A 54,661-nucleotide genomic window follows, 5' to 3' on the forward strand; every position below is an offset into this window, starting at 1 on the left:
CGTCGATAAACACGATGACGAAGTTGTCCAAGAACGGTCGACAGATTCGATTCATTAGGTCCATAAATGCGGCGGGTGCATTTGTTAGACCGAAGGGCATTACGACGAATTCATAATGTCCGTAGCGGGTTCGGAAAGCGGTTTTAGGAATATCCTCTTCTCGGACTTTGAGTTGATGGTATCCGGACCGTAAATCTATTTTAGAAAAATAACTAGCTCCTTGGAGCTGGTCGAATAGATCATCGATTCGCAGGAGTGGGTAGCGGTTTTTGACAGTGAGTTTATTTAACTCTCTGTAATCGATGCACATTCTGAAAGATCCGTCCTTCTTTTTGACAAAGAGTACCAGAGCTCCCCATGGCGAGTAGCTAGGTCGGATAAATCCCTTGTCCAGAAGCTCATGAGTTGGCTGGACAATTCCTGCATTTCGGCAGGAGCCAATCGATATGGTGATTTAGCAAGAGGAGTTGCTCCTGGAACGAGGTCGATTCGGAACTCAACCTGTCTCTCTGGGGGTACTCCTGGAAGATCTTCGGGAAACACGTCCGGAAATTCACATGCTACTGGAATGTCTTGGATGTTAGTTTCTTCTTTGGTCTTGTCCACTATGTGAGCCAAGAACGCCAAATTGTTCTTTCGCAAGTGTTTTTGTGCTTTGATGCACGAGATGAGACGAAGATTTGTACTGGGTTTGTCTCCGTAAATTACTAGGGTTTCGTGATTTGGGAGACGAAGGCGAATGGCCTTCTCATGGCACATAATCTCAGCATGGTGGGGGCTTAACCAATCCATGCCGATAATCACATCGAAACTCCTAATTGATACTGGCATCAGATCTATTCGTAAGACGTGTTGGTTGAGGATTAGGGTACATCCGATGTAGATCTGCCTAGTGGATTCGGTTTTCCCATTGGCCATTTCCACCGTATAGGTTTCATTTAGCTTCTGGGGTTGTTGTTTTAATAAATGTTTAAACTTCTCGCTTACGAAACTTCGCTCTGCTCCGGTATCAAATAAGATGCATGCATAAGTGTGATTTAGGAGAAACGTACCGGTCACAACTGCGGGGTCCTGAACTGCATCACTCTGACCCATAGTCAGCATTCTTCCTGCTCCTCTGTTTCCTGGGTTGTTGTTGTTAGGGCAATCCCGTCGGAAGTGTCCCGTCCTTCCGCACCCGAAACAGGTGTGGGTAGGCCCTGCATTGTTGCTGCCGGCATTGGTGTTGTTGTTATTGCGGTGGTTGTTGTTGTTCTGGTTGTTTCCCTGACTCTGGTTCTGAGAAGGATAAGTCCTGCAGAACCTTGCAGTGTGTCCCCTTCGGTTGCAACTAGTGCAATGGAACTCCCTACATTCTCCTTGGTGATGGAAACCGTACTTGTTGCATTTGGGAAGATTACCGGAATAGGATCTTGAAGCATTTGAAGCAGCTGAGGCTGGAGCATGTGGTGTGGCTGGAACCGGCGCAGTGACAGCGTTAACTGCCACTGTCTGCTGCTTTTTAGAGGTCTCGGGGCCCTGACGCCCCTTTCTCTTGTTGTTCCGCCCTTTCTTGCCATCATCCTCCTTTTTCTTCTCAGTCTCCACTGGCTTCTCGCCCTTTTTGTGGTTATGATCATATAGCCTCTTTGCCAATCTCTTTGCACTGTCAAACGTTTCAGGGTTCGCAGCTATCACATTCCCTTGAATGGGGGATGTCAGTCCCCAGATGAATCGTTCAATCTTCTTTCCTTCTGATGTAATCATACCCGGGCACAACAGAGATAGTTCGCTAAATCTCGTTATGTAGGCATCGATGTTCCCTTTCTGCACAGTGAGATTCCATAGTTCCTATTCCATCTTTTGTATTTCGCCTCGGGGGCAGTACTCTGCCATCAACATTTCTTTCATCTCTGCCCAGGGAATAGAGTTGGCAACGGGGAGCGTCATAGCTTCTTCGTGTCCATTCCACCAAGTGAGTGCTTGGTCCACAAAAGTGCAGGCCGCGAACTTCACTTTCATCTGCTCGGGGCACTCGCATATCTCGAATACCGACTCTACCTTCTCGATCCATCGCTTTAGGGTAATCACTCCTCCAGTGCCGTTGAAAGTTCGGGGTTTGGCGTTCGCAAAATCCTTGTAGGTGCACGTTTTAGTGGGTCCTTGGTTCGTCCCGTTGTTTGAACTTCCGGATCCTTGCCCGTTACCTCCTCCGTTGTTCCCTCGGTGAAGTTGTGCCATAGCTGCTGTGACTGCAGCAGACACGGCTGCCTGGAAAGCAGTGGTGTCAACTTCGGGCGGGGTTAGTTCGGGATTTCCGCGAGTAGCTGGGCGAGGCATCTTTCTGTCATGAAACGGAAAGATGTTGAGTGTACGTGGTTTCTGTGAGGTTGCGATCCTACTAACTAGGTGTATGATACGAACCTAAACATTACTACCATCGAGCATACAATCATAACGTCTCAACACATAACAACTGGTAATATCATAGCAAAACACACAAAAGTTCATTAATATTATCCGCATGTAATACAAGAAAATTTGCTCGTAGGAGCATACATATGTGACACTAATCCGACAGCATAACGGCTCCATGAGTAGTGTAGTCACTTAAACATAGAGCCGGAGTACATAACATAGTTCCTAATGACCTACTATGATACGTCTATCCCTAATCGCGACGAGCTGCGTCAGGAGGTGGTGCCGAAGTCATATGCCGAAATGTTGCGCTAGTAGTTGCGCCATCTCTGCCATGTCTCCAATAACCTCATCCCTCTCATGCTCTGCTTGCACTGCCCGAGCCTCCATAGCATACAGCTGTTGTCGCAGTGCGGCGATCTCAGCTTCGAGGGAACGACTCTCTCTTGGGGGGTTTGCTGGTGGAGCGGGGTGATCTGGTTGTGCCTCGTTCTCGCATGGCGGGACGGGGTCCTGGTCCCCGACCTGGCCGTCTTCGTCATCATCGTCGAGCTCTCCAAATTCGTAGTCAGTGTCTACGTATTCGTGGGGTCCGACGTCGTGTGCTTCCCCCGGATTCTCTCCCAGCTCATCCACAAGCATCCCGTGAGCTACTAGGACCTGATGAAACTGGATACCCTGCTGCTCCTCCTCAGGCTCCTCCTCCTCTAGCCACCCGTTGTTTCCCTGATTAGGGAAGTAGGGGTCTCCAGGGTTATGAAAACCAGCCATGCGGTCTGCGCGAGTATGTAAATATGCTAACATTATTCCTAGGATACTATGACTATTATACAGACTAAGCAAACATTCTCTTTTTGGGTGATAAAGGGTATAGTTTTAGGTTCCCTAGCTATCTCGATCTCATCAAGACGTGTGTTAGTTTTACCTTGGAGAGAATGTAGTTGATCAGGCTACATTCACTCCTTGGTATCACTAAGAACAGTCCCGAATTAACCGAGATACCAGTGTTATTGTGTTTGATTCAGCGTTAGGTTCTTATCCCTAATGCAAGCAAGCGTGTTTTATTTACTTGTTTTGTTCAGAGTTATGTTAGTCCCTCTTTTTGGTTTATAGTTGCATATAAATGTGTGGCTCGACATGCTAGTTCACTATAAACAAAGCTCTGATACCAACCTGTCACACCCCCGAACCAGACGGCGGAAACGTCCGGGGGCTGTCGTGACTCAATTGAATACCATAACATTGAATATATATGAAACATAACAACATTCGTCACCATTCATTAATATAGTACAACCAGTAGCGTTTACATGACATACACTGTTTAAACATTACATTCCCAAAAATTAAATTGTTCGGTTCGTACATAAATAGACTGCAAGCCGTCACTGAATATGATTTCCTTTGATTCACTGGTTCCCTGAGAATACAAGTATTTTGAAAAACGTCAACATATGAAATGTTGGTGAGTTCATAAGTAGTGTTTGAAATCCAATGTTTGTATTGTTTGAAAACCACCAGAAAATCCGATATTTTCTGAAAAGAAAAAAGCTTTTGAAAACGTTTGTGAAGATCCATAGGTATGCTTGTTTGTTTCTATACTTGTAAAAAAATTGTTCATTGAAGTTGTATGCATTTCAAATCTGTATGTATTGAAAACCCTAGGAAAACCCGATGTTCTCCTAATTCCTTGAATTACATGAAGTTACATTGAAACCATTGCATAGCGTATAGTGTCAGTCCCAGGCGACGTTGGATTATTTTTTAGCATGATTAATTACTACAAACCCGCATTACACAAACGCCCAGTTTATAGCTATACTAACGATCCCGAAGGCGTCGTCCGTACTAATCACGTTATCCAATCGCCCTGACTAGGTGTAGTCCCACATCCGAAGAGAAAGAGGACACGAAGGCCTCGATGACTCCATTAACCGGTTGGGAATAAAAATGTACGAGGGGTCCCCGACCCGCCTCGCATGAAATGTAGACTTTACTAGCTAATACCAAAGGACCCTTGGGGACCAGTAGTATGCAAGCCATTGAAAGTCCCTCTACGTTGTGCCAAGTCGGTGAAACCCAACACTTCGTAGAAAAAAAATGTCTTCGGGCCTTAAGATCAGGTCATTGGGCTAGCTAGGCCCAACAAACAAGATTTTACACTTTTGGGGCCCAAAGATGGTGCGTAGACGTCTGTGCACACTCGCATGTATATTGAATTCCCAAACGTTATTTGTATGAATCGTAGTGTCGTCGTGTTAGTAGTTTCGGATTTTTATTGGTTCGAGACCGAACCAATTCGTTTCACAACGATTTTGGTATTGTAGTGTGTTGTATTTCGTCGATAGTCGCGGTACTATTATTTGATCAAATTGCGTATATTGAATTAGCCTTGAAATTTTTCTGTTTTCAGCCCCTCATTGTTTGTAAAATTTACATTTTCAACTCTTTTATTGAATACTTCCCGGTTTGGTCCTTAAATTAATTTTCTTGACATTTTAGCACCAAAAATTATTGAAATTAATATTTTTCAGCATATTTTTCATAGAAAACAGTTTAAGTCCCTGAAAATGCAATTTTCTCGGTTCTAACCCTTCTTTTTCGCAACTTTGACAATTTTGGCCCAAATTGTAAAATTTTTGCAACTTTGGTCCTTTTTAAATTTAAAAAGCATTTTAAACCTTTGAAAAAGACTTGGGACACTTATAGTCCACTGTTTTACAGAAAAATACAGTTTTGGCCCTCCAAAACAGAAAATCTCGCATAATGGGCCTCATTGGGCCGAAAATGTCATTTTTAGCCCATTAAGCTTGAAATTTATGTTTTTAATCCTCTAAATGAGTATATATCTAGAAATTGTTTTATTGAAACTGTTTTGACACACCTCATCCATCAGAATTCGTGATATGTCAATTTGGGCCCTTAATTTTGTATTTTTCACATTTTAGGCCCAAAATTTGTGTTTTTAACCCAAAGAAAATTGTTACTAAACCACTTAACCATTTTTCTTGAAACACTTTGTATTTAGAAATATATTTGAAGCTAAAATCATTTAACACAAGATATATCTCGGTTTTGAGGGGTTTTATGGCTAGATCCAACATTGTAACACACAAATGCATACATATAAGCATGGAAATCATACAAGGCATACAAAACACATATAGATCTACACTTTCACTTGTATTCCCCCCGCCACAAAACTCATAAAAACAGAAAATAGGGGGTATGAAGCTCACCTTGGGTGTGGTTTCGGTTTTTGGAAGAAAAGATGGAGGAAAACTTGATGATTTTTGGCCTTAGCACCTTTCCTTGGTAGATCTCGAGTTTGAGATGGTTCTTAGATGATGATTAACTTGCAAGATCCTCTTGAAAGCCCCTAATTTTCGAGATTTTTGGAGAGGAGAGGGAGGGATGTTCTTGAGTGTTCTTGAGAGAGTTTGAGAGATTTTTGTGGTGTGTGTGTGTGCTAGTGGCCGAGAGTGAGAGAGAGAAGGGAAGGGGAAGTGATATTTGAGGTGATGTGCATGGAAGAATGAGAAATAATGCATGGATGTCCAATGGATAAAAATGAGGTGGCATGGGAAAGTCAAACCCTCCTCTTGGGCTTGATGTGGGCCGAAAACATGGAAGGAAAAGGAAATTTGGGCTTTTTGCTCCCAAGCCCAATATTAGTGTTAGTTAGGGTGTGTTTTATACCTAAAAGAATGTGGTATGATTTTCATATTTTCATTGGACTAGTTTAGGGTATTCATGGATCAAGGCTTTAATTCATTTCATTCTAGGCCCAACATGGCCCAAAATGTTGAAATAAATTAGTGTGGGTCCAATTAGAGCCCAATTAGGGTTCTAAGCCCATGATAGTCTAATTGGAAGCTTATTGGTCCATTTGGATCCAATAAGGGAGTTCTAGTCCAAAATGGACCTAAATAAGAACTTCTAGTGTTCCCAATTGTTTGATGACTATTTGTAGTACTTGTATAATGTATTTGATTGAAGTTTTTGATTCACTTTAGCTTGAATGTATAGATTACATGACACAAAATTTCCAGTTGTGACAGCGTCGCATAGGGGGTCGAGTCCCCCGATTCTGGTTAGTCGGAGTACGCCCCGCGTACTGCCCCGTGTTTACTTTCGTTGACTTTTAGGGTTTTAGTGAACATTTGAACTTTAGGGTCAAGGAGGGGTAAAATGGTCTTTTACCTTTCTGTGGGATTGTAGAAAGGGATTTAATCTAGCCTTTGAGAGCCATTATTTATTTGAGGATATTGTTTATGTGATTAGGCGGGGGCTAGATCAGTATATTCGTGTGCGAGATTATCCGAGTTAACCGATGTGAGTCTTCTCACTATACATTACCTAGAGTGGTATCTATGTGTAGACCGGAGGGTCTTGTGTGCTATGTGTATGTATGAGATTATGTTTATTGTGATAAATGCATGCTATGTGTTGTATAGACCGGACCGGAGGGTCCAACGATATAGACCGGTCCGAAGGATCCAACGATACAGACCGGACCGAAGGGTCCAACGAGCTATGACCAGACCAGAGGGTCCAACGACCTACGGGACATGTTGGCTGTTATTCCTTCCGAAACTCTACATCTAAAACAACATCTTGAGAATTCGGTTGTTTTCAACACAATCTGCCGCAGTCTCAGATGAATTAGCCTCATAAGAGAATAAATCCACCACTTCAGAAGGACAAAGAAAGAAAATTTCCAAGAAGCGAAAAGGATCACCCTCAAAACTGAAGGCCAAAAAGAGAACCAACACTGGTGAATCCTCTCATCAAGATTCACAAATTGGATCTAGACCTGACTCTAGGTCTCTATCTACCCCGCCTAACCACTATTCCGAAGTACCCTTCGGAGTTTCAATATCACACTCTGCATACACTTACAGGGAATCTACACATAATCTACCCGCACCTTCTAAAAATGGTTGTGCTGGTATTGAGCAAACTCCTTTGGAGGCCATTGGGACAAACCCATGAGTCAATTTGAATCACCCTCTCATTTCTACACAAGTACAATTAGTGACCACTGCCACTGATTCCAAGCTTTACGAGACAAGAGTCGTCCCTCCCACCTCATAAGTCTCAATCGATCCGATACCTACCACATGTAAAGGACGATCATGTATTTTTAATAACTATTGGGTTAATTTTGCCAGCAGAGCTCACACAAGGCATCCAAAGCTTACCTAAGACCAAGTTGAATACACTCTCATCCCCATGCGTCAATGGGCAGTCAAAATTCACATTTCCTTCACTCTTCCATTAGATGAAGAGACTGATCAAGAACTCCAACCATTTGTTAATGCTTTGAATTCTAAAGCGAATGCATAAGTTCCCACTCTTGACGATATAGTGGGTGATCCTCCTTGAAATGAAGAAGTTGTTGCCGGAGAAATTCCTAATACAACCTTTGTGTTGGATGATCCTCCTTTGAAGACTGATGATAAAAATGATTTTCATGTCTCCACGCCCATCTTTAAAACTCCAAAGCCCAATGATGAAGATCTCTCCGATGAGATCATGTTTGAAGATGATAACACAACCGCTAGTGTCATCCTAGTTCCTATTACCTTCAACCTATTGCAAAAACCTTCCTCCTCTAAGGCTCTTTTTGACTTTGGACCTTCTTCTTCCTAAGACATAATGGAAGGAGAAGAAAATCAAGAAGGACTCAACATCACCTCTCGCCATCCATAAAGTACCTTGGATGGCAATCAAGAAAATCCATCTCAAGATGATTAAAACGATGATGCCAAGGGTCTTGAAGACTCATAAGACAATGAAGATGATAATGATAAGAAGTCATAAAGTTCTACTTCGAACACATGATCCTTAGACGAAAACATTGTTGATCCATTTACTCTTTTGGAACTCTGAGAAAACGTTGTGACGGCTAATTCTAAGGTTGACAAGGTCAATGAAAAGGTTGCACCACTTGACTCAAAACTCGATCTTGTGATTAAATCTCTTCCGAGATCAAGGCTGCTGCACCCTCGGACCTTGATCGAGCCAATCAGTTGGACCAACTCATTTCTCTTTGCTTGAGGCCGAGGAATGTTATAAAACAAATCTTGATCATCACATATCTACCACCTCTACCATGCTTAAGATCCACGATGACATGATCTCTGCTACTAACGAACTTATCAAGCAGACTCATGTTCGTCATGAAAAGCAAATTCAGATATTGGAGAAGGAAATTCTTCACAAGGATGCCATGAACATGGTGATGTAAGAAGTTCTCATAAAGGTCATTTGATCAGCTCAACACTTTGTGGATACTCTAAAACACAAGTTTGATGAGCTTCTATTAATAATGGAAGAAACATTTGACCATATCAAAGCCCAAACTCCAACTGCCAATGCTTTTGATTCACTTTCTAATCAAATCAACACGAGCTTTCAACAGGTGTTCGAACGCTTGGACAATTTGCAATCAGATGCATTGCTTGCATATGAGGCAGGGTCTTCCCATGCAATAGGGGGAGAGAAGATGGTTCAATGGAAACCTATCTTAGACTATGCGCTCCGAGATGAAACTATAGATGAAGAAATCATCAGCGTCGAAGCTTTTGAAGAAGAAGATGATTTTGACGAAAATGATCCGGTGAATAATGCGATTATTGGACTTCAAGCCATCAGGGAACAATATATCATCTCAAAAATCCTTTCAGAAGAAGATAAGGCGAAATGGTCCTCAGTCTCTTGGCCATCATCTTTATCAGAAGCCTTCAAAAGGAGTCACGCCATGGAAAAGTTAAAAACAAAATTAACTTTTGATGCTTTCTGAGCCACTCATCCAATGCCTTCTCCAATTCCTGCTCCGAGGATTGTCTAAATTGATGAAGGTTCTCCCTAAGGTTGTAGAACTCGCTACTCAGTGCCTGCTCGGCCGACTGCTGAGTAGCGAGTACTCGGGAGTACTTGGATTCGGTAATTCATGTAGAAATATTTTTAGGAAAATTATATATGTCAAAATCATAAGTTAAAATCATAATTTACTTGAAATATATAACAAAATTAGATACGTGTGTGTTAAATAATAAATCATTAAGTGTATTATACATATTAATCTTGAAATTCTTTATTTTTTTCTCTTTTTATGACAATTTTAACCCTTTGACCAAATTTGACCGATTAGGCCGAGTTTGACTTTGTTGACCGAGCAGGCCAGAGCAAGACCGAGTAGGCCCGAGTTAGAGAGATTTTGACCGAGGTTGACCGATTTTTTTACCGAGTTTGACTTAATCCGAGTTTTTTTTCTGAGTTCACATAACTCGCCTCGGTGGAGTGCCGATTCTGAGTACTCGCCCGAGTAAGCCGAGTTTTGCAACACTGGTTCTCCCACCAGGAAACCTGATGAGCTTCCTAAAGAGCCTTTGGTTCCTCCTCTATCCGAGCTGCTCATCAATCAATCTGGTCAACAAATCATATCATCTATTCTTACTCAAGAAGGTCCTATCGAAGACAAGGGAAAGAGGATCTCTTTCGAACTGGACAACCCAGTGAAGTCATTAAAAAAGTCTGAGGGGTGGTCCAAAGAACAAATGCAACATGCTCTGGAAGAAAGCATCCATATTTAAGCATTGAAAGATAATCCCAATCCGATGCTGGGCATTTCTCCACTTTTCTGAGAAGGAATCTTGCATGACATTCATTTTGTGCCCTTCATGTAGTTTGATCTTCCAAAAATGACTGAGACCAACTTGACTTACCAATATTTCCCCATAGACACTTCTACATCAAGTTCGCACTATTACATCCATCTGATTATCCACAAACCATCATCCGAACCAAGAGTGAGAGATTGAGAACCTTTTATTCCATAAATTCACAATCTCAAAAGGAAGTGTGGTCTCGAAAAAGAGTTACCAAGACTGTTGGTTACGGTAAAAAGGCTTAAATCAAGTTTGATCTCGACTGTCTTCTTTACAGATACTTCATATCTTGGAACAAGGAAACCACTGTTACAATCACTGATGCTGACTTTCCTTCGATGAATCCGAACGAAATTCTTACCATGGATGTTCATCTCAAAGATCATCAGAAAAATGAATCTAGCATTTGAGCTTTCAACACTGCTATCAGCTTTCTCAAGGACTACATTGCTGAATATTGTAGATCCGATGTGGAGTTTGCTCACCTGTTCAGAACTTAAAATCTATTGGCTAAAATCAACACTAAGCTTCCTGAAGCTCAAATCTTAGGTGAAGGACCTATTGGAGAACCTAAACTTGGTTTTATCTATCTCAAGAAATAGACAAATGAAAAAGAATTTTTCCGAGTTCTTGATACACATCTCTTTCCAACCCATATTTTTCAAAAGTTCATTTCAAATGCTGCAAAGAGTGATTCTTCTGAACACATCCAGAAGAAATTTATTGAGCATCTTCAATGGTACATTGAGGTCTAAAGCTACCTCTAGAGTGTTAACCTATTTGTCTTTTATGAAGCCAAGTGACAAGTCAAAAGATTGCAAATTTCACTTAAGGTGAGATTGTTGGAACATAGAAAAGTGATCCTTATGCAATCCGATATGAAGACTTCCGAGATGAAGATTGAGACTGAAGTGAACATGTTCCGAAGTGAAGAACAGCCAGAGATCTATGATTGTTTAGAAACATTTTGTGTCTGTAATGCATTAATTGTTGCAAGTACTATTTTGTATTATTATTATTGTTTTCTAGTATAGTACAAGAGAAAAGATCAACATCAAGGGCGGTGTCAGTCTGTTGATCTTCAGAAGTCTCTCAGTCCATGCGCACATTATCTGATTTGTCTTTTAGTCATCCCTTGACTATTTAAGGAGTTGTCATCTGTGTATCAAGATAGAGATGTGTGCACATCCTTTTCCCTCTAATCAAGAATCCTCCGGTCAATCATTCTCTCTTACATTCTTCTTTTTCTTGAATTACGTTACATTGTTCATACTTATTATTATTCCATTGTGAGAACTTTGTTGATTTTCTCTATTCCGAGAGAAGAATGGTTTACCAGACTTGACTGGATCTCTATTATTAGAAATCATGGATCTTAAGTTCACTCAATGGTTGAGCTATCAAACCTTCGCCATGCAAATCCTTGCATTCACACAAATGAGATTGGAAAGGGAGAGGTCGCACAAGATAATTGTTGGTGCACACTACGCATTTTGATTCTCATTTTAGGGGAGGTTTTGTCAAATGAGTATTGGAGTATCATGTTGTGACAACCAACTTATGAGGAAAATTCAGACGTCGGACATCACTCATTGATTGTGAAAAGTGACCGCAAAGAAGCATTCATGCATTAGGGCCAATTTAAAATTTTGAAATATTATTTTTCTTTATCGTTTTGGGGATAGTGCAAATCTTGTTCAAGGGATCAATATATATTATATATAACAAGCTCCTTGCAATTGCAATTTATGTTGTGATGAGATTGATATTGCGTACAACCAATCAAATTTTTTTACTGCCCTAGTAAAATTAACATAAACCAAGAGGGAGACAAATCGAATAAAGGCATTCATATCTGCGTTATGAACATCTAAAAGCCAGACAATAAAAAGAAGTTAGAAATAAAAAATATATTGTACGTATCATACCCTTAGAGAATTTCTTTCGTATATGACACAACTACATTCCAAAATAATGGTCAAGCTATGTTACACTTTTACATAACCTACCTATGCCTATGTTAAGAAAACAAATTAGCACACCACAATTTTAGTCATTAGGAGTATAGTCCAAAAGGAAAATCCAAGTAAATTAGTGGCATCAATCATAAATCTAAACAACTAACATGTGTGTTTTCCTCATATTTTTGATTAATATATATCAACCGAACATCTTATCTTCCACGAACGGTGAAATATATATTTCGTTTCCCAAAAAATGACGAAACCATGCGTTTCATATAAAGCCGACCTGTGGGCAAAGAAATTATTCCAATTCATTCACATCCATTTTTTCTTATCTCTACCAGAACTATGACATCAACAAACCAGACAGCCCTGAGTTTTTTGGTACTAATCTTCTTCTCTGCTACTTTGCTTTCACACACTACATCTAGGTTGCTCCCTGAAACTTCCAGCTATGAGAGCCACGAACAATGGATGGCCCGTTATGGACGCGTGTACAAGGATGCTGATGAGAAAGAACAACGTTCAAAGATTTTTCAAGAGAATGTTCGGTACATAGAGTCATCCAACAGTGTCATGAACAAAGCTTACAAACTAGCAGTCAATGAGTTTGCAGACCTTACAAACCAAGAGTTCACGAGCACAAGGAACCGATTCAAGGCACACGAATGTTCCCCATCGACCTCTGCTTTCAGGTATGAAAATGTGACAGCAGTTCCATCATCAATGGACTGGAGAAAGAAAGGAGCAGTAATACCTGTTAAAGACCAAGGCCAATGTGGTAAGCAAAAACTACCGGGATTTTCAAACTTGAGACATAGTCCAAGTAGTAATTAAGTTATGTTTGTTAACAAGACCATATTTAATTAAACTCGATATCGCATCATATATGTTTGTAGGGTGTTGCTGGGCGTTTTCAGCTGTGGCAGCTATGGAAGGAATAACCCAACTGAAAACAGGTAAATTGGTGTCTCTATCCGAACAAGAGCTCGTGGACTGCGACACCAGTGGTCAGGATCAGGGATGTGAGGGCGGTCTTATGGACGACGCCTTTGATTTCATCCTAAACAATAAAGGCCTTACTACAGAGAGCAACTACCCGTACAAAGGAGTCGATGGCACCTGCAACAGCAACGAGGAATCTAACCATGCTGCAGCGATTACGGGTCATGAAGATGTTCCTGCTAATAGTGAAAGTGCACTTTTGAAAGCTGTCGCTAGTCAGCCTATTTCTGTGGCCATTGATGCTAGTGGGTCCGACTTCCAATTCTACTCTAGCGGGGTGTTTACGGGAGAATGTGGTACTGAACTAGACCATGGTGTTACTGCGGTTGGTTATGGAGCGAGTGCAGACGGAACTAAATATTGGTTGGTGAAGAACTCTTGGGGAACAGGTTGGGGTCAAGAGGGGTACATAATGATGCAAAGAGATGTTGATGCGCAAGAAGGCCTTTGTGGCATTGCCATGATGGCTTCCTACCCGACTGCAGAATTGTGTAACATCAAGAGTAATTATTGTAAATTAAGTGTATTTACAGTTATGTTATTACAAGGAAACATGTAAATTACAAAATGTATCCCAAAAATTAAATATTTGTAAGAATCGATGCAGCTATATATATATATATATATATATATATATATATATATATATATATATATATATATATATATATATATATATATATATATATATATATATATATATATATATATATATATATTATTCATAAGAGAAATTGTGAGCCTGAATGTATTTTGGTATATGCATATTCTTCTCCGAGTATAACAAAATTTGGTAACAAATTTCGGACAAACAATCACCCAAGCAAAACATGTTGACACGAGTGAATTCTTTTTTGATCAAACGAAGGGTCAAATGAACAAGAAATACTTTTGACTAAATAACAAAGTTTACCATAAGTTGGTAGCAGATTCAAGTGCAAACTTCCAAATAATCCAAAATGAAGGACATCACAAATCAGGGAATGAGAATCTGCAGGGCAGATAGATGTGAGACCCGAGTCAAATCCAAGTCATGCCAATCAAAACACCAACTTTCCTTGAGAACCACTTGAAACATTTTTTTTGGGTGCTAAGCTGCATATGGAAGTACCGATGAACTTGCTTTGAGAGCTATGCAATTTATTGGCTAGATGGAAGAAGCTATGTAACCACACATGTTAGTTTTAAGAAAACTATTAACATTTATGTATTTATAATAAAAAGAAAAGAAATTGCGTGTATTTATGTTATGTGTATTTATAATCCTACGTTTTGGCCCATGTATGGTCGTTTTATATATAGTTTCTTTTGTACAACGTAGTTGTTAATATATTATTATTAATAAAAGAAATCATGTTGTTTTTGAGAACAAATTTTTATTGTATTGACTAGTAGATAAAAGATTGTAATAAACCAATTGATCGAAAGCTAAAGAAAAACCACACTACACCAACCGTTAAATTGGAAGTCCAAAACTGAAAAGCCACAACAAACGACACTCTTAATGGAATTTAAATAAACCTTCGACGTAAGGGAGTACACCAAGAAATCGTAAGTGTCACTGGAATCATTAAGGTTACTGCATCTAAACAGTCTTGATAATCAAACCTTGCATAGTTTTGTAAATAAACTAAAAACTTGTTAATAGTCTGGAAAATTTTATCTATAACTAAGGACTCCTAAATGCCACATAATACTTCATTTTTGTTTATATTTTCTAAATTTATCACAAAAGAAATAAATGCGTCTGAAATACAAAAAAACGCAATACAAAAAAACCGCACAATAGAAAATGCAACACATTTTTGGAACTCTGGCATTAGATTCAACAAAATAATTCCATGCATATTAGGGTTTTGGATCACCTCTAATGGTATCAAACTCAATTCGTCTCTCCTAATTTTGATCTCTTTCCCCTTACATCCTTCTTGGCATCAACAACTGTTAACCTTTATTTTTAACCTTTTCAAGCAACCATGATCGACACCTCCTCATCATTTTTCTCAATCTTGGGAGCCTAAACTATGATTCCCAACAAGAAATATTTTACACACATAGTATTGGGTTCAATGTTTTTTTTATCATACTGACGAAACATGTCGTAAACTCCTACTACACATTATGATCGTGAGAGCATAAAAATCGTGTTGATCATCAAACATTCGATCTACGGTATAATCTAACAACTATATTTTATAAAATAAAATGTTCCTAAACCGAATACGGCTACCATGTAGATTCTCAAGAAATCTGAGACCTTATTTCTTGAAATGTTAAGGGAAATCAACAGTTGTATAATACCTCTACTACCTCTACTGGGACCCGACTAACAATGAGTATTACACCTAAATCATGTCAGTTACACTTCTCTTAGAAAAAAGTTATTTGATGGTCGTGTATTAGAATTTCCTCATATATACCATTAAAGATTTGTGTTGCCATGAAAATGACGACATTGCTAGAATCATTCAATTATGTTCCCACGTTCTCTATCAACGTTTTTAATACGACAACATTGGATGGATATATTTAGAAATTAATATGATTTCCATTTGGATCACTCATAATCAATCATGGTTTTTGGCGAATGTGAAGTTCAAAGCCCAGGAGTCTAGTACCAAATGGTGACCGACATAACACTTTAATTATTGGTCACTCTTAGCCACCTTCGTTTATCGAAAAACCAAGGTTTTTTTGTATATATAAAGAATAACTGTTGTGTTTGTTTGTTTCATAAGGCGACTCCTAATGAAATGGTTTAGAGACTTTGGTTTTTCACATATCTCACACCCGATGGGAGTTAAAGAAAAAAGAATTGGGTAATAAAGCTTATAAATGGTGGAGGACAGATATTTCCACCAATAAAACTTTAGTTCTTCACCCACAAACAAACAAGGGGGTTGAATAATCCACACTTTGAGAAAATTTTCCGATGAAAAAGTTTTTAAATTAACAAACAATAATAATATAAATTAATAACATAAAATCAAAAGTTACATTTAACATTGAAAATAATTGATGAAATAATTATTATGATTGAAATCATAAAAATGGCAAAATGAATAGTTTTTAAATATACTTTTTCAAATTTGATTTTCAATGATTTCCCTTTGTTAACATGGTAAACTGGCTTTTTTCTCCTCCATTTTAATTTGGTGGGCATGTGGACAAGTTTGCTATAGTAATATTGTGGAAAATGAGCTTGGAAAGGGATAGTTCGCACAAGGTCATTGTTGGTGCACACTATTCGTTTTGATTGTCATTTTTGAGGGGGTTTTGTCAAATGAGTATCGGAGTATCATGTCGTGACAACCGACTTCAGGGAAAATTCAGACATCACATCGGGCATCACTCATTTTTTGTGAAATGTGGCCGTAAAGAAGCATTCACGCATTAGGGACAAATTAAAATTCTAAAATATTATTTTTCTTGATCTTTTTGGGAATCCAGCAAGTCTTGTCGAAGGGATCATTATATGTTATATATAACAAGCTCCTTGCAATTGCAATGTATGTTGTGATGAGACTGATATTGCGTACAACCAATCAAATTCTTTTACTACATAGTAATCTTCAAATGCATTGAATGTTTGGGCAATTATGAAATTGGGAACTCGCCGAGTACGCCCAGCGTAAGCTGGAATTACGCCCAGCGTAAGGCGTGCATGGACGCGGGTGCAAGGCAGAGTACGCCCAACGTGCTAGAGGTACGCCCAGCGTACTCTCAGAGTTCTAAAACCCTAAATTTAGGGTCAGCCACTATATAAGGAACATGTTGGTGCATACCCTAGCCTCCTTAAGCTCACCCTTAACCTCAGAAACCCTAGAAACCTGTATTCCCTCCATTGTTGGGTGTGTTTGGCCTTGGAAGCTCATTTTGGCAAAAGTAAAGCTAGAAGAAGAAAGGAGAAGTTGTCAAGGAAGGAAAGGATCGATTGGAGCTTGTAGATCTGAAGAGATATCATCCTTTGGAGCTTATTTGAGGTATAAAGCTTCTTTCTTGCCATTTATTTTGCATAGATCTAAGTGTTGTGAAGTTTTAGCATCTTTCTTGTCCCAAAGTTCTCATCTTGATTCATGCTTGGTGTTGGCCGAGATTATCTGTCCTTTCAGACATTTGGAGAGGTTTTGAGTGAGAAAATGAGGTCCTAAGGGCTGTAGTTGTTCCATGTGTGAGATATATAGGTCTTATTGGATTAAGACCTTATATTAAGAGCTTTTGGACGTCCCAAGTGATAAAGTTTGAGACTTTACGAATCTTAGGCATGTTTGGCCTAGGGATCTGAAGTTTGGGCTTAAGAGCTTAAGCCATTAAGAAACTATAAGGACTTAATGAGTAGGAAGTTACGCCCCACGTAGCGAGTCAATGCCCCGATCCCCTGTTGCGAATCAGCGTGTACGCCCAGCATACCAAGGAGGGTACGCCCAACGTACTCCCTCTTTTGGGTTTTCATTTTGGGCCTTAGGGTTTGGACTGTTATTTGAGTTGCTGGATTTTGGGCCGTGGATGGACATTTTGGATAGAGTCTTTTGGGCCCATTGGTTGTTATGGATCATGAGTTTAGGCCCATTGGGTGAGGTGGGCCCAATTTAGTAAATTGGGCCAATAATTGGTTTTGTTTTGGACTTTTGGACTTTGGGCCATTGGTGGGCTTGGGAGCTTACCTAGTGTTGGGTCGGATTGAGTTAGGGGTAAAATGGTCAATTTACCCTTAGAAGAGTATTGTGCTTGGCCTAATGTTTATTTGTGCTATGTTGGCTAGTTCGGGATTTTCGGTGAGTCGGTGATTCGAGAATCTGCTTCCTCAGTTTAGAGTTTCGGCAGTGCGAGGTGAGTTATCCTCACTATATCAACAGGGTCTAAGGCACCAAGGCCGGCCCTTTATCGGATTGAGATCCGGGTATTTGTTGTTATGTTATTGCTTTGATATGTTTGCATCCTGGTAGCTAGGATGGTATATGTTAGAGACCTGGTTAAGGTCGGTTCCCTGATATGTAGGGTGATGCTATGCTAGTGACCGGTTAGGTCGGTATCCTGGTTAGGATGATGATATGTTATGTGATCTGTTTGATCGGCTTGTTGACTGTGAATTCTTATATGATTGTATGGTTATGTGCACATGGTTGTTTGGACTGGAGTTGGGTTGAGGCGGGTCCTGCTTTGTGCTATAGGCCAGGATACCCAGGGCGGACCGGTTGTCCCGAAGGCCCAGCGAGCGGTTCAGATAGGCTGTAGGCCCTAAGAGGGCGGACCAGACGTGCCGAGGCTCGGAGAGTGGACCAGGCCGACTGAAGGCCCGGTGCGGGCGGACCAATTATACTGTAGACTCAGAGAGTGGACCAGGTGGATTGAAGGCCTGGTGCGGGCGGACCAATCACATTGCAGACTCAATGTATATGGCTAGACTAGGAGGGTGGACCAGGTGGACTGTTGGCCGGTGCGGCGGACCAGTCACATAGTAGACCCGAAGTGCATGGCTGTTCTGTGATCGGTTATGATATGACATATTATGCGTTTTTGGTATTTGTGGTTGGTATTTTGGGGATATCTCACTAAGCTTTCGGGCTTACAGTTGTGGTTTAATGTTTTTCAGGTTCTTCAGGAGACTGTGGCAAGGCGAAGGCGTGATCGTACCGCTCCTCATGTTTATGTTGTGATGTGATTCTGGGAATACTCTAAATAAGTTGTATTGAAAACCTTTTTGTAATAATTTAATGAAATCAGGTTGTTTTTGAAAAGTTTAAATTGGTTGGAATTTTTCGATCGTTACAAGTTGGTATCAGAGCCTTGGTTTGAGTGAATTGGAGGAACACTCGTGTGACTCCAGTCTCAAATCAAGGAGAGTTTTCAAAAGAGAATTTAAAATGGTTTTCAAAATGAATAAAGGAGGGCGCGGAGGTATGATCAGCCGGAGCCAGTAAGTAACCCCAAAATTACCATACATGATATTTGTTTTTGAGCTTTGATAGAACAGCATGCTAGTGTTAGGCTAGGGATCTTCAGGATTTCATGATAATGTTGCCTGATTTATGATGCATGTTAGCCTAGGGTTTCCTTGTGTGAGATTTCCAATGTTCCTCTAGTAGTGAGGGTTGAGCGTTTGTTATGTATGTTTTCACTAGGGTGTTGTGGTAGTACTTCATACAAATATGGGTAGGTGTGGAAGGTAGTATGGGCCCGTTGTAACACCGTGAATTTCAAAATAATTTTTCGCATAATATAAAAACATTTTCATTTAATTTTCATAAAAACATCAATGTTTTAAGACTCCAATCCATATCATACAAAAATCCCAAGATCACATATCATAAAAATTCCATGCGTGTGTACAGATCAAGCCGCCCCCTTCCGACGGTCATCGCTAGTACCTGAAACAAACAACACTAACACTGTAAGCACAAAGATTAGTGAGTTCCCCAAAATACCACACATAACACGTATTAGCCACTCGAGGCTATAACTCTGTGGGTCCGTAGACCCTACTCTGTGAACCCACTGGTTCTAACTCTGGGAACCTTCCGGTTCCAACTCTATAAACATGCACAACATAAATCACATAGAAATAATGCAGTACAACACATAACATACATATAGCATACAAATACTCTGTCACATAACTCTGATTACCTACTCAAGGTAAAGTATAGTGAGAAGACTCACCTCGCATATCTCGATAACTTGCAAATCCCGAAAATCTCTCGCGCTCGATCCTCCGAGCTATAATCCTCCTATAACATAATATATCTCTAATTAACACTTTCTCAACTAGGGTTGACTACCCCTATCAAGTCAACACTGGTCAACGGTCAACGGTCAACTTTAACCGGACTCGGCGAGTGCACTAGAGCGACTCGGCGAGTCTATACGTGTTCACTGACTCCCTAGGGTCCTCTTTTGACACGTCGAGTACTTCCCTGACTCGACGAGTTCCACCTGGCATGAATCGCGGGACCACCACGACTCAACTCGCCGAGTCTCAAGAACAACTCGGCGAGTTCAGCTCGACTCAGTCCACCTGTCAGCCCTCTCTAACTCTCCCTGACTCACTGAGTCAACCCTTAACTCGGCAAGACCACTCACTGAGTGGTTAAGGACAATCTTCATGCTACTCGCCGAGTTTGTTCTTCGGACTCGGCGAGTCCATGCCATGCATCAACTCAATCTCGCTTCTGAGGTCAGATCCGCTCCAACAACTCATAGATCTGGCCCTCCCAAGCACATTCATCACGTAAAGTCTCAATCTTGGCTACCATGCAACGCCTACAAGGCTTCTTTTGAAGAAATGACCTCTAAAATGGTAACCTAAGTCTCCAACTCAAAAGGAAAGGCATAAATCATGGCATTTGGGACTCTCTGGACCTTCTAAGGTCCAGATCTAGGTACCATATCCCCATGGGACCTCTCATACTCCAAACACAAGGCAAACAAGGCATGAAGAAACCCTAGATTTGACCATATCAAGAAAAACACGAGTATAAGCTCCGAATGTTACCTCAAATAGCCTCTTCTTCCGAAATGGGAGTAGATCCAAGCTCCCCAACTCTCCTAGTTTGGCCTTCCTCTTCCTTTCTTGCAAATACACACAAAAATGGTGAATAATGGCCTCTTATCTCACTTACAAGAACTCTCAGCTGCTCTGGTGCTCTCAAGGTCGAAGGTAGCCCCAATGAAGGGGTTTAAGGTCCTTTAAATAGGGCTCAAGGCCGGGAAATTAGGGTTTCATTAAACAGCACGGACTCGCCGAGTCCATTCCTTGGACTCGCCGAGTCCAGACGCGAACCCGCGTCCAAATCCGCGATCATACCAATGCTCGAATGATGGCTGTTGTTGTAAGAAAACTCTGCCAAGGGCAAATATGCATCCCAGCTACCCCCGAAATCCAACACACATGCCCGGAGCATGTCCTCGAGCGTCTGAATCGTCCGCTCACTCTAACCATTTGTCTGGGGATGATATGCGGTACTAAAAGGAGGCCTGCTGCTCGGGGCCCCATGAAAAAGCAACACCCTTCCGGGTCAATCTGGTGAGTGGCACTGCGATCTTAGAGAAATCCTTGGTAAATCTCCGATAATACCCTGCCAACCCTAGGAAACTCCTGATCTCGGAGGGTGACCTCGGCACCTCCCAACTCATCACCACCTCAACCTTGGCCGGATCGACCAATATCCCTTCCTGGTTAACGAGATGTCCCAAGAACTGGACCTCCCGCAACCAGAAATCACACTTAGAGAATTTGGCATAAAGCCTCTCCGATCTCAGAACTCCGAGAACCTCTCTCAAATGCTCCTCATGCTGCTCTCTAGATCTTGAATATACCAGAATGTCGTCGATAAACACAATCACCGACCGATCCAGCATCGGCCTACACACTCGGTTCATCAGATCCATGAACACTACTGGGGCATTGGTGAGCCCGAAAGGCATCACCACAAACTCGTAATGCCCATAACGCGTCCTGAACGCTGTCTTCTGGACGTCCTCATCCCACACCCTCACCTGATGATATCCAGACCTCAGGTCGATCTTGGAGAACCAAGATGCTCCCTGCAACTGATCGAACAAATCGTCGATCCTCGGCAACGGGTAACGGTTCTTGACCGTCAGCTTGTTCAACTCCCGGTAATCAATGCACATCCGGTGTGAACCATCCTTCTTCTTGACGAACAGGATAGGCGCTCCCCACGGCGAGCTGCTCGGCCGAATAAACCCCTTCCCCAGCAGCTCCTAAAGCTGCGAGGATAACTCTTGCATCTCTGGAGGTGCAAGGCGATAAGGCACCTTAGCGATAGGCGCGGCCCCCAGAACCAAATCGATACTGAACTCTACTTGCCTCACAGGAGGCACACCCGACAACTCCTCGGGAAATACATCCGGAAACTCACGCACCACCGGAACCTCCTCAACTGAACTCGGCCTCTCGGAATCCACCCGCGTATCCATCACATACGCCATAAAACCCTTACAGCCCTGCTGTAGACACTGCCTTGCCCCAGCGGCCGAACAAAACGCTGATCCTGAACGTGTACCATCGCCGTACACCGAAAGAACTCCCCCACTAGGGTCTCGTATGGTCACCAGCTGTCGCTCGCATTCGATAACCGCACCGAATCTGCTCAACCAGTCCATGCCCACAATGACACAGACATCACCCATCGCAATAGGAACCAGATCAATCGGGAACTCAACTCCGAAAATCTCGACTACGCACCCTCGGAGAACCTCCGTGGCATATATCACCCTCTCATCAGCTATGGAAACTCTCAGAGGCCGACTCAACGCCTTACGACTAACACTGATATGCTGACTAAAAGCCAAAGATACAAAAGTCCGACTCGCACCCGAGTCAAATAACACCAAGGCAGCTACATAATTCACAAGAAAAGTACCTACGCATAACATAATATAAGCATAATATCTCAACATCAAAATAAATACACGAAAGAATACATACCAGCCACGACATCGGGCGCTGCGCGGACCTCCTCCGCGGTCAGCTAAAAAGCTCTCCCTCGTGCCCTCGGCGCCTCGGCCTTCACTGGCCGACTCTTGGGTAGCTCTGATGGCGGCAGGGGCAGATCCCTGAGGTGCTCCCTGAGATGATCCTCGCAATTGCGGACACTCTACCTTCCGGTGTCCGGTCTGGTTGTAGTGGAAACACACCGCAAACCCCTTGGGGCAGTCCTTGGCCATGTGCCCCTCCTTGCCACACTTGTAGCAAGATCCCGCTCTACAGACTCCATCATGTCCCTTGCCACACTTCCCACAAGTGCGGCCCATCTGGCTCCCTGGTTTGGGATCAGCGGGCTTGGCCCGCTTGGCTGCCGACTGAGACTGTGCCGGTCGCCGATCCCTCCCCTGAGACTCCGCCTCCTCCCTGGCCTGATTCTCTAGCTCAATCTCCCTCTTCCGGGTATTTGCCTGAAGCTCGGAAAATATCTAGCTCAATCTCCCTCTTCCGGTACGAGGAGTTCGCCGCGAACTCCCGAATGTCTCGCCTCAAGATACTCAAATATCGGCTCATACGTGCCTGTTCCGTGGACACGTGCTCAGGGCAGAACATCGCCCTCTCATGGAACATCTTGGTAATCACCGTAATAGACTCAGTACCCTGCTTGCGGGGCAGAAACTCCTGGGCCAAACGCTCCCTCTCCACCTAGGGGACGTACTCATCTCGGAACATGGCAGTGAACCTCTCCCAGGTCACTGCCGCAAGCTCAGCAGGCGTAAAGTGCGCCGTCACAAACTTCCACCAGTCCTTCGCTCCCAAGCGAAGCTGGTTCAGCGCGAACCGAACCTTCAAATGCTCAGGAGTTGAACAAGTGAAGAAACACCCCTCTATATCAGAAATCCATCTCATAGCCGCCACCGGGTCCTGGGTCCCATCGAACTCTGGTGGTTTTGTGTTGCTGAACTCTCGGAACAGCAATGCATCACCACCCTGCGGCCTCGCTGCAGCAATAGCTGCGGTGGCCGCTGCAACAGCAGCCTCAGATAGAGCGGCATAACGCTCGTCAAAGGTCTCAATCAGCGTGGTCTTAATAGACCCGAACATCTCTGGTATCTCTGCCCTGATGGCCGCAGCCACCTCCTCATGGATGATCCGGCGGATCTCCTCATCACTGGTCTCACTGCTCTCAGGCATCAGACGTGTCCTCACCATGATCTACCTCTGAAATACAACATATGATAAATTAGAATCCATTCCAGCATACTCACACTCGACAACTCTTCCCTCCTTGATCCTTGGTATTCCAAAGATTCTTACTTGGGCTGTACACCGCTCCGGTACTTTCAGTAGTACGGGCCCAATACTACTGTCCGCACCGTATCAGAATACACCCCAAGTCATCCTCTTCGGATCCCAAATTCCAAGTACTCTATCATGCACAATCCACTCTCTAACAAATCTCTCATAAGCCCCTCGCTGCTACCTACTCACTCTCAAGCATCTCATAACAGCTCACCTCTCCCTAGGCTAAGGCATCACAAATCAGGCCACTCTAGTCCTAATAGGAGTACCTAGCCTACTCTAGCATGAGAATACATCATATCAATATTAATATCACATAATATGAGGGTATTTTGGGAAATCACCGTTCGGGCGCGGACTGATCGTACACACAAATCTACTCTGCGTTTTTCCAAAAATCTTTTACTCTTTTTGAAAATACTTCTCAAATCCTCAGTTTGAGTTCAAATACGCCCGAAGGTGTACTCGAATCCCTCAAACCAAGGCTCTGATACCAACTTGTAACACCGTGAATTTCAAAATAATTTTTCGCATAATATAAAAACATTTTCATTTAATTTTCATAAAAACATCAATGTTTTAAGACTCCAATCCATATCATACAAAAATCCCAAGATCACATATCATAAAAATTCCATGCGTGTGTACAGATCAAGCCGCCCCCTTCCCACGGTCATCGCTAGTACCTGAAACAAACAACACTAACACTGTAAGCACAAAGATTAGTGAGTTCCCCAAAATACCACACATAACACGTATTAGCCACTCGAGGCTATAACTCTGTGGGTCCGTAGACCCTACTCTGTGAACCCACTGGTTCTAACTCTGGGAACCTTCCGGTTCCAACTCTATAAACATGCACAACATAAATCACATAGAAATAATGCAGTACAACACATAACATACATATAGCATACAAATACTCTGTCACATAACTCTGATTACCTACTCAAGGTAAAGTATAGTGAGAAGACTCACCTCGCGTATCTCGATAACTCGCAAATCCCGAAAATCTCTCGCGCTCCGTCCTCCGAGCTATAATCCTCCTATAACACAATATATCTCTAATTAACACTTTCTCAACTAGGGTTGACTACCCCTATCAAGTCAACACTGGTCAACTCTGGTCAACGGTCAACGGTCAACTTTAACCGGACTCGGCGAGTGCACTAGAGCAACTCGGCGAGTCTATACGTGTTCACTGACTCCATAGGGTCCTCTTTTGACACGTCGAGTACTTCCCTGACTCGACGAGTTCCACCTGGCATGAATCGCGGGGCCACCACGACTCAACTCGCCGAGTCTCAAGAACAACTCGACGAGTTCAGCTCGACTCAGTCCACCTGTCAGCCCTCTCTAACTCTCCCTGACTCACTGAGTCAACCCTTAACTCGGAAAGACCACTCGCTGAGTGGTTAAGGACAATCTTCATGCTACTCGCCGAGTTTGTTCTTCGGACTCGGCGAGTCCATGCCATGTATCAACTCAATCTCGCTTCTGAGGTCAGATCCGCTCCAACAACTCATAGATCTGGCCCTCCCAAGCACATTCATCACGTAAAGTCTCAATCTTGGCTACCATGCAACGCCTACAAGGCTTCTTTTGAAGAAATGACCTCTAAAATGGTAACCTAAGTCTCCAACTCAAAAGGAAAGGCATAAAGCATGGCATTTGGGACTCTCTGGACCTTCTAAGGTCCAGATCTAGGTACCATATCCCCATGGGACCTCTCATACTCCAAACACAAGGCAAACAAGGCATGAAGAAACCCTACATTTGACCATATCAAGAAAAACACGAGTATAAGCTTTGAATGTTACCTCAAATAGCCTCTTCTGCCGAAATGGGAGTAGATCCAAGCTCCCCAACTCTCCTAGTTTGGCCTTCCTCTTCCTTTCTTGCAAATACACACAAAAATGGTGAATAATGACCTCTTATCTCACTCACAAGAACTCTCAGCTGCTCTGGTGCTCTCAAGGTCGAAGGTAGCCGCAATGAAGGGGTTTAAGGTCCTTTAAATAGGGCTCAAGGCCGGGAAATTAGGGTTTCATTAAACAGCGCGGACTCGCCGAGTCCATTCCTTGGACTCCCCGAGTGCAGACGTGAACCCGCGCCCAAATCCGCGATCATACTCGGCGAGTCTAGGCTCCAACTCGCTGAGGCTCCTCACAAATTATCAAAAATAAATAAATGAATAATACTTGGGAATCCGGGCTGTTACACCTGTACTACTGAAAGCACAGGACCCATACGCGTATCAGGGAAACCATGACCTCTAGGGTTGGATTGAGAGTTGGTTCCCGGGATAGTGGGAAGAATCTGAGATTTTCTGGTGTTTTTCAGTATGGAGATTCCGAGGCATGCTGCGAGTGGATCCGGGTCAGGATCGGGAGCAGGAGAGGGAGTTCCGAGCGAGTCAGTACCGCCCAAGGTTATTGGTCAGATGAGCACATGCGAGTTGGATGCGAGGATTCGTGAGATCCTACGTGATGAGATTGCTATGTTGTTCCGGGCTGAATTGCCGGAACTGTTTGGGTCGATCACGACCGCCATGGTGGAGTATTTTGATGAGCGCTATGCAGCTCTCAAAGAGACGGCTGCCGCGGCAGCTACAACGGCTGTATCTTTTAAATGTTTGGAATTTTTCGGTCATTACAAAATTATAAAAACGACAAAATGAATAGTTTTTAAATGTACTTTTTCAATTTCGATTTTCAATGATTTCCCTTTAGCACATTTTGTACCTTTTCAAACATATTTTCACGATTTCCCTTTTTTAACACGATTTTCCTTAGAGAATTTCCTTCGTATAGGACACAACTACATTCCAAAATAATGGTCAAGCTATGTTAAGCTTTTACATAACCTCCCTATGCCTACGTTAAGAAAACAAATTAGCACACAACAATTTTAGTCATTAGGAGTATAGTCCAAAAGGAAAATCCAAGTAAATTAGTGGCATCAATCATAAATCTAAACAACGTAACATGTGTGTTTTCCTCATATTTTTGATTAATATATATCAACTGAACATCTTATCTTCCACGAACGGTGAAATATATATTTCGTTTCCCAAAAAATGACGAAACCATGCGTTTCTATATAAAGCCGACCTGTGGGCAAAGAAATTTTTCCAAATCATTCACATCCATTTTTTCTTATCTCTACCAGAACTATGACATCAACAAACCAGACAGCCCTGAGTTTTTTGGTATTAATCTTCTTCTCTGCTACTTTGCTTTCACACACTACATCTAGGCTGCTCCCTGAAACTTCCAGCTATGAGAGCCACGAACAATGGATGGCTCGTTATGGACGCGTGTACAAGGATGCTGATGAGAAAGAACAACGTTCAAAGATTTTTCAAGAGAATGTTCGGTACATAGAGTCATCCAACAGTGTCATGAACAAAGCTTACAAACTAGCAGTCAATGAGTTTGCAGACCTTACAAACCAAGAGTTCACGAGCACAAGGAACCGATTCAAGGCACACGAATGTTCCCCATCGACCTCTGCTTTCAGGTATGAAAATGTGACAGCAGTTCCATCATCAGTGGACTGGAGAAAGAAAGGAGCAGTAACACCTGTTAAAGACCAAGGCCAATGTGGTAAGCAAAAACTACTACCGGGATTTTCAAACTTGAGACATAGTCCAAGTAGTAATTAAGTTATGTTTGTTAACAAGACCATATTTAATTAAACTCGATATCGCATCATATATGTTTGTAGGGTGTTGCTGGGCGTTTTCAGCTGTGGCAGCTATGGAAGGAATAACCCAACTGAAAACAGGTAAATTGGTGTCTCTATCCGAACAAGAGCTCGTGGACTGCGACACCAGTGGTCAGGATCAGGGATGTGAGGGCGGTCTTATGGACGACGCCTTTGATTTCATCCTAAACAATAAAGGCCTTACTACAGAGAGCAACTACCCGTACAAAGGAGTCGATGGCACCTGCAACAGCAACGAGGAATCTAACCATGCTGCAGCGATTACGGGTCATGAAGATGTTCCTGCTAATAGTGAAAGTGCACTTTTGAAAGCTGTCGCTAGTCAGCCTATTTCTGTGGCCATTGATGCTAGTGGGTCCGACTTCCAATTCTACTCTAGCGGGGTGTTTACAGGAGAATGTGGTACTGAACTAGACCATGGTGTTACTGCGGTTGGTTATGGAGCGAGTGCAGACGGAACTAAATATTGGCTGGTGAAGAACTCTTGGGGAACAGGTTGGGGTCAAGAGGGGTACATAATGATGCAAAGAGATGTTGATGCGCAAGAAGGACTTTGTGGCATTGCCATGATGGCTTCCTACCCGACTGCATAATTGTGTAACATCAAGAGTAATTATTGTAAATTAAGTGTATTTACAGTTATGTTATTACAAGGAAACATGTAAATTACAAAATGTATCCCAAAAATTAAACATTTGTAATAGTCTGGAAAATGTTATTTATAACTAAGGACTCCTAAATGCCACATAATACTTCATTTTTATTTATATTTTCTAAGTTTATCAAAAAAGAAATAAATGCATCTGAAAATAAGAAAATCTACATACAATAAAACGAAATAAAAAAAAATCGCACATTAGAAAATGCAAAACATTTTTCGAACTTTGGCATTAGATTCAACCAAATAATTCCATGCATATTAGGGTAAGGATTACCTCTAATAGTATCAAAGTCAATTTGTCTCTCCTAATTTTGATCTCTTTCCCCTTACCTCCTTCTTGGCATCAACAACCGTTAACCTTTATTTTTAACCTTTTCAAGCAGCCATGATCGACACCTCCTCATCATTTATCTCAATCTTGGGAGCCTAAACTATGATTCCCGACAAGAAATATTTTACACACATAGTATTGGGTTCAATGTTTTTTTTATCATACTGAGGAAACATGTCGTAAACTCCTACTACACATTATGATCGTGAGAGCATAAAAATCAAGTTGATCGTCAAACATTCGATCTACGGTATAATCTAATAGCTATATTTTATAATATAAAATGATCCTAAACCGAATACGGCTACCATGTAGATTCTCGAGAAATCTGAGACCTTATTTCTTGAGATGTTAAGGGAAATCAACAGTTGTATAATACCTCTACTACTTCTGCTGGGACCCGACTAACAATGAGTATTACACCTAAATCATGTCGGTTACACTTCTGTTAGAAAAAACTGATTTGATGGTCGTGTATTAGAATTTCCTCATATATACCGTTAAAGATTTGTGTTGCCATGAAAATGACGACATTGCTAGTATCATTCAATTATGTTCCCACGTTCTCTATCAACGTTTTTAATACGACAACATTGGATGGATATATTTAGAAGTTAACATGATTTCCATCTGGATCACTCTTAATCAATCATTGTTTTAGGCGAAGGTGAAGTTCAAAGCCGAGGAGTCTAGTACCAAACGGTGACCGACATAACATTTTAATTATTGGTCACCCTTAGACCCCTTGGTTAATCGGAAAACCAAGGTTTTTTGTATATATAAAGAATAACTATTGTGTTTGTTTGTTTCATGAGGCGACTCCTAATGAAATGGTTTAGAGACTTTGGTTTTTCACATATCTCACACCCGATGCGAGTTAAATAAAAGAATAGCGTAATAAAGCTTATAAAAGGTCGAGGACACATACTTCCACTAATAGAACTTTAGTTTTTCACCCAAAAACAAACAAGGGGGTTGAATAACCCACATTTTGAGAAAATCTTCCGATGAAAATGTTTTTAAATTAACAAACAGTAATAATAGATAATAATAACATCAAATCAAAAGTTACATTTAACGTTGAAAATAAATGATGAAATAATTATTATGATTGAAATTATAAAAATGGCTAAATGAATAGTTTTTAAATGTACTTTTTCAAATTTGATTTTCAATGATTTCCCTTTAGCACATTTTGCACCTTTTCAAACATATTTTCACGATTTCCCTTTTTTAACATGGTAAACTTGCTTTTTTTCTTTACCATTTTAATTTGGTGGGCATGTGGACAAGTTTGCTACAGTAATATTGTGGAAAATGAGCTTGGAAAGGGATAGTTCGCACAAGGTCATTGTTAGTGCACACTATTCGTTTCGATTCTCATTTTTGGGGAGGTTTTGTCAAATGAGTATCGGAGTATCATGTCGTGACAACCGACTTCAGGGAAAATTCAGATATCACATCGGGCGTCACTCATTTTTTGTGAAATGTGGCCCTGAAGAAGCATTCACGCATTAAGGCAAAATTAAAATTCTGTAATATTATTTTTCTTGATCGTTTTGGGAATCCTGCAAGTCTTGTTGAAGGGATCATTATATATTATATATAACAAGCTCCTTGCAATTGCAATGTATGTTGTGATGAGATTGATATTGCGTACAACCAATCAAATTCTTTTACTGCATAGTATTCTTCAAATGCATTGAATGTGTGGGTAAAGTTAACATAAATCAAGACGGAGACAAATAGAATAAAGGCATGCATATCTGGGTTTTGAACATCTAAAGCCCAGACAATTTAAAAAAAATTAGAAATAAAAAAATATCTTGTACGTATCAGACCCTTAGAGAATTTCCTTAATATAGGACACAACTACATACCAAAATAATGGCCAAGCTATGTTCAACTTTTACATAACCTACCTATGCTTGTGTTAAGAAAACAAATTAGCACACAACAATTTTAGTCAATAGGAGTATAGTCCAAAAGGAAAATCCAAATAAATTAGTGGCATCAATCATAAATCTAAACAACGTAACATGTGTGTTTTCCTCATATTTTTGATTAATATATATCAACTGAACATCTTATCTTCCACGAAAGGTGATATATTTCCTAAACAATGAAGAAACCATGCGTTTCAATATAAAGTCGGGCAAAGAAATTATTCCAAATCATTCACATCCATTTTTTCTTATCTCTACCAGAACTATGACATCAACAAACCAGACAGCCCTGAGTTTTTTGGTATTAATCTTCTTCTCTGCTACTTTGCTTTCACACACTACATCAAGGTTGCTCCCTGAAACTTCCAGCTATGAGAGCCACGAACAATGGATGGCTCGTTATGGACGCGTGTACAAGGATGCCGATGAGAAAGAACAACGTTCAAAGATTTTTCAAGAGAATGTTCGGTACATAGAGTCATCCAACAGTCTCATGAACAAAGCTTACAAACTAGCAGTCAATGAGTTTGCAGACCTTACAAACCAAGAGTTCACGAGCACAAGGAACCGATTCAAGGCACACGAATGTTTCCCATCGACCTCTGCTTTCAGGTATGAAAATGTGACAGTAGTTCCATCATCAATGGACTGGAGAAAGAAAGGCGCAGTAACACTTGAGACGTAGTCCAAGTAGTAATTAAGTTATGTTTGTTAACAAGACCATATTTAATTAAACTCGATATTACATCATATATGTTTGTAGGGTGTTGCTGGGCGTTTTCAGTTGTGGCAACTATGGAAGGAATAACCCAACTGAAAACAGGTAAATTGGTCTCTCTATCCGAACAAGAGCTTGTGGACTACAACACCAGTGGTCAGGATCAGGGATGTGAGGGCGGTCTTATGGACGACGCCTTTGATTTCATCCTAAACAATAAAGGCCTTACTACAGAGAGCAAATACCCGTATAAAGGAGTCGATGGCACCTGCAACAGCAACGAGGAATCTAACCATGCTACAGCGATTACGGGTCATGAAGATGTTCCTGCTAATAATGAAAGTGCACTTTTGAAAGTTGTAGCTAGTCAGCCTGTTTCTGTGGCCATTGATGCTAGTGGGTCCGACTTCCAGTTCTACTCTAGCGGGGTGTTTACAGGAGAATGTGGTACTGAACTAGACCATGGTGTTACTGCGGTTGGTTATGGAGCGAGTGTAGAGCATATATAGTAGGTCAGACATAGGTTATTAACAGCTCATAGTCGCTAGAAGAGTTATGTGGATAGGAGATGGTCCGTGCTCTAGTTCTAGGTGGGAGACTTCGTACTCCTGAAGGTATCTCTTTGGAAGGGAATGATACGATTTAGGAAGAGGGGCAAGCTAGGACCCCGGTACATTGGTCATTTCAGGGTGACCGCTAGGGTGGGCAGGGTAGCATACCGTTTGGAGCTACCTGCGGTTGAGCCAGATACATGATACCTTCCACGTGTCTCAGTTGAGGAAGTGTATTTCTGACGAGACGGTAGTTTTACCGCTAGAGGACATTCAGGTGGATGTGATCCTGAATTATGTTGAGAGGCCAATCGTGATTGTGGATCGAAAGATCAAGGTTCTGAGGAACAAGGAGGTGCCCCTGGTCTAGGTCCAGTGGCAACATCGGAGAGGGTCCGAGCTGATTTGGGAGCCGGAGTCAGAGATGCTGGAGCAGCATCCGGGGTTGTTTACGGCATAAGACTTCGAGGGCGAAGTCTGGTTCTAGTGGGGCAGAATTGTAACATCCTGAAATTCAAGTACACATATTTAACCCTTCTTCCTTTCTAAGTTGTCAAGTTTATCTCTTAAAAGAAGTGTATGGAAAATGAGTACGCTGGACGTACTGAAGAGTACACTGCGCGTACTCATGCACTTAAGTTAGACGCGGACCCGGTTGGGTACGCTGGGCGTACCAAGGTTACGTCGGGCGTAACCGGCCCAGATGCAAAACCCTAATTGTGGCTTGAGCCCTTTATAAGGAATGTGATGGCCTTATCCTCAGCCACCATTTCAGAGAGTGAAACCCTAAGAGAGAGCTACCCTTCATTCTTAACCTGTGTATGTGCTTTTGAGCTTGGAAGTTCCTTTGTGTGTTTGTGAAGAAGAAAAGAGGATCATTGTGGAAGCTAGTCTTGGAGTGCAAACTTTGGATTTGAGCTTTGCAAGGGTGGGAACATCACTTGGAGGTAAAAATCTTAGAACTTTCCTCTTCATTTTGGTTTTGGGTTTCATGGTCCAATTTCTTAGGGTTTTGTCCCAAGATGGAGACTTTTTGAGTAAATGGTCCCCATAAGCCTTGATCTATCCCATTTCAACTTTGGATGTGTTGTAGATGCTTAAGAATCCAAACTTGGTTGTCATTATGGAGTCATACATGGGTTTTGGTCTTAATGAAGAAAGGAGATAAGAGGTTGGAAGAAGTTATAACTTTCTTAGCCATGCAAAGGTCTAAAGGTTTCGAATTTATGGTTGAGGAGGCAGTAGAGTACCTAGATCTGTGATATGAACCGTTGTCTTAATCGATTCAGACCAAAACTTTTGAGAATGGGAAACTGGGACTTATGCTGGGCGTAATCCCAGTACGCGTCGCGTAGGGGATCGAGTCCCCCGATTCTGGTTAGCCGGAGTACGCCCCGCGTACTGCCCCCTGTTTACTTTCGTTGACTTTTAGGGTTTTCGTCAACATTTGAACTTTTGGGTTAAGGAGGGGTAAAATGGTCTTTTGCCTTTCTGTGGGATTGTAGAAAGGGATTTAATATAGCCCTTGAGAGCCATTATTTATTTGAGGATATTGTTTATGTGATTAGGCGGGGGCTAGATCAGTATATTCGTGTGCGAGATTATCCGAGTTAACCGAGGTGAGTCTTCTCACTATACATTACCTAGAGTGGTATCTATGTGTAGACCGGAGGGTCTTGTGTGCTATGTGTATGTATGAGATTATGTGCATTGTGATATATGCATGCTATGTGTTGTATAGACCGGACCAGAGGGTCCAACGATATAGACCGGACCGAAGGGTCCAACGATACAGACCGGATCGAAGGGTACAACGAGCTATGACAGGACCAGAGGGTCCAACGACCTACGGGACTAGAGGGTCCCGCTGAGACACATCGACCGAAGGGTCGTACTGTAGCCTCGAATGGCGTATGTGTTGGATGTGTTATTTTTGGGACTCACTAAGCATTTATGCTTACCGTGTTGTGTGTTATGTATTTTAGGTACTAGTGAGGATCGCAGGAAGGCGCCGACATGACCGTACACACAGATGGAGTTTTATTTACATTGAGATCTTGGGATTTTTTATTGAGATGATGTTGATACATGGATTTTGATATTACATATGAATTTTATTATATTTTGAAATGGAAAAATTGTTTTGAAAATTTACGTTGTTACACTTCATCTCTCGGAACTTCTCAAATCTAAGCTTTTGAAAATATGATCCTTAAGATCTTCATTCGTTGATATCTCTGATATTCATTTAGAGTTTGTGCCATCTCTAGGCATATATGAAGTACCAATGATGCTTTCAAACCTCTTTAGAAGTATCTTAAGTCACCTCCATCTCGAAACTTGATCATTATGTGATTCTCTTAAATCTTCAATAAATGAATTTTAAGGTTATCATTTAAGAATTAATTCTGAAACGTTTTCTCATGATGATTTAAATGGTAATTTCTTTATGATTATCCTCTTCATTCCCAATAAAAATGCTTTCGACATGCATTCCAATAAATGTACCGAGTGTTTATGAATTGAATTGATAGTTTTCCAAATTGAACAAACAAACGTCCCATCTCATGGTTACTAACTATCACTTAGGAAGGTCTTTTAGACCTAAGCATTTAATGCAACCCGTTTCCTTTTTTGGGTGTCATCATTCAACTATTCGACCTGACCCATAAACATCCACATATATAAGGATTTTGAATCCTAACTATTCCTACTTTTCTCACTTTTGGCTATCGCCTTCCTAGAACCTCTCAACTGTACTCTCTTGTTCTTAAACGTTATTTAATCTTTTCAATGGCATCAAAAACTTCCAAAACTGAAAATAAGAAGAGATCATCAAAGGGGTCAGCCTCATCATCTTCAACTGAAACCATTCTTAGGGAAACTACCCAAATATTTTCCCTCGATCCTATGGACTACGATGCGTCCGTCAGGATCATGATCATGTTCATAGCTAGACGTCCTATCGCCATTCCTCTTTCCAAAATCCCCAACCATAACATCCTCTTAGGCTTCTATACAAAGCTTTTGAACGTGTAAAGATCGAAGATGGTGTTCTTGAAGTGAAAATAATAGACGATCATATTGTACATGTGCACAAAGCAACATTTCTTTGTGTAATTGAAGTTGCAGAAAACCTTCAAGGTTTTTGAGTGAAGGAACCCACCTTAGACGAATTTCAATCGTTCCTCTCTCAGATTGGGTACAATGGCAAATTCAAAGCCAACGAGTTCAAGAAAGCTGTTGTTCCTAGGATTTGGACCATCCTAATGCATCTCATCCTCAGAGGATTATCCATAAAGCATGGATAAACGGACACGATGAGCAAAGATTGGCTCTATGTCGTCTACATCATCTTCACTGGAAGAGCCAACACTGTTGATCTACCAGAAGTCCTTTGGCAAGACTTCAGGAAGTTTACCGATAAGAGTAAGGCAAATGAGATTTCGAGTCCGAGATTCTGGGCTCTGACTCTTCAATAGCTGTACTATAAGCTCCATGTAGCCATTCCAATCAACTCTGACATGCGAGAGGTATACTAATCTTTTAAAACAATTAAGACTTATAGGTTACCCGGTCAAACCTCTTTTGGACCTACCCGACGTCTACCCCAACACATGTTGGCTGTTATTCCTTCCGAATCTCTACATCTAAAACAACATCTTAAGAATTCGGTTGTTTTCAACACAATCTGCCCCAGTCTCAGATGAATTAGCCTCATAAGAGAATAAATCCACCACTTCAGAAGGACAAAGAAAGAAAATTTCCAAGAAGCGAAAATGATCACCCTCAAAACCGAAGGCCAAAAAGAGAACCAACACTGCTGAATCCTCTCACCAGGATTCACGGATCGGATCTAGACTTGACTCTAGGTCTCTACCTACTCCGCCTAACCACTATTCCGAAGTACCCTTCGGAGTTTCAATATCACACTCTACATACACTTACAGGGAATCTACACATAATCTACCTGCACCTTCTAAAAATGGTGGTGCTGGTATTGAGCAAACTCCCTTGGAGGCCATTAGGACAAACCCATGAGTCAATTTGAATCACCATCTCATTTCTACACAAGTACAATCAGTGACCACTACCACTGATTCCAAGCTTTACGAGACAAGAGTCGTCCCTCCCACCTCAAAGTCTCAATTGATCCGATACCTACCACATGTAAAGGACGATCATGTATTTTTAATAACTATTGGGTTAATTTTGCCATCAGAGCTCACACAAGGCATCCAAAGCTTACCTAAGACCAAGTTGAATACACTCTCATCCCCATGCGTCAATGGGCAGTCAAAATTCACATTTCCTTCACTCTTCCATTAGACGAAGAGAATGATCAAGAACTCCAACCATTTCTTAATGCTTTGAATTCTAAAGCGAATGCATAAGTTCCCACTCTTGACGATATAGTGGGTGATCCTCCTTGAAATGAAGAAGTTGCTGCCGGAGAAATTCCTAATACAACCTTTGTGTTGGATGATCCTCCTTTGAAGACTGATGATACAAATGATTTTCATGTCTCCACGCCCATCTCTAAAACTCCCAAGCCCAATGATGAAGATCTCTCCGATGAGATCATGTTTGAAGATGATAACACAACCGCTAGTGTCATCCTAGTTCCTACTACCTTCAACCTATTGCAAAAACCTTCCTCCTCCAAGGCTCTTTTTGACTTTGGACCTTCTTCTTCCTAAGACATAATGGAAGGAGAAGAAAATCAAGAAGGACTCAACATCATCTCTCGCCATCCATAAACTACCTTCGATGGCGATCAAGAAAATCCATCTCAAGATGATTAAAACAATGATGCCAAGGATCTTGAAGACTCATAAGACAATGAAATTGATAATGATAAGAAGTCATAAAGTTCTACTTCGAACACATGATCCTTAGACGAAAACATTTTTGATCCATTTACTCTTTTGGAACTCTGAGACAACGTTGTGACGGCTAATTCTAAGGTTTACAAGGTCAATGAAAAGGTTAAACCACTTGACTCAAAACTCGATCTTGTGATTAAATCTCTTTGCTTGAGGCCAAGGAATGTTATAAAACAAATCTTGATCATCACATATCTACCACGTCTACCATGCTTAAGATCCACGATGACATGATCTCTGCTACTAACGAACTTATCAAGCAGACTCATGTTCATCATGAAAAGCAAATTCAGATATTGGAGAAGGAAATTCTTCACAAGGATGCCATGAACATGGTGATGTAAGAAGTTCTCATAAAGGTCATTTGATCAGCTCAACACTTTGTGAATACTCTAAAACACAAGTTTGATGAGCTTCTGTTAATAATGGAAGAAACTTTTGACCATATCAAAGCCCAAACTCCAACTGCCAATGCTTATGATTCACTTTCTAATCAAATCAACACGAGCTTTCAACATGTGTTCGAACGCTTGGACAATTTGCAATCAGATGCATTGCTTGCATATGAGGCAGGGCCTTCCCATGCAATAGGGGGAGAGAAGATGGTTCAATGGAAACCTATCTTAGACTATGCGCTCCGAGATGAAACTACAGATGAAGAAATCATCAGCGTAGAAGCTTTTGAAGAAGAAGATGAATTTGACGAAAATGATCTGGTGAATAATGCGATTATTGGACTTCAAGCCATCAGGGAACAATATATCATCTCAAAAATCCTTTCAGAAGAAGATACGACGAAATGGTCCTTAGTCTCTTGGCCATCATCTCTATCAGAAGCCTTCAAAAGGAGTCACGCCATGGAAAAGTTAAAAACAAAATTGACGTTTGATGCTTTCCGAGCCACTCATCCAATGCCTTCTCCAATTCCTGCTCCGAGGATTGTCCAAATTGATGAAGGTTCTCCCCAAGGTTGTAGAACTCGCTACTCAGTGCCTGCTCGGCCGACTGCTAAGTAGCGAGTACTCGGGAGTACTTGGATTCGGTAATTCATGTAGAAATATTTTTAGGAAAATTATATATGTCAAAATCATAAGTTAAAATCATAATTTACTTGAAATATATAACAAAATTAGATACGTGTGTGTTAAATAATAAATCATTAAGTGTATTATACATATTAATCTTGAAATTCTTTATTTTTTTCTCTTTTTATGACAATTTTAATCCTTTGACCAAATTTGACCGATTAGGCCGAGTTTGAATTTGTTGACCGAGCAGGCCAGAGCAAGATCGAGTAGGCCCGAGTTAGAGAGATTTTGACCGAGGTTGACCGATTTTTTTACTGAGTTTGACTTAATCCAAGTTTTTTTTTCCGAGTTCACATAACTTGCCTCGGTGGAGGGCCGATTTTGAGTACTCGGCCGAGTAGGCCGAGTTTTGCAACATTGGTTCTCCCACCAGGAAACCTGATGAGCTTCCTAAAGAGCCTTTGGTTCCTCCTCTATCCGAGCTGCTCATCAATCAATCTGGTCAACAAATCATATCATCTATTCTTACTCAAGAAGGTCCTATCGAAGACAAGGGAAAGAGGATCTCTTTCGAACTAGACAGCCTAGTGAAGTCATTAAAAAAGTCTGAGGGCTGGTCCAAAGAACAAATGCAACATGCTATGGAAGAAAGCATCCATATTTAAGCATTGAAAGATAATCCCAATCCGATGCTGGGCATTTCTCCGGTTTTTCGAGAAGGAATCTTGCATGACATTCATTTTGTGCCCTTCATGTATTTTGATCTTCCAAAAATGACTGAGACCAACTTGACTTACCAATATTTCCCCATAGACACTTCTACATCAAGTTCGCACTATTACATGCATCTGATTATCCACAAACCATCATCCGAACTGAGAGTGAGAGATTGAGAACCTTTTATTCCATAAATTCACAATCTCAAAAGGAAGTGTGGTCTCGAAAAAGAATTACCAAGACTGTTGGTTATGGTAAAAAGGTTTAAATCAAGTTTGATCTCGATTGTCTTCTTTACAGATACTTCATATCTCAGAACAAGGAAACCACTGTTACAATCACTGATGCTGACTTTCCTTCGATGAATCCGAACGAAATTCTTACCATGGATGTTCATCTCAAAGATCATCAGAAAAATGAATCTAGCATTTGAGCTTTCAACACTACTATCAGCTTTCTCAAGGACTACATTGCTGAATATTGTAGATCCGATGTGGAGTTTGCTCACCTGTTCAGAACTTAAAATCTATTGGCTAAAATTAGCACTAAGCTTCCTGAAGCTCAAATCTTAGGTGAAGGACCTATTGGAGATCCGAAACTTGGTTTTGTCTATCTCAAGAAATAGACAAATCAAAAAGAATTTTTACGAGTTCTTGAGACACATCTCGTTCCAACCCATATTTTTCAAAAGTTCATTTCAAATGCTGCAAAGAGTGATTCTTCTGAACACATCCAGAAGAAATTTATTGAGCATCTTCAATGGTACATTGAGGTCTAAAGCTACCTCTAGAGTGTTAACCTATTTGTCTTTTATGAAGCCAAGTGACAAGTCAAAAGATTGCAAATTTCACTTAAGGTGAGATTGTTGGAACATAGAAAAGTGATTCTTATGCAATCTGATATGAAGACTTCCGAGATGAAGATTGACACTGAAGTGAACATGTTCCGAAGTGAAGAACAGCCCGAGATCTATGATTGTTTAGAAACATTTTGTGTCTGTAATGCATTAATTGTTGCAAGTACTATTTTGTATTATTATTATTATTGTTTTCTAGTATAGTACAAAAGAAAAGATCAACATCAAGGGCGGTGTCAGTCTGTTGATCTTCAGAAGTCTCTCAGTCCATGCGCACATTATCTGATTTGTCTTTTAGTCATCCCTTGACTATTTAAGGAGTTGTCATCTTTGTATCAAGATAGAGATGTGTGCATATCCTTTTCCCTCTAATCAAGAATCCTCCGGTCAATCATTCTCTCTTACATTCTTCTTTTTCTTGAATTACATTACATTGTTCATACTTATTATTATTCAATTGTGAGAACTTTGTTGATTTTCTCTATTCCGAGACAAGAATTAATGGTTTACCACACTTGATTGGATCTCTATTATTAGAAATCATGGATCTTAAGTTAACTTAATGGTTGAGCTATCAAACCTTCGCCATGCAAATCCTTGCATTCACACAAATGAGTTTGGAAAGGGAGAGGTGGCACAAGATAATTGTTGGTGCACACTACACATTTTGATTCTCATTTTAGGGGAGGTTTTGTCAAATGAGTATTGGAGTATGATGTTGTGACAACCAACTTATGAGGAAAATTCAGACGTCGGACATCACTCATTGATTGTGAAAAGTGACCGCGAAGAAGCATTCATGCATTAGGGCCAATTTAAAATTTTGAAATATTATTTTTCTTTATCGTGTTGGCCATACTGCAAATCTTGTTCAAGGGATCAATATTATTTTTCTTTATAACAAGCTCCTTGCAATTGCAATTTATGTTGTGATGAGATTGATATTGCGTACAACCAATCAAATTTTTTTACTGCCCTAGTAAAATTAACATAAACCAAGATGGAGACAAATCGAATAAAGGCATTCATATCTGCGTTTAGGAACATCTAAAAGCCAGACAATTAAAAGAAGTTAGAAATAAAAAATATATTGTACGTATCATACCCTTAGAGAATTTCTTTCGTATAGGACACAACTACATTCCAAAATAATGGTCAAGTTATGTTAAGCTTTTACATAACCTACCTATGCCTATGTTAAGAAAACAAATTAGCACACAACAATTTTAGTCATTAGGAGTATAGTCCAAAAGGAAAATCCAAGCAAATTAGTGGCATCAATCATAAATCTAAACAACGTAACATGTGTGTTTTCCTCATATTTTTGATTAATATATATCAACTGAACATCTTATCTTCTACGAACGGTGAAATACATATTTCGTTTCCCAAAAAATGACGAAACCATGCGTTTCTATATAAAGCCGACCTGTGGGCAAAGAAATTATTCCAATTCATTCACATCCATTTTTTCTTATCTCTACCAGAACTATGACATCAACAAACCAGACAGCCCTGAGTTTTTTGGTATTAATCTTCTTCTCTGCTACTTTTCTTTCACACACTACATCTAGGTTGCTCCCTGAAACTTCCAGCTATGAGAGCCACGAACAATGGATGGCTCGTTATGGACGCGTGTACAAGGATGCTGATGAGAAAGAACAACGTTCAAAGATTTTTCAAGAGAATGTTCGGTACATAGAGTCATCCAACAGTGTCATGAACAAAGCTTACAAACTAGCAGTCAATGAGTTTGCAGACCTTACAAACCAAGAGTTCACGAGCACAAGGAACCGATTCAAGGCACACGAATGTTCCCCATCGGCCTCTGCTTTCAGGTATGAAAATGTGACAGCAGTTCCATCATCAATGGACTGGAGAAAGAAAGGCGCAGTAACACCTGTTAAAGACCAAGGCCAATGTGGTAAGCAAAAACTACTACCTGGATTTTCAAACTTGAGACGTAGTCCAAGTAGTAATTAAGTTATGTTTGTGAACAAGACCATATTTAATTAAACTCGATATCGCCTCATATATGTTTGTAGGGTGTTGCTGGGCGTTTTCAGCTGTGGCAGCTATGGAAGGAATAACCCAACTGAAAACAGGTAAATTGGTGTCCCTATCCGAACAAGAGCTCGTGGACTGCGACACCAGTGGTCAGGATCAGGGATGTGAGGGCGGTCTTATGGACGACGCCTTTGATTTCATCCTAAACAATAAAGGCCTTACTACAGAGAGCAACTACCCGTACAAAGGAGTCGATGGCACCTGCAACAGCAACGAGGAATCTAACCATGCTGCAGCGATTACGGGTCATGAAGATGTTCCTGCTAATAGTGAAAGTGCACTTTTGAAAGCTGTAGCTAGTCAGCCTATTTCTGTGGCCATTGATGCTAGTGGGTCCGACTTCCAATTCTACTCTAGCGGGGTGTTTACAGGAGAATGTGGTACTGAACTAGACCATGGTGTTACTGCAGTTGGTTATGGAGCGAGTGCAGACGGAACTAAATATTGGCTGGTGAAGAACTCTTGGGGAACAGGTTGGGGTCAAGAGGGGTACATAATGATGCAAAGAGATGTTGATGCGCAAGAAGGCCTTTGTGGCATTGCCATGATGGCTTCCTACCCGACTGCATAATTGGGTAACATCATGAGTAATTATTGTAAATTAAGTGTATTTACAGTTATGTTATTACAAGGGAACATGTAAATTACAAAATGTATCCCAAAAATTAAATATTTGTAGGGATGCAACTATATATATTATTCATAAGAGAAATTGTGACCGTGAATGTATTTTCGTATATGCATATTCTTCTCCGAGTATAGCAAATTTCGGACAAACAATCACCCAAGCAAAACATGTTGAAACGAGTGAATTCTTTTTTGATCAAACGAAGGGTCAAATGAACAAGAAATACTTTTGACTAAATAACAAAGCTTACCATAAGTTGGTAGCAGATTCAAGTGCAAACTTCCAAATAATCCAAAATGAAGGACATCACAAATCAGGGAATGAGAATCTGCAGGCAAGATAGATGAGAGACCCGAGTCAAATCCAAGTCATGCCAATCAAAACACCAACTTTCCTTGAGAACCACTTGAAACATTTTTTTTGGGTGCTAAGCTGCATTTGGAAGTATCGATGAAGTTTCTTTGAGAGCTATGCAATTTATTAGCTAGATGGAAGAAGCTATGAGAACACACATGTTATTTTTAAGAAAACTATTAACATTTATGTATTTATAATAAAAAGAAAAGAAATTGCGTGTATTTATGTTATGTGTATTTATAATCCTACGTTTTGGCCCATGTATGGCCGTTTTATATATAGTTTCTTTTGTACAGCGTAGTTGTTAATATATTATTCTTAATGAAAGAAATCATATTGTTCTTGAGAACAAATTTTTATTGTATTGACTAGTAGATAAAGATTGTACTAAACCAATTGATCGAAAGCTAAAGAAAAACCACACTACACCAACCGTTAAATTGGAAGTCCAAAACTGAAAAGCCACAACAAACGACACTCTTAATGGAATTTAAATAAACCTTCGATGTAAGGGAGTACACCATGAAATCGTAATTGTCATTGGAATCATTAAGGTTACCGCATCTAAACAGTCTTGATAATCAAACCTTACATACTTTCGTAAATAAACTACAAACTTGTTAATAGTCTGGAAAATTTTATCTATAACTAAGGACTCCTAAATGCCACATAATACTTCATTTTTGTTTATATTTTCTAAGTTTATCACAAAAGAAATAAATGCATCTGAAAATAAGAAAATGAAATACAAAAAAACCACACAAAAGAAAATGCAACACATTTTTGGAACATTAGATTCAACAAAATAATTCCATGCATATTAGGGTTTTGGATCACCTCTAATGGTATCAAACTCAATTCGTCTCTCCTAATTTTGATCTCTTTCCCCTTACATCCTTCTTGGCATCAACAACCGTTAACCTTTATTTTTAACCTTTTCAAGCAGCCATGATCGACACCTCCTCATCATTTTTCTCAATCTTGGGAGCCTAAACTATGATTCCCGACAAGAAATATTTTACACACATAATATTGGGTTCAATGTTTTTTTTATCATACTGACGAAACATGTCCTAAACTCCTACTACACATTATGATCGTGAGAGCATAAAAATCGACTTGATCGTCAAACATTCGATCTACGGTATAATCTAACAGCTATATTTTATAAAATAAAATGATCCTAAACCGAATACGGCTACCATGTAGATTCTCGAGAAATCTGAGACCTTGTTTCTTGAGATGTTAAGGGAAATCAACAGTTGTATAATACCTCTACTACCTCTACTGGGACCCGACTAACAATGAGTATTACACCTAAATCATGTTGGTTACACTTCTCTTAGAAAAAAACTGATTTGATAGTCGTGTATTAGAATTTCCTCATATATACCGTTAAAGATTTGTGTTGCCATGAAAATGACGACATTGCTAGTATCATTCAATTATGTTCCCACGTTCTCTATCAACGTTTTTAATACGACAACATTGGATGGATATATTTAGAAATTAATATGATTTCCATTTCGATCACTCCTAATCACTCATGGTTTTAGGCGAAGGTGAAGTTGAAAGCCCAGGAGTCTAGTACCAAACGGTGACCGACATAACACTTTAATTATTGGTCACCCTTAGCCACCTTCGTTTGTCAAAAAACCAAGGTTTTTTTTTGTATATATAAAGAATAACTATTGTGTTTGTTTGTTTCGTGAGGCGACTCCAAATGAAATGGTTTAGAGACTTTGGTTTTTCACATATCTCACCCCGATGGGAGTTAAAAAAAAAAAATTGGTATTGGGTAATAAAGCTTATAAATGGTGGAGGACAGATATTTCCACCAATAGAACTTTAGTTCTTCACCCACAAACAAACAAGGGGGTTGAATAATCCACATTTTGAGAAAATTTTCAGATGAAAAAGTTTTTAAATTAACAAACAATAATAATATAAATTAATAACATACAATCAAAAGTTACATTTAACATTGAAAATAATTGATGAAATAATTATCATGATAGAAATCATAAAAATGGCAAAATGAATAGTTTTTAAATATACTTTTTCAATTTTGATTTTCAATGATTTCCCTTTAGCACATTTTGTACCTTTTCAAACATATCTTCACGATTTCCCTTTGTTAACATGGTAAACTGGCTTTTTTCTTCTCCATTTTAATTTGGTGGGCATGTGGACAAGTTTGCTACAGTAATATTGTGGAAAATGAGCTTGGACAGGGATAGTTCGCACAAGGTCAATGTTGGTGCACACTATTCGCTTTGATTGTCATTTTTGAGGAGGTTTTGTCAAATAAGTATCGGAGTATCATGTCGTGACAACCGACTTCAGGGAAAATTCAGACATCACATCGGGCATCACTCATCTTTTGTGAAATGTGGCCGTGAAGAAGCATTCATGCATTATGGCCAAATTAAAATTCTGAAATATTATTTTTCTTGATTGTTTTGGGAATCCTGCAAGTCTTGTTGAAGGGATCATTATATATTATATATAACAAGCTCCTTGCAATTGCAATGTATGTTGTGATGAGATTGATATTGCGTACAACCAATCAAATTCTTTTACTGGATAGTATTCTTCAAATGCATTGAATGTGTGGGTAAAGTTAACATAAATCAAGACGGAGACAAATATTATAAAGGCATGCATATCTGGGTTTTGAACATCTAAAACCTAGACAATTTTAAAAAAAAATTAGAAATAAAAAAATATCTGGTACGTATCAGACCCTTAGAGAATTTTCTTCATATAGGTCACAACTACATACCAAAATAATGGCCAAGCTATGTTCAGCTTTTACATAACCTACCTATGCGTGTGTTAAGAAAACAAATTAGCACAAAACAATTTTAGTCAATAGGAGTATACTCCAAAAGGAAAATCCAAGTAAATTAGTGGCATCAATCATAAATCTAAACAACGTAACATGTGTGTTTTCCTCAAATTTTTGATTAATATATATCAACTGAACATCTTATCTTCCACGAAAGGTGATATATTTCCTAAACAATGACGAAACCATGCGTTTCTATATAAAGCCGGGCAAAGAAATTATTCCAAATCATTCACATCCATTTTTTCTTATCTCTACCAGAACTATGACATCAACAAACCAGACAGCCCTGAGTTTTTTGGTATTAATCTTCTTCTCTGCTACTTTGCTTTCACACACTACATCTAGGCTGCTCCCTGAAACTTCCAGCTATGAGAGCCACGAACAATGGATGGCTCGTTATGGACGCGTGTACAAGGATGCTGATGAGAAAGAACAACGTTCAAAGATTTTTCAAGAGAATGTTCGGTACATAGAGTCATCCAACAGTGTCATGAACAAAGCTTACAAACTAGCAGTCAATGAGTTTGCAGACCTTACAAACCAAGAGTTCACGAGCACAAGGAACCGATTCAAGGCACACGAATGTTCCCCATCGACCTCTGCTTTCAGGTATGAAAATGTGACAGCAGTTCCATCATCAATGGACTGGAGAAAGAAAGGAGCAGTAACACCTGTTAAAGACCAAGGCCAATGTGGTAAGCAAAAACTACTACCGGGATTTTCAAACTTGAGACGTAGTCCAAGTAGTAATTAAGTTATGTTTGTTAACAAGACCATATTTAATTAAACTCGATATCGCATCATATATGTTTGTAGGGTGTTGCTGGGCGTTTTCAGCTGTGGCAGCTATGGAAGGAATAACCCAACTGAAAACAGGTAAATTGGTGTCTCTATCCGAACAAGAGCTCGTGGACTGCGACACCAGTGGTCAGGATCAGGGATGTGAGGGCGGTCTTATGGACGACGCCTTTGATTTCATCCTAAACAATAAAGGCCTTACTACAGAGAGCAACTACCCGTACAAAGGAGTCGATGGCACCTGCAACAGCAACGAGGAATCTAACCATGCTGCAGCGATTACGGGTCATGAAGATGTTCCTGCTAATAGTGAAAGTGCACTTTTGAAAGCTGTAGCTAGTCAGCCTATTTCTGTGGCCATTGATGCTAGTGGGTCCGACTTCCAATTCTACTCTAGCGGGGTGTTTACGGGAGAATGTGGTACTGAACTAGACCATGGTGTTACTGCGGTTGGTTATGGAGCGAGTGCAGACGGAACTAAATATTGGCTGGTGAAGAACTCTTGGGGAACAGGTTGGGGTCAAGAGGGGTACATAATGATGCAAAGAGATGTTGATGCGCAAGAAGGCCTTTGTGGCATTGCCATGATGGCTTCCTACCCGACTGCATAATTGTGTAACATCAAGAGTAATTATTGTAAATTAAGTGTATTTACAGTTATGTTATTACAAGGAAACATGTAAATTACAAAATGTATCCCAAAAATTAAATATTTGTAAGAATCGATGCAGCTATATATATATATATATATATATATATATATATATATATATATATATATATATATATATATATATATATATATATATATATATATATATATATATATATATATATATATATATATATTAGTCATAAGAGAAATTGTGACCGTGAATGTATTTTCGTATATGCATATTCTTCTCCGAGTATTGCAAATTAATTTCGGACAAACAATCACCCAAGCAAAACATGTTGAAACGAGTGAATTCTTTTTTGATCAAACGAAGGGTCAAATGAACAAGAAATACTTTTGACCAAATAACAAAGTTTACCATAAGTTGGTAGCAGATTCAAGTGCAAACTTCCAAATAATCCAAAATGAAGCACATCACAAATCAGGGAATGAGAATCTGCAGGCCAGATAGATGTCAGACCCGAGTCAAATCCAAGTCATGCCAATCAAAACACCAACTTTCCTTGAGAACCACTTGAAACATTTTTTTTGGGTGCTAAGCTGCATTTGGAAGTACCGATGAAGTTGCTTTGAGAGCTATGCAATTTATTGGCTAGATGGAAGAAGCTATGAAACCGCACATGTTATTTTTAAGAAAACTATTAACATTTATGTATTTATAATAAAAAGAAAAGAAATTGCGTGTATTTATGTTATGTGTATTTATAATCCTACGTTTTGGCCCATGTATGGCCGTTTTATATATAGTTTCTTTTGTACAACGTAGTTGTTAATATATTATTATTAATGAAAGAAATCATGTTGTTCTTGAGAACAAATTTTTATTGTATTGACTAGTAGATAAAGATTGTAATAAACCAATTGATCGAAAGCTAAAGAAAAACCACACTACACCAACCGTTAAATTGGAAGTCCAAAACTGAAAAGCCACAACAAACGACACTCTTAATGAAATTTAAATAAACCTTCGATGTAAGGGAGTACACCATGAAATCGTAATTGTCATTGGAATCATTAAGGTTACCGCATCTAAACAGTCTTGATAATCAAACCTTGCATAGTTTCGTAAATAAACTAAAAACTTGTTAATAGTCTGGAAAATTTTGTCTATAACTAAGGACCCCTAAATGCCACATAATACTTCATTTTTATTTATATTTTCTAAGTTTATCACAAAAGAAATAAATGCATCTGAAAATAAGAAAATGAAATACAAAAAAACCGCACAAAAGAAAATGCAACACATTTTTGGAACTCTGGCATTAGATTCAACAAAATAATTCCATGCATATTACGGTTTTGGATCACCTCTAATGGTAGCATACTCAATTCGTCTCTCCTAATTTTGATCTCTTTCCCCTTACATCCTTCTTGGCATCAACAACCGTTAACCTTTATTTTTAACCTTTTCAAGCAGCCATGATCGACACCTCCTCATCATTTTTCTCAATCTTGGGAGCCTAAACTATGATTCCCGACAAGAAATATTTTACACACATAATATTGGGTTCAATGTTTTTTTTATCATACTGACGAAACATGTCCTAAACTCCTACTACACATTATGATCGTGAGAGCATAAAAATCGACTTGATCGTCAAACATTCGATCTACGGTATAATCTAACAGCTATATTTTATAAAATAAAATGATCCTAAACCGAATACGGCTACCATGTAGATTCTCGAGAAATCTGAGACCTTATTTCTTGAGATGTTAAGGGAAATCAACAGTTGTATAATACCTCTACTACCTCTACTGGGACCCGACTAACAATGAGTATTACACCTAAATCATGTCGGTTACACTTCTCTTAGAAAAAACTGATTTGATAGTCGTGTATTAGAATTTCCTCATATATACCGTTAAAGATTTGTGTTGCCATGAAAATGACGACATTGCTAGTATCATTCAATTATGTTCCCACGTTCTCTATCAACGTTTTTAATACGACAACATTGGATGGATATATTTAGAAATTAATATGATTTCCATTTCGATCACTCCTAATCACTCATGGTTTTAGGCGAAGGTGAAGTTCAAAGCCCAGGAGTATAGTACCAAACGGTGACGGCCATAACACTTTAATTATTGGTCACCCTTAGCCACCTTCGTTTGTCAAAAAACCAAGTTTTTTTTTTCTATATATAAAGAATAACTATTGTGTTTGTTTGTTTCGTGAGGCGACTCCTAATGAAATGCTTTAGAGACTTTGGTTTTTCACATATCTCACACCCGATGGAAGTTAAAAAAAAAAAAAAAAGTATTGGGTAATAAAGCTTATAAATGGTGGAGGACAGAGATTTCCACCAATAGAACTTTAGTTCTTCACCCACAAACAAACAAGGGGGTTGAATAATCCACATTTTGAGAAAATTTTCCGATGAAAAAGTTTTTAAATTAACAAACAATAATAATATAAATTAATAACATACAATCAAAAGTTACATTTAACATTGAAAATAATTGATGAAACAATTATCATGATTGAAATCATAAAAATGGCAAAATGAATAGTTTTTAAATATACTTTTTCAATTTTGATTTTCAATGATTTCCCTTTAGCGCATTTTGTACCTTTTCAAACATATTTTCACGATTTCCCTTTGTTAACATTGTAAACTGGCTTTTTTCTTCTCCATTTTAATTTGGTGGGCATGTGGACAAGTTTGCTACAGTAAAATTGTGGAAAATGAGCTTGGACAGGGATAGTTCGCACAAGGTCAATGTTGGTGCACACTATTCGTTTTGATTGTCATTTTTGAGGAGGTTTAGTCAAATAAGTATCGGAGTATCATGTCGTGACAACCGACTTCAGGGAAAATTCAGACATCACATCGGGCATCACTCATTTTTTGTGAAATGTGGCCGTGAAGAAGCATTCATGCATTATGGCCAAATTAAAATTCTGAAATATTATTTTTCTTGATCGTTTTGGGAATCCTGCAAGTCTTGTTGAAGGGATCATTATATATTATATATAACAAGCTCCTTGCAATTGCAATGTATGTTGTGATGAGATTGATATTGCGTACAACCAATCAAATTCTTTTACTGGATAGTATTCTTCAAATGCATTGAATGTGTGGGTAAAGTTAACATAAATCAAGACGGAGACAAATAGAATAAAGGCATGCATATCTGGGTTTTGAACATCTAAAACCTAGACAATTTAAAAAAAAAAAAAATTAGAAATAAAAAAATATCTGGTACGTATCAGACCCTTAGAGAATTTTCTTCACATAGGTCACAACTACATACCAAAATAATGGCCAAGCTATGTTCAGCTTTTACATAACCTACCTATGCGTGTGTTAAGAAAACAAATTAGCACAAAACAATTTTAGTCAATAGGAGTATACTCCAAAAGGAAAATCCAAGTAAATTACTGGCATCAATCATAAATCTAAACAACGTAACATGTGTGTTTTCCTCAAATTTTTGATTAATATATATCAATTGAACATCTTATCTTCCACGAAAGGTGATATATTTCCTAAACAATGACGAAACCATGCGATTCTATATAAAGCCGGCCAAAGAAATTATTCCCAATCATTCACATCCATTTTTTCTTATCTCTACCAGAACTATGACATCAACAAACCAGACAGCCCTGAGTTTTTTGGTATTAATCTTCTTCTCTGCTACTTTGCTTTCACACACTACATCTAGGCTGCTCCCTGAAACTTCCAGCTATGAGAGCCACGAACAATGGATGGCTCGTTATGGACGCGTGTACAAGGATGCTGATGAGAAAGAACAACGTTCAAAGATTTTTCAAGAGAATGTTCGGTACATAGAGTCATCCAACAGTGTCATGAACAAAGCTTACAAACTAGCAGTCAATGAGTTTGCAGACCTTACAAACCAAGAGTTCACGAGCACAAGGAACCGATTCAAGGCACACGAATGTTCCCCATCGACCTCTGCTTTCAGGTATGAAAATGTGACAGCAGTTCCATCATCAATGGACTGGAGAAAGAAAGGAGCAGTAACACCTGTTAAAGACCAAGGCCAATGTGGTAAGCAAAAACTACTACCGGGATTTTCAAACTTGAGACGTAGTCCAAGTAGTAATTAAGTTATGTTTGTTAACAAGACCATATTTAATTAAACTCGATATCGCATCATATATGTTTGTAGGGTGTTGCTGGGCGTTTTCAGCTGTGGCAGCTATGGAAGGAATAACCCAACTGAAAACAGGTAAATTGGTGTCTCTATCCGAACAAGAGCTCGTGGACTGCGACACCAGTGGTCAGGATCAGGGATGTGAGGGCGGTCTTATGGACGACGCCTTTGATTTCATCCTAAACAATAAAGGCCTTACTACAGAGAGCAACTACCCGTACAAAGGAGTCGATGGCACCTGCAACAGCAACGAGGAATCTAACCATGCTGCAGCGATTACGGGTCATGAAGATGTTCCTGCTAATAGTGAAAGTGCACTTTTGAAAGCTGTAGCTAGTCAGCCTATTTCTGTGGCCATTGATGCTAGTGGGTCCGACTTCCAATTCTACTCTAGCGGGGTGTTTACGGGAGAATGTGGTACTGAACTAGACCATGGTGTTACTGCGGTTGGTTATGGAGCGAGTGCAGACGGAACTAAATATTGGCTGGTGAAGAACTCTTGGGGAACAGGTTGGGGTCAAGAGGGGTACATAATGATGCAAAGAGATGTTGATGCGCAAGAAGGCCTTTGTGGCATTGCCATGATGGCTTCCTACCCGACTGCATAATTGTGTAACATCAAGAGTAATTATTGTAAATTAAGTGTATTTACAGTTATGTTATTACAAGGAAACATGTAAATTACAAAATGTATCCCAAAAATTAAATATTTGTAAGAATCGATGCAGCTATATATATATATATATATATATATATATATATATATATATATATATATATATATATATATATACACATATATATATATATATATATATATATATATATATATATATATATATATATATATATATATATATATATATATATATATATTATTCATAAGAGAAATTGTGACCATGAATGTATTTTCGTATATGCATATTCTTCTCCGAGTATTGCAAATTAATTTCGGACAAACAATCACCCAAGCAAAACATGTTGAAACGAGTGAATTCTTTTTTGATCAAACGAAGGGTCAAATGAACAAGAAATACTTTTGACCAAATAACAAAGTTTACCATAAGTTGGTAGCAGATTCAAGTGCAAACTTCCAAATAATCCAAAATGAAGCACATCACAAATCAGGGAATGAGAATCTGCAGGCCAGATAGATGTCAGACCCGAGTCAAATCCAAGTCATGCCAATCAAAACACCAACTTTCCTTGAGAACCACTTGAAACATTTTTTTTGGGTGCTAAGCTGCATTTGGAAGTACCGATGAAGTTGCTTTGAGAGCTATGCAATTTATTGGCTAGATGGAAGAAGCTATGAAACCACACATGTTATTTTTAAGAAAACTATTAACATTTATGTATTTATAATAAAAAGAAAAGAAATTGCGTGTATTTATGTTATGTGTATTTATAATCCTACGTTTTGGCCCATGTATGGCCGTTTTATATATAGTTTCTTTTGTACAACGTAGTTGTTAATATATTATTATTAATGAAAGAAATCATGTTGTTCTTGAGAACAAATTTTTATTGTATTGACTAGTAGATAAAGATTGTAATAAACCAATTGATCGAAAGCTAAAGAAAAACCACACTACACCAACCGTTAAATTGGAAGTCCAAAACTGAAAAGCCACAACAAACGACACTCTTAATGGAATTTAAATAAACCTTCGATGTAAGGGAGTACACCATGAAATCGTAATTGTCATTGGAATCATTAAGGTTACCGCATCTAAACAGTCTTGATAATCAAACCTTGCATAGTTTCGTAAATAAACTAAAAACTTGTTAATAGTCTGGAAAATTTTGTCTATAACTAAGGACCCCTAAATGCCACATAATACTTCATTTTTATTTATATTTTCTAAGTTTATCACAAAAGAAATAAATGCATCTGAAAATAAGAAAATGAAATACAAAAAAACTGCACAAAAGAAAATGCAACACATTTTTGGAACCCTGGCATTAGATTCAACAAAATAATTCCATGCATATTAGGGTTTTGGATCACCTCTAATGGTAGCATACTCAATTCGTCTCTCCTAATTTTGATCTCTTTCCCCTTACATCCTTCTTGGCATCAACAACCGTTAACCTTTATTTTTAACCTTTTCAAGCAGCCATGATCGACACCTCCTCATCATTTTTCTCAATCTTGGGAGCCTAAACTATGATTCCCGACAAGAAATATTTTACACACATAATATTGGGTTCAATGTTTTTTTTATCATACTGACGAAACATGTCCTAAACTCCTACTACACATTATGATCGTGAGAGCATAAAAATCGACTTGATCGTCAAACATTCGATCTACGGTATAATCTAACAGCTATATTTTATAAAATAAAATGATCCTAAACCGAATACGGCTACCATGTAGATTCTCGAGAAATCTGAGACCTTATTTCTTGAGATGTTAAGGGAAATCAAAAGTTGTATAATACCTCTACTACCTTTACTGGGACCCGACTAACAATGAGTATTACACCTAAATCATGTCGGTTACACTTCTCTTAGAAAAAACTGATTTGATAGTCGTGTATTAGAATTTCCTCATATATACCGTTAAAGATTTGTGTTGCCATGAAAATGACGACATTGCTAGTATCATTCAATTATGTTCCCACGTTCTCTAACAACGTTTTTAATACGACAACATTGGATGGATATATTTAGAAATTAATATGATTTCCATTTCGATCACTCCTAATCACTCATGGTTTTAGGCGAAGGTGAAGTTCAAAGCCCAGGAGTGTAGTACCAAACGGTGACGGCCATAACACTTTAATTATTGGTCACCCTTAGTCACCTTCGTTTGTCAAAAAACCAAGGTTTTTTTTTGTATATATAAAGAATAACTATTGTGTTTGTTTGTTTCGTGAGGCGACTCCTAATGAAATGCTTTAGAGACTTTGGTTTTTCACATATCTCACACCCGATGGAAGTTAAAAAAAAAAAAAAAGTATTGGCTAATAAAGCTTATAAATGGTGGAGGACAGATATTTCCACCAATAGAACTTTAGTTCTTCACCCACAAACAAACAAGGGGGTTGAATAATCCACATTTTGAGAAAATTTTCCGATGAAAAAGTTTTTAAATTAACAAACAATAATAATATAAATTAATAACATACAATCAAAAGTTACATTTAACATTGAAAATAATTGATGAAATAATTATCATGATTGAAATCATAAAAATGGCAAAATGAATAGTTTTTAAATATACTTTTTCAATTTTGATTTTCAATGATTTCCCTTTAGCACATTTTGTACATTTTCAAACATATCTTCACGATTTCCCTTTGTTAACATGGTAAACTGGCTTTTTTCTTCTCCATTTTAATTTGGTGGGCATGTGGACAAGTTTGCTACAGTAATATTGTGGAAAATGAGCTTGGACAGGGATAGTTCGCACAAGGTCAATGTTGGTGCACACTATTCGCTTTGATTGTCATTTTTGAGGAGGTTTTGTCAAATAAGTATCGGAGTATCATGTCGTGACAACCGACTTCAGGGAAAATTCAGACATCACATCGGGCATCACTCATTTTTTGTGAAATGTGGCCGTGAAGAAGCATTCATGCATTATGGCCAAATTAAAATTCTGAAATATTATTTTTCTTGATCGTTTTGGGAATCCTGCAAGTCTTGTTGAAGGGATCATTATATATTATATATAACAAGCTCCTTGCAATTGCAATGTATGTTGTGATGAGATTGATATTGCGTACAACCAATCAAATTCTTTTACTGGATAGTATTCTTCAAATGCATTGAATGTGTGGGTAAAGTTAACATAAATCAAGACGGAGACAAATAGAATAAAGGCATGCATATCTGGGTTTTGAACATCTAAAACCTAGACAATTTAAAAAAAAAAATTAGAAATAAAAAAATATCTGGTACGTATCAGACCCTTAGAGAATTTT

At 39.4% G+C, this 54,661-nt stretch overlaps 7 protein-coding genes across 7 annotated transcripts; all 7 read left to right on the forward strand.

Moving 5' to 3' along the window:
- The first annotated feature begins 12,192 nt into the window (after window positions 1-12,192).
- LOC128127894 (senescence-specific cysteine protease SAG39-like) lies at window positions 12,193-13,601 on the forward strand. Its single transcript, XM_052766626.1, has 2 exons — window positions 12,193-12,818; window positions 12,937-13,601. The coding sequence occupies exons 1-2, from the start codon at window positions 12,386-12,388 to the stop codon at window positions 13,599-13,601; spliced, it is 1,098 nt and encodes a 365-aa protein (XP_052622586.1). The 5' UTR covers window positions 12,193-12,385.
- Window positions 13,602-26,967: 13,366 nt separating this feature from the next.
- Window positions 26,968-28,114, forward strand: LOC111899271 (senescence-specific cysteine protease SAG39). The gene is made up of 2 exons (XM_023895128.3): window positions 26,968-27,400; window positions 27,522-28,114. Exons 1-2 carry the CDS (start codon window positions 26,968-26,970, stop codon window positions 28,112-28,114), a joined length of 1,026 nt encoding a protein of 341 aa, XP_023750896.3.
- A 2,610-nt stretch (window positions 28,115-30,724) lies between these two features.
- LOC111899274 (senescence-specific cysteine protease SAG12-like) lies at window positions 30,725-31,144 on the forward strand. The gene has a single exon (XM_023895132.3). The coding sequence runs from the start codon at window positions 30,725-30,727 to the stop codon at window positions 31,142-31,144; it is 420 nt and encodes a 139-aa protein (XP_023750900.3).
- Window positions 31,145-31,254: 110 nt separating this feature from the next.
- Window positions 31,255-31,686, forward strand: LOC128127895 (vignain-like). Its single transcript, XM_052766627.1, has one exon. The coding sequence runs from the start codon at window positions 31,255-31,257 to the stop codon at window positions 31,684-31,686; it is 432 nt and encodes a 143-aa protein (XP_052622587.1).
- Window positions 31,687-40,600: 8,914 nt separating this feature from the next.
- On the forward strand, window positions 40,601-42,001 carry LOC111899272 (senescence-specific cysteine protease SAG39). The gene is made up of 2 exons (XM_023895130.3): window positions 40,601-41,139; window positions 41,261-42,001. The coding sequence occupies exons 1-2, from the start codon at window positions 40,707-40,709 to the stop codon at window positions 41,851-41,853; spliced, it is 1,026 nt and encodes a 341-aa protein (XP_023750898.1). The 5' UTR covers window positions 40,601-40,706; the 3' UTR covers window positions 41,854-42,001.
- Window positions 42,002-45,383: 3,382 nt separating this feature from the next.
- Window positions 45,384-46,530, forward strand: LOC128127603 (senescence-specific cysteine protease SAG39-like). Its single transcript, XM_052766247.1, has 2 exons — window positions 45,384-45,816; window positions 45,938-46,530. The coding sequence occupies exons 1-2, from the start codon at window positions 45,384-45,386 to the stop codon at window positions 46,528-46,530; spliced, it is 1,026 nt and encodes a 341-aa protein (XP_052622207.1).
- A 3,657-nt stretch (window positions 46,531-50,187) lies between these two features.
- On the forward strand, window positions 50,188-51,334 carry LOC128127610 (senescence-specific cysteine protease SAG39-like). The gene is made up of 2 exons (XM_052766256.1): window positions 50,188-50,620; window positions 50,742-51,334. The coding sequence occupies exons 1-2, from the start codon at window positions 50,188-50,190 to the stop codon at window positions 51,332-51,334; spliced, it is 1,026 nt and encodes a 341-aa protein (XP_052622216.1).
- The last annotated feature ends 3,327 nt before the right edge of the window (window positions 51,335-54,661 follow it).

Source organism: Lactuca sativa, chromosome 8, assembly GCF_002870075.4.
Source record: "Lactuca sativa cultivar Salinas chromosome 8, Lsat_Salinas_v11, whole genome shotgun sequence".
NCBI lineage: Eukaryota > Viridiplantae > Streptophyta > Magnoliopsida > Asterales > Asteraceae > Lactuca > Lactuca sativa.

Coding starts and splice junctions, on each gene's coding strand:
- LOC128127894 (XM_052766626.1), top strand. CDS start 12,386: ATGACATCAACAAACCAGACAGCCCTGAGTTTTTTGGTACTAATCTTC. Junction 12,819..12,936: donor TAAAGACCAAGGCCAATGTG/GTAAGCAAAAAC, acceptor ATATGTTTGTAG/GGTGTTGCTGGGCGTTTTCA.
- LOC111899271 (XM_023895128.3), top strand. CDS start 26,968: ATGACATCAACAAACCAGACAGCCCTGAGTTTTTTGGTATTAATCTTC. Junction 27,401..27,521: donor TAAAGACCAAGGCCAATGTG/GTAAGCAAAAAC, acceptor ATATGTTTGTAG/GGTGTTGCTGGGCGTTTTCA.
- LOC111899274 (XM_023895132.3), top strand. CDS start 30,725: ATGACATCAACAAACCAGACAGCCCTGAGTTTTTTGGTATTAATCTTC.
- LOC128127895 (XM_052766627.1), top strand. CDS start 31,255: ATGGAAGGAATAACCCAACTGAAAACAGGTAAATTGGTCTCTCTATCC.
- LOC111899272 (XM_023895130.3), top strand. CDS start 40,707: ATGACATCAACAAACCAGACAGCCCTGAGTTTTTTGGTATTAATCTTC. Junction 41,140..41,260: donor TAAAGACCAAGGCCAATGTG/GTAAGCAAAAAC, acceptor ATATGTTTGTAG/GGTGTTGCTGGGCGTTTTCA.
- LOC128127603 (XM_052766247.1), top strand. CDS start 45,384: ATGACATCAACAAACCAGACAGCCCTGAGTTTTTTGGTATTAATCTTC. Junction 45,817..45,937: donor TAAAGACCAAGGCCAATGTG/GTAAGCAAAAAC, acceptor ATATGTTTGTAG/GGTGTTGCTGGGCGTTTTCA.
- LOC128127610 (XM_052766256.1), top strand. CDS start 50,188: ATGACATCAACAAACCAGACAGCCCTGAGTTTTTTGGTATTAATCTTC. Junction 50,621..50,741: donor TAAAGACCAAGGCCAATGTG/GTAAGCAAAAAC, acceptor ATATGTTTGTAG/GGTGTTGCTGGGCGTTTTCA.